This window comes from Dasypus novemcinctus, chromosome X, assembly GCF_030445035.2.
Source record: "Dasypus novemcinctus isolate mDasNov1 chromosome X, mDasNov1.1.hap2, whole genome shotgun sequence".
Classification (NCBI taxonomy): domain Eukaryota; kingdom Metazoa; phylum Chordata; class Mammalia; order Cingulata; family Dasypodidae; genus Dasypus; species Dasypus novemcinctus.
Window position 1 is genome coordinate 123193732 of NC_080704.1, and position 72089 is coordinate 123265820.

A 72089-nucleotide genomic window follows, 5' to 3' on the forward strand; every position below is an offset into this window, starting at 1 on the left:
GTGAGCCAGGCCAATGTGGTGAGCAGAGTGCTCACATGAGTGCCTGCATGGTGAGCTGAGTGCCTGTGCAGCAAGCCAAGTGCCCTCACAGTGAGCCACTGCCCACACAAGTGTGTCATGCAGCAAGATGATGATGCAACAAGAGACAAGGGGAGAGTCAAGGCGAAGTGCATCAGAGACCAGGGGCTGAGGTGACCCAGTTGACAGGGAACCTCTCTCCATATCAGAGGTCCCCAGGATCATATTCTGGTGAATCCTAGAGGAAAAAGATAACAAGGGAAGACAAAAAGAGAAATAGATACAGAAGATCACACAGTGACTGGATACAGTGAAACCAGGAGGGCAGGGGATGGGTAGTGGGAGGGGTAGGGGGAGGGGAGAAAAGATAATAAAAGAACTTAAAAAATCAAAACTTTATTCACTATAAACAACTGAAAGGAAATCTTCCTCGAAAATGCATGTAGACCTTAGATTTTTAAGTTATCATTACTTATAAGATAAGTACTTTTACATTGTTAAAAGGAATCAAAATACCAAAGTTTAGTGTGCAAACAGTAGATATAAACAACCAAGAAAAGAGTATATCATTCAGAGCATATTTATCATGAATATCCCAAAGTAAGTTCCAAAGTTTTCCACCTTTTACAAATTAAGAAAGGTGACCTTTCCACAGTTTGGGGATATGCATTGTATGACTCCCCCAGTAAATGTATGAGTAAGGTTTTAAGTTCTTCAGTACCTAAAATCAGAGGATAGCAATATTATAGTGGAAATGGTGCATCAATTCTTAAAATGTAGTTATGATTCAACACAAGTTGTGGTGGTTCTTTGATCTGAGAAAAAGCTTTTTAGAAGAAATATCTGCCCTATACTAACCACCAGAAGAATGAGGACTTCTCCTATTGACAAATAGGCCACGCTTGTATTGAGATCTTCTGCTTGGCTTCAGCCTTGAGCTTCCCTCTTATGGAAATGAGTCTGATTGTTGATAAGAGCCTCAGCGGAGTTGCAGCATCTATACTCCAGTTCATTGTACTTGCTCAGGTTGGCTAACAGAGAGATGGGTTTGGTCAACCACCACACCAGGGAACCAAGAGAGTCTACAACTACAAGAAGAATTCCATCCATCAGTCATGTGGGATCTAAGCCCCTTCTTGAGTTAGAGGTGGAGTGGGCATTGCGGTCCCAGTGTCCTCAGGATGGAGGAATAAAATATGGATTAGAGGGGACTTACTGGTATTCTACTATAGAATAATTGTGACTGTAATGTAATAAATGGTATCATTGATGTGGAGAGTGGCCATGGAAGTTGCTGAGGGCAGGGAGAGGGAAGAAGAGGTGTGTTATGGGGGCATTTTCAGGGGGCTGGGACAGATGCAGGACATTATATATCCTGCCAGAGCCCACTGAATGGACCGGGAGAGATTGTAAACTACAATGGAAACTATAATCCATGCTGTGTATCAGTGCTCCAAAATGTATTCATCGAATGCAGTGAATGTGCCACACTGATGAAAGTATTTGGTCATGTGGGAAGAGTGGGGGTGGGGTGGGGAGTCGAATTCTATGGGGTCCTCATATCTTTTGATGAAACATTTTGTATGATCTATGCATTTTTTAAAAATTAAAATTCTATTTAAAAAAAGAAAGTCTTCAGAACTTCCTGAATTGAAATACAGGCGGACTCCATCTGTACAAAAGCACTGACTCCATTCACACTAGGAAACAAAAGTGGGTCTTCTCCAACTTGAAAATCAAAATATACGGTTTTATGTTTGAAAGTAGAAAATTCAATGCTCAAGCAAATTTGTGTGTCCCATTTTTGGAGGCTGTGAAGGTGAAACTATCATACTGTTTTTTCACCTCTTTGCATAACACATTACCATCAGGATTTTCTAATTGGCAATCTACATCATAGTGACTGCCATCAATCATCTGAAACTCAAGGGTGCAGTTTTTGTCCCATCTGATGTCCTCATAGAAGCACTACTTGGCATTGTTGGGTGACACAAAGGTGATCCCAGAGGTGCAGCCAGGTCCCAGGATGAGAAGCAGATGTGCAAGCAGCCTGCAGCGACTACCCAGGCTCTGCAGACCCTGGTCATGGCATCTCAAGGTGGCTGTCTCAAAGGAATGGCAAGGAGGAGATGCTGGGTCAGGTCTGTGCAGCACTCACTACACATGGGAGGCCTCAGTGTAGTCCCCCTTTGAAGATGCACAGCATGACATCTCTGAGCCTTGGGGAAGTTTGGGATAAGGAGCAAGCTTCTGGGTTCAGATGATGGAACCTAAGGGGCCCAGGTCAAGAGCAAAAAAGTCCAGCAATGGACAGAATTATGGTCCTCTCAATATTTTTTATCTGGGAAAGTCCTTATTTTTACCTCCATTGTGAAAGATACTTTTGCTGTATATAAGATTATTTTTTTGTTAACTTTTCTTTTACTTCTTTGAAGAGGTCATTCCACTGCCTTCTGGTTCCCATTTTTGCTGGTGAGAAATCAGTTTTTAATGTTACTGTGGTTCCCTTATATGTGGATCTCTTTGTGTTTGTTATTTGCCGTTTGTTGAGATTTCTGAATATATAGATGACGTTTCCAATACATTTGGTAAGTTTTCAGCAATTATTTCTTCAAATATTTTGTCTCTCTGTCCTCTCCTTCTGGTTCTCCTAATTTTTGAATGTTGGTACTTTTAATGTTGCTCCCCCACCCCATTTCTCTGAGGCTATTGTTTAATTTGCTCCTTTGATTTTACTCTTTGTTCTTCAGATTGCAAAATTTCCATAAACCTACCATTTAATTTGCTGATACTTTATTTTGCCAGTTGAAATCTACTGTTGAGCATCTCTGGTGAATTTTTCATTTTGGCTATTGTGCTTTGCAGGAAATGTGAATTTTGGTTCTTTAAATAATGCTTACCTATTTATTGATCATCTCTCTTTGATGAGACATTGTTCTTATAAGTCCTCATATTTTCCCTTACTCTTACATGCATGGTTTCTTCTTTTGAACATATTTAGAATGGAGATTTTTTCTGCTAAATCTAACATTTTAATTTATATGTTATGACTTTTTAGATAGCTAAAAGAAGAAAGGAACACATGTAATATTGCTATAGATTGTTATATGAACCTTCTTAAAGGCAGTATCTTAAAGGCTTGGTCAAAATTTCCTGTTTCTTTACATATCTCATATTTTTTGGTTAAAATAGGACATTTTAGATAAAATATCATATTAACTCTGCATACTGATTTATCCCGAACTTGTTGTTCTTGCTTGTTTGTCTATGTTTTTAGTTATGTGACCAGATTATTGTAGTGATGTCCACACTCCCACCCTCAATTCCACAACATTTTCAGCCTCTAATGTTGCTATTCAGAGGTCATAGTCTTGACCATGCTCTAGCCTCACTCTGCCTCTACCTAGGGAGTCCCACAGTTTTTTCTTTACTCTTGTTTTCTAAGACCTCTCTCTTAAGTTTCTAGTTGGTCTGCCTCTATTGCTATCACATTCAGATGTTAGCTTCTAGTATTCTCTAGTTGGTGTCTGTAGAGTTTTCCATGGTGACATGTGGCAAAAATCATTCCACATGGTGATCCAAGTAAAATTTGTCCCTTTGCAGGTGTAGCCTTTTAGGTTTGTCTTTGAGACCTGCTTCTAACCCCAGGAGGGCTCTCCTTAGCTGACTACATTTTTTAAAAATGTCACTTATATTTATTTTAATATCTAAAGAACACACAAACAAATAAGCAACAAGCAAAATACAACAGAAAAAGTGAATAAAAGATAAATATCTATACATAGTTTATAAAACTATAAGATAATTCAGTCTCAATAATTACAATAATATACTTTAAAACAATAATGATATATATTTTACTTAGAAAATTGACAAATGTAAAAAGTTTTTGATTATATACCTTTTTCTGCTTGACCTTTCTAATATATTAATTACCTCAGATACATGCTTGCATTAGTTCAAAACAAGGCTGTCATTTACTATATTCTAACCATTCCTTCAAAGTCAGACTCTCCCTCAACCCCATCTCACTTCTTAGATGGAAACCAACAATTTCCATCTGCCCATTATAGCTCACAAAATGTAGGTCCACACTAACACCAATTTAGTATTGTAACAGTCATACATTAATATATGGAAATTTGTCATGAATAAAGAACTAGGTCATGGGGGCAAGATGGCACCTGAGTGAATGCACCTTATAATCTCTCCTGCAAAGAAGTGGCTGAATAGGGTTGGAGTCGTGCTGGACAAGGCTGTTTTGGATGTTTGCAGTGTAGGAGGTGTCTGTACATCAATTTGGTGGGATAGTGACAGAGGAGATTCTTATAAGAGGTTGAATTTTGGGTCTCTTTAATGGAGGTCGGGGTCATCAATCGGCCTTTTCCCTCTGGGGCTGGCAGCCCAGCGGCGGTGATTCCTAGAGGCTTTGCTGTGCTGGGGAGTTCCCAAGCTCTGAGCAGGCTGTTTCAGGGGACTGCAGGGCAGGAGGTGTCCGGGAGTTGATTTGGGGAGACAGTGATGGAGAAGATTCTTGCAAGAGGTGGAATTTTGTGTTTCTGACATGGAGGTCAGAGGTTCTGGCTGGAGACCCTTCCCCTGGGGCTGGCAGCTGGGCTGCAGTGATCCCTGGGATCTTTGTCCTGTGGGGGTCCCCCAATCACTGAGTGGGCTGTTTTGGGGGCTTGCAGGGCAGGAGGAGTCTGGATGTCAATTTGGTGAGACAGTGTCAGAAGAGATTCTTGCAAGAGATGGAACTTTCAATTTCTGACACAGAAGTCAGAAGTCTCAGGAGAAACCCCTCCCCCTAGGGCTGGCAGCCTGTCTGTGGTGGTCCCTGAACTGTTTTTAGTGCAGCAGCGCCCCCAACAGGTTGTTTCTCGGGCTTGCAGGGCAGGAGGTGTCTGGATGTCGAGTTGGTGAGACAGTGACAGAAGAGATTCTTGTGAGAGGTGGAATTTTGGGTTTCTGACACAGAAGCCAGAGTTTGTGGGCGGGACACCACCCCCTAAGGCTGGCTCCCAACTGCGGGGATCCCTGAAGGCTGTGTTGTGTTACTGTGCTCCCAGGCCCCCTGTTAACTGGATACATGGTTCCCAGGTCTGTGTCCCCTAAACCCTGGTGGTCAATGCTCTAGAGACACACACACCATGAGTCTGCAGTATCACAGACTTCCCATCCCTGAATCCACCATGACCTGAGGTCCATCTGAGGTCCATGATTATCCTACCCCTTGGCGTTTGTGGGGTTTTTTTTCCCCCTCTTTTTTTTGTCTTGGTTGCTAATATTACATTATCTCCTGTTCTTTTCTCCCATTTCATCCTGCAAGGTCCTTTTTCATTTATTTAGTTTTTTTTCTCCTTTTCTTTCTCTTGATTGTATGCCTCACTTTTCTTTGACCACCCCCTTTTCTTCTTCTCTCTTGTTCCTTTTCTCTTTTTTCCTTATTTTATTTTATTTTATTTTATTTTATTTTATTTATATAATAGGTGCTGCAGGGAGCACTTCATTTTTGCTGTGTTTCCTCATCCTCCATTTCCTCTTTTCTTTGTGAATTGATTTTGGCCACCTACACTATCCCATTTCCTCCACATCTTACTATCCTCCATCATACACTGTCTCTCTTACATTCCACCTCCCTTTCTTTGACCTCCAAATTGTCTGACATTTTATTTCTAATACCTTTGTTCTGTTTTCTGTCTTTTATCCACTCTTGATATTATTGTCTTTCTTTTCTCTTTCCCTCTCTCAAGAAAACATACTCAATTCCTCCCCATATTCAGTTGGCTGTCTCATTATAGGTACTCTACTTACTGATATAACTCTACACAAATTACGTAAGTCTAATATCCATTCTCCCAGATATCACATTGTTGCTCTGTTAACATTTATTACCAATAAAACTTTACACATTTTCTTTTCTTACTCATTTTGTTTTCCATGGCCCTAATATTTTCCTTCAAAGTCAACTTAGCCAGCAACAAGAAAATAGAGTAAGAAGAACAATGTGACAAAGAGAAGACATAACACTTATGCAAGAACAACAACTAATTAATCCCCAAGACTAGACAAAGAAGCTAAGGAGCTGATTAAACCTGTTATGATAAAATTATGACCAGAAAGCAACAAAAAACTACAAACCAAACCAATAATCAGGAAAACATGGCTGAATCCAATGAACAAACTAAAAACCAGGAAGGGGAGCAGAACATCGGACAAGTAATTAAAGATCTCAAAACATATATTAGAGACCAACTTATTGAAGTAAAGGAAGAGATTAACAATATGAAGAAAACACTTGGAAAGGAAATGGCAGACATACGCAAAAAGATAACAGATATGACAGGGATGAACACCACAGATCAAGAAATAAAAAATACATTCTCAGCAAATAGCAGCAGATTAGAAGAGGCAGAGAATAGAATTAGTGATGTGGAAGACAGTACATCTGAAATCAAACAGATAGTAGAGCTGATCAATAAAAAGATAGAAAAAATCCAGCTAGGATTTAGGGACCTGAATGACAATGCAAAATGCAGAAACATACGTATTATAGGCATCCCAGAAGGAGAAAAGAAGGGAAAAGGATAAGAAGGGGTGTTGGAGGAAATAATGGCTGAAAATTTCCCAAATCTACTGAGAGAGATGGAGGTACATTTCCAGAAAGCACATCGCACCCCAAACATCATAAATCCCAATAGGACCACCCCAAAACATATACTTGTCAAATTATTAAATGCTTGAGACAAAGAGAAAGTTCTAAAAACAGCAAGAGAAAAGAAAACCATCACATTCAAGGGAGGCTTCATAAGATTAAGTACCTATTTCTCATTTGAAACCATGGAGGCAAGAAGGCAGTGGTATGATATAGTCAAGGTAATAAAGAAAAACAATTTCCAACCAAGAATACCCTACCCAGCTAAACTAGCATTCAAAAATGATGGAGATTTCAAAATATTCACAGATAAACAGTAATAGAAAGTGTATGCCAATAAGAATGCTGCCCTTACAGAAATACTAAAGGAGGTTCTGCAGGAAGAAAGGAAAAAAAAAGTAGAGGCAGAATTGGAGGAGAGTGTAAGAGCAAAAACAAAAAAAAAAAAAGGAGAAGGAAAAGAAAAACACAAAATATGACAAACACAATTCCAATTAAACTATTGCTAACATAAATAATTCCTTGAAAGTAATAACACTGAATATCAATGGATTAAACTCATGAATCAAAAGATTCAGACTGGGACATTGGAGAAGAAAATATGACCCATCTATATGCTGTCTACAAGAAACACATCTTACACCCAGGGATACATGGAGGTTGAAAGTGAATGCTTGGAAAACAGTCTTACAAGCAAACAATAACCAAAAGAAGGCAGGAGTAGCTATATTAATATCAGACAAAATATATTTTAAATACAAAACAATTGTGAGAGATAAAGAAGGAAACTACATATTAGGGAAAGGGACAATCTCTCAAGAAGAAAGAATAATCATAAATATTTATGTGCCTAGCAAGGGTGCCTCCAAATATGTGAGGCAAATACTGAAAAAACTAAGTGAAAGAATAGATGCATCTACAATTATAGTGGGAGATTTTAATACACCACTATCAACTCTGGACAGAACATCTTAAAAGAGAATCACTAAAGAAACAAAAACTTTGAACAGTGTATTAGAGGAGCTGGATCTAATAGACATATACAGATCATTACACCTGAATACAGAAGGATATACATTTTTCTCAAGGGCACATGGATCATTCTCCAAGATAGACCCTACACTAGGCCACAAAGAAAGGCTCAATGATTTCAGAAAGACTGAAATCATACAAAATAAAATCTCTGACCACACTAGAGTGAAGCTGGAAATTTGCAAGGATCAGAGGGACTGATTTCATGCCAAGATATGGAAATTAAACAGAATACTCTTAGAAAAACAGTGGGTCAAAGAGGAAATCTCAAAAGAAATTAATAACTACCTTGAAACTAATGAAAATGATAACACAACATAGCAAAACTTATGGGATGCAGCAAAAGCAGGACTGAGGGGGAAATTTATAGCCATAAATTCATACATCAACAAAGAAGAAAGAGCAAAAATTGAAGAACTAACTGCACATTTGGAGGAATTATTAAAAAACAACAAAGTAACCCCACAGGAAGAAGAAAGCAAGAAATAACAAAGATAAGAGAAGAACTAAATGAAATAGAAAATAAGAAAGCACTTGAAAAGATAAACAAGACCAAGAACTAGTTCTTTGAGAAGATCAATAAAATTGACAAACCCTTAGTGAGACTAACAAAGAAAAAAAGAGAGAAGATGCAAATACACAAAAGAAGAAATGAGAAAGGAGATATCACCACTGACCCCACAGAAATAAAGACTATCATAAGGGTTTACTTTGAAAAACTATATTCCAACAAAAATGACTGACCTAGCCCGCAGGTCAAATGAAACGGCACCTGAAAGAGGGAGTGGGAATTGGGGGAAAAGAGGCGAGAGAAACGGAGACAAGACAGGATTCTGATCAAGTCTCTGTTTATTGAGGGTAGAGCATCAGAATATATAACTAAGAGGAGGGTATTAGCAGGGGGTGATAGGCTGATGAAGCGGCTCTTCCATATAAGGCAATAAAATGCTGTTACACCCTTTAATGCTGGTCATGGGTTCAACATCTTGTTGTGCAGGTGTGACACTTTTTGCCCGGGAAACTGGGGAAAGGGGAAGAAGAAGGCGGAAACACAGGGGTGGAGTAGGCATAGTTATGAAAACCGCCATGTTGCTGGAGATCGCAAATGCACAAAGCTCCGGGTGGCTCCCCACAGGTCCCCCTTCTTTATTATATTTTATGAAGCATCCTGAGTTTGGGGGGAACTGTGCCTGTCTTAGGCCGGGGCGTGCAAATGGTTAGGCGGATAGCCTTACCAGTCATGGAGAATGCAACAGCAGCGAAACGCTGTGTCTCTGTCTTAGGTGGCTCTGGCTTGGAACCGATCACGCCCAGTTGCCCGTCATTGGCTATCCAGTTCATCACCTCAGAACCTGACAGGGTTCATATGTATTTGAGAATCACTGCCAGCAGTCAGGGTGCTCCCATTTTGGTTATAATGTGTGGAGGCCAGAGGAAGGTGTGGTACGCACCGCATTCTCTTACTGCAGTTTCATAATGGAGGTTTGGGGAGGTGAAAGCAAGAGAGGGAGAGAGAAACATGAGGGGGCTGTAGCAAGGATGGGCTCTTCAGTTGCAAGCAGCTGGCGCTGGCAGATGTGGTGTGCGGCATTGGCCAATACACTCTTAGGTTGTACTAAAGACTCGGAGTGCCGGCGTCACAGGATTCCAGGGGGCCTGTACAGCCGCATGGGTTTTAGCGTTGGTTGCTCTCCTGCAAGAAAGCAGAGTTCATCTCAGGGAGAGTTCTCTACCCTGGATAGGTTGTTATTATCTATTTGTTTTACCAATCGTTCCGGCAGCCACCTGGCTGCATCTAGTTCTTTGGAATAGACACAAACTGATCCTCTGTCCCACATTAGGACGGGATCGGGTCCATGCCAGGTATTATCCATTGGGTCTTTCCATAGGACTGTGGCATGTTTTATGCTGGTATTAGGGTGCCAGGAGCGGTCAGGCGCAGAATGTCCTTTTTGAGCTAAGCTTTAAAAATTTAGAATAAAGAGAGAGTGGGATAATAGATTTTTGTGGGATCCTTTGACAGGGTACCACTCGTTTAGGGTTTTTAGTCTATCTAGTCTGAGGTTGGCCTTCTGAGTGGTTATTTTATTTCCTGCCATATGAAACCCCAGGTAGGTATAAGGGTCTTGTAATTGTACTTTATCAGGGGCAATTTGAAGCCCATGTGCCTTTAAGGCTGTTTTCATATCATGGTAACATGTTAGGACATCTTGTTCCTTTTTACCAGCCATTAAAATGTCATCCATGTAGTGAATAACATAAAGGTCTTTCCACATTGCCCTTACTTCTCTTATGGCGGTAGCCACAAATTTTTGACATAAGGTAGGGCTGTTTGTCATGCCTTGGGGTAAAACCTTCCAGTGATATCTCCTCATAGGTTCTTTGAAATTCACAGAGGGGAGGCTAAATGCAAAGCGTTTTTGATCCACTGGGTGTAATGGGATAGTAAAGAAACAATTTATAGATCTATGATAATTTTATAATATCCAAAGGGGATGGCTACAGGGGTTGGAAGACCAGGCTGCAAGGCTCCCATAGGTATCATTGTTTTGTTTACTGCTCTTAAGTCTTGCAATAATCGCCATTTTCCAGATTTCTTTTTAATGACAAAAATAGGAGTATTCCAGGGAGAGTCACTTTCTGTAATATGTCCTGCCGCTAGCTGTTCCTGCACTAACCGCTGGGTGGCCTGTATCTTGTCTGAGGATAAAGGCCATTGATCGACCCATACAGGTTCATCTGAAAGCCAGGTGATTTGGTCTGCATGGGGTACAGGAAGATCAACGACCTCTAGGCTAAATTTCCTAAGCCTCTCCTATTACATTTTCCCTTTATCGATAAAGGCTGGGGGATGCCTGATTCAAATTTTCCTAAGCCCTTACCTGGCTTGAAGCCTTGTGAGAGCATTTGAGCTGTAATCACGCTGTTGGGACTGCACATGATAAGTTGCATCTGGGAAAGTATGTCCCATCCCCATATGTTGATGGGGAGGTTAGCTATGATGTAAGGCTGCACTGAACCTTGGTTGCCCTCGCTGTCTCTCCAGGTAAGCAGTTTTGAACTTCTTTCGGGGTTAGTAGTCTGCCCTATGCCAGTCAAATGTGTAAGCATTGGGACAAGGGGCCAGGATTGGGGCCAGTCTTCCTTTTTTATAATAGTTACATCTGCCCCTGTGTCTATGAGTCCGGTAAAATTTTTTCCGTCTAAGAGTAGAGACAACATTGGTTTGCCGGGTGAAATGGCTTGAGCCCAAAATACATCAGAAGAACCAAATTCTTTATCTCTATGGTCACCGCCTTTTACTGTATTGTCAGTTTGTTCTAGAGGGAGGATTAATAACTGGGCGATCTGTTGCCCTGCAGGGAAGGAGATAATACTTTGTAGGGCTGAAGCCATTACCTTTATCTCACCCGTGAAATCATTATCAATGACCCCGGGAGAAATCTGGAGGCCACTGATAAAAGAACTGCCTCCTCTGATTATTAGGCCAAAGGTGTTTTTTGGCATGGGGCCAAACACGCCTGTAGGCAGGGCTTGAACTCCCATAGGCGGTGTTAGTACTGTGTGGGAGGAGGTACAGAGGTCGAATCCTGCACTCCCTGAGGTGGCTCTACAGAGGTCGGAAATAGATTGCCACTGGGGGGAACAAAGCTGATTGCCCCATAAATCTGATTGTTTGTCTGGGCCTGGGGCTGGCCCCTCCTCCCATTTCCCTGATAAGGAGGGAGTGGACGACCGGAAGAATTGGTTCTTTTTTTTTTTTTTAATTGACTTTGTAATAATATTACATTAAAAATATATATGTGAGGTCCCATTCAACCCCACCCCCCCACCCCACCTCTCCCCCCCCCCCCCCAGCAACACTCGTTCCCATCATCATGACACATCCATTGGATTTGGTAAGTACATCTTTGGGCACCTCTGCACCTCATAGTCAATGGTCCACATCATGGCCCATACTCTCCTCCATTCCATCCAGTGGGCCCTGTGAGGACTTACAATTGATTTGCATTCATTAGCCCAGTGTCTGCCCCTGTGGCAACGGGGGCAGGAGTTGGGAAGGGGGGGTGGTTTTTGGCTAGCAGGAGGGCGGGGACGACAATCTCTGGCTAGATGGCCAGGTTTACCACAAGAGAAACAGGCCCTAGGTGCACGGGACACTGGGGATGGAAGCACTTCTCTCAAGGCCATGGTGAAGGCTTGGGCCTGTTCAGAGGTGGCCTCCCTTATGGCAGCAGCTATAGCCAGGCCCTGCTGCTTTGTGGGGCCTATGTCTGAGCAAAGCTAAATGTAGCCAGAGAGATTTTCCCTATTTCTATAGGGTCAGATAGCTGCTTGGCAGGCTGCATTAGCATTTTCAAAAGCAAGTTGTTTTACATAGTCAGCATCAGTATTTGCATCACCAAACATTTTCTCAGTGGCGCAAAGTCTACCTATGAAGTCGGAGAATGGTTCCTTGGGGCCCTGACGGATAGAAGTTAAGGAGGTAAGGGATTGTCCCTTGGTAGGCAGTCTTTTCCAGGCCTTAAGGGCTGCGGCATGGACTTGTTCAAAAAGTCCAGCATCATAATGCAACTGATTTGAGTTCTGCTTAAAATCTCCTGTGCCGAGAAGCATGTCCTCAGTCCATCCATTCTCGGTTCTGAGATTCGCTGTGCGGTTTCCTTGCAAAACTCACAATATTCTGACTTCCAGAGGAGATAATCTCCTGCACTGAGAGTGGAGCGGGCAAGGGTGTGCCAGTCATGGGGGGTGAGCCACCCATCAGCAATGTGTTCTAACAGAGAGAGGGTGTATGGAGCAGTAGGGCCATAGGTGGTGACCGCGGACTTAAGCTCCTTCAAGGTTTTGAAAGGGAAAGGGTTATAGATGCGCTCAGGCTCAGGTTCAACAGCAACCTCGCTCCCCTCACCAGCCTCATTAGGGCTCCCAGGCCTCTCGATAACAGGGAATGAAAAAAGGGGTGATTTGCGGAAGTTGGCAGTTAGGGGATTTTTTAGAAGAGGGGTTAAGTTGAGCTGACACTGCAGAGTTGCGCATTGGAATTGTAGATCCTTTCTCTCTTTTAAAAGAGAGAGCCATAACTTTAGATCTGCATTGGGGTCTAGGCTAGCGGGGCAGAAGCGGGGGGTGCATATGGGTGTGGGCGGAAACCAACAGACCGTTCTTCAGCCTCAGGGTTGAAGTTATCGGAATCCATACACGGGGTGTTAGGGTTTCGATTACTAATCCTCTGATTAGGGCCAGCTCTTCCCTTAGAGATATTATTTTTGCAAGGGAAAGGGGCACTCTCATCATCGCTATCTATTTTAATAGACACCGAGTCTGAGTCGGGGGTTGGTATTTAGCAGGACTTTTTGCTGGGGGGGATTTAGACCTGTCCTGTGCTAGGAGTTCCTTGCTTTTAGCAACTACTTGTGCAGCCAATACGTTGGTGTGGCAGATGCGAAGAGGTCATTGATAACATTCCAGTAGAAGAAAGCAGTTACGGGAACTCTCTCAGGGCCAAAGGTTTTATAAAATCTTGTAGAGCGTCCCCAACTCTACTCCACCACCTTTCATTTATGGTCCCTTCCTGAGGAAGCCACGGACAGACTTCTCTCAAAAATCTAAAGAATTCTATTAGCTCCTTAAATTTAACCTTTATTCCTCTCACCTTTAACGCCATTCCAAGGCTCTTAATAAAAAGTCTGTGCTCACTCATTGCTTGTCCCATATTTGCTGATCACTTACCGAGGCTTTGCAACTGGGAGGCAGGTTCCCTCGGGGCGTCCTCTTATTACTCTCTAATTCTCCTTTTTGATTTCTGAACGTTACACTTGGTCCGGCCGGACTGTCTGTCGGCGTTCCTCACTGGATCCCTCGTTTTCAGGCCCCTGTGTTCGGGCGCCAGTTGACCTGGCCCACAGGTCAAACAAACCGGTACCTGAAAGAGGGAGTGGGAATTGGGGGACAAGAGGCGAGAGAAATGGAGACAAGATAGGATTCTGATCAAGTCTCCGTTTATTGAGGGTAGAGCATCAGAATATATACTAAGAGGAGGGTATTAGCAGGGGGTGACAGGCTGATGAAGCAGCTCTTCCATATAAGGCAATAAAATGCTGTACACCCTTTAATGCTGGTCATGGGTTCAACATCTTGTTGTGCAGGCGTGACACTTTTTGCCCGGGAAACTGGGGAAAGGGGAAGAAGAAGGTGGAAGCACAGGGGTGGAGTAGGCGTAGTTATGAAAACAGCCATGTTGCTGGAGACTGCAAATGCACGTAGCTCCGGGTGGCTCCCCACAAATGACAATTTAGAGGAAATGGACAAATTCCTAGAAACACATAAGCAGCCTATATTGACGAAAGAAGAAATTGATCTCAACAAACCAAACACAACTAAAGAGATAGAATCAGTCGTTAAACACCTCCCAACCAAGAAGAGCCCAGGGCCAGATGGCTTCACAGGTGAATTCTGCAAAACATTCTGGAAAGAACTAACACCAATCCTGCTGAAACTCTTCCAAAAAATGGAAACAGAAGGAACATTACCTAACTCATTCTACGATGCCAACATTACCTTAGTACCAAAGCCACACAAAGACACCACAAAAAAGGAAAACTACAGACCAATTCCTCTAATGAACCTTGACACAAAAATCCTCAACAAAATACTTTCTATCCTTATTCAACAAGACATTAAATGAATTATACACCATGACCAAGTGGAATTTATTCTGGGTATGCAAGGATGGTTCAACATAAGAAAATCAATTAATGTAATACACCATATAAACAGATTGAAGGAAAAAAATCTCATAATTATATCTATAGATGCAGAAAAAGCATTTGACAAAATACAGCACCATTTCTTGATAAAACACTCAAAAAGATTGGAAGACAAGGAAATTTTTTGCACATGATAAAGACTATGTATGAAAACCCCACTGCCAACATCGTTTACAATGGTGAAATCCTAAAATCCGTCCCTCTAAGATCAGGAACAAGACAAGGATGCCCACTCTCACCTCTTCTACTTAACATTGTCTTAGAAGTAACTGGTCGAGCACCAAGGCAAGAATGAGATATAAAAGGCATTCACATAGGAAAAGAAGAAGCCAAAATTTCATTATTTGCAGATGACACGATCCTATACACAGAAACCCTGAGAGGTTAACAACAAAGTTTCTAGAACTATACATGAGTTTAGTAAAGTCGCAGCTTATAATATCAATGCGCAAAATTCAGTAGCATTTCTGTACACCAATAATGAGCAGACTCAGGCAGAAATCAAGAAACAAATACCATTTACAATAGTAAATAAAAAAATCAAATACCTAGGAATAAATTTAACTGAAATGTAAAAAGCTTATACACAGAGAACTACACAAGACTGTTCAAGGAAATCAAAGAAGACATAAATAAATGGAAGAATATTCACTGTTCATGGATAGGAAGACTAAATATTATCAAGATGTCTATCCTACCAAAACTGATCTACACATTCAATGCAATCCCAATAAAAATCAACATAGCATTCTTTAAGGAACTAGAAAAACTAGGTATGAAATTTATTTGGAAAGGAAAGAGGGTCTGAATAGCCAAAGACATATTGAAAAAGAAAAACAAAATTGGATGAATCACACTACCTGCCTTCAAAATATACTACAAAGCTACAGTAGTGAAAACAGCATGGTATTGCCACAAGGAGAGACACAAAGACCAATGGAATTGAATTGAGAGTTCTGATATAGATTCTCATATATATAGTCATATAATATTCGATAAAGCCACCAGACCCTCTAAACTGGAAGAGAATGGCCTATTCAACAAATGGTGCCTGGGGAGCTGGATATCCATATGAAAAAGAATAAAAAAGGATTACCATCTCACACTTTATATAAAAACCAACTCAAAATGGATCAAAGACCTAAATATAAGACCCAAGACCATAAAGATTTTGGAAAGCAGAGGAGGGAAGAATATACAAGACCTTGTAATAGGAAATGACTTCATGAACTTCACACCAAAAACATGAGCAGCAAAAGAACAAATAGATGAATGGGACGTCCTCAAAATTAAAGCCTTCTGCACCTCAAAGGAGTTTGTCAAGGAAGTGAAAAGAGAGCCTACATAATGGGAGAAAATATTTGGTAACCATATATTGGATAGGAGACTTATAACCTGCATATATAAAGAAATCGTATATCTTGAAAATAAAAAGACAAACAACACATTTAAAAAATGGGAAAGAGATTTAAACAGACACTTCTCCAAAGAAGATATACAAGTGGTTAAAAAGCACATGAAAAACTCCTCCAAATCTCTAGCTATCAGGGAAATGCAATTCAAAACTACAATGAGATACCATCTTACTCCCATAAAATCGGCAGCTATGAAAAAAACAGAAGACTACAAATGCTGCAGAGGATGTAAAGGAATGGGAAAACTGATTCACTGCTGGTGGGAATGAAAAAGTATCTAACCATTCTGGAGATCAGTTTGGCAGTTTCTCAAAAAATTAGCCATAGACTTGTCATATGACCCAGGAATTCCACTGCTGGGTATATACCCAATAGAACTGAAAACAAGGACACAAACCGATATATGCACACCAATGTTCATAGCAGCATTGTTCACTATTGTCAAAATTTGAAATCAACCCAAATGCCCATCAACAGATGAATGGATAAATAAAATGTAGTATAAACATACAATGGAATGCTATGCAGCTTTAAGAACAAATACACTACAAACACACGTGATAACATGTATGAATCTTGAGAACCTTATGTTGAGTGAAGCAACCCAAGCATTGAAGGACAAATACTACATGACCTCAATGATATGAAAAAAGTAAACCAAGCTGCCTCAGAGAGCTAGAGACTGGTGTTAGACTTACAGCAAATTGGGTATAGAGGGAGGATGTAAGCTGACACCTACATGGGTGAAATCTATGATAAGCTGGAGGTATTTGTACAAGGAAGGGACAAAATGGGAGCATAGTGTTATCTTTGGGTGGGACTTTTTGGGCTTGAGGGGGGCTAGGGATGGGAAGATGGGCAATATTGTCCAAGAATTTGGGGGGAGGTTGGGGCAACTTACAGACATAGGAGATTGTCAGGTATTTGGTTGACAGAATAATGCTGAGAAAACCTTTTCAAAAATATAATAAGGAAAGTTACCCGTTTAAGATACTTAAAGGGGATAATCTGATGCAGGACAAACTCCTAGGGAATATGTGAATGCTCATTTTGCCATAGAGGGTTATACCATTGGATAGAAACCAATATAATGAGAATGAAGGTAGACCCACATCCTGGGGAGGACTGATGCCATCAAATATAGGGAACTGTATCTCTCAAGAGAAATGGAGGCTCCCAGTGCTTTAGGGCAGTTGAGCATATCAAGCCCTCAACACTGTTGCAAATCTCTCTGAACATGGCCCTTCAAGCAATGAAGATTGACTGTCACTGTGGGCCCTAAGGGGAGGGGTAAAGAGGTATTGTATAGATGGAACCAATGTAACTGTGTGGGCAATAGAAGTGTTCCACAAGAGTACGCAAGGATAGATATAAGACATGTAAAATTACACCAAAAATATATAGGGGCTAATAGGCTAAAATGGAAATCATAATGTAAAACATAAGACAACTAAAAATTTAGAAAATTGTATAGTCTAAAATATAAACCACAATGTAAACACAAATGTTACCTTGTTTGAAAACTATTGTCTCAATATCTGTACATCAGTTCCAGTAAATATAGTAATAATATGTTAAAAGATTATTGCTGTGAAGGGAAAAGGTTTTATGTTGGAAATGTGGGAGTACTGTATATTGTATATATGATTTACTGTGATCTCAAACTCTTCTGAAGATAAGCTTAATAATTAGAACAAAGTAAAGAAAAAGACAGGACGTAGACACTGAGGAAAAGACAGAAATAGTTGCCTTGTCAATTTGCATACAGGGCAACACTTATTCCAGTGTTGGAAGGCAAAACATCAAAAACAAAGCTTTTGCATTTTTAAATTTTTTGATACCCCAATTTATTTTTCCCATAATTTTGCAAATTAATATGTATTCTATATCTAACCTTTAAACTCTTCACTATATTCCATTTCACTATTAAGGGAACCTGGCAATATATTGGGCTTCACTTTTCAGGAAGTTTTGGATCACAGAGTTTCAGCAATGGCAGTGGAGGAATACTGGTGTGGGATGTTATTGACAGGGGACACATGGTTGACAGGGAGTTCTCCAGGACATATATCCAGGGTACATTAAATTGTCTGGATATTTTCATAGTGGAAACAATCAAAAACAACTGAGGGAGTGCTGAGTTCCTAGCCAGGGGAGCTCTATCACAGTCCCTAAAGGAACAGCAACAACCCCCCAAGTGCAATGGCAAAGACCAAAAAAGAAGGAAGGTCCAACAATGAGCCCTTGACACTAATGAAAATGCTTGTGAGCCTGTGCACCTGAAATAAGAACAAGACCTAGAGATGCAGGGTGCCTAAGAATTACCTCCTGAGAGCCTCCGTGTTGTTCAAATGTGGCCAGTCTCGAAGCCAAACTCAGCATGTAAATGTGTTGCCTCCCCCCCAGCATGGGACATAACTCCCAGAGATGAGCCTCACTGGTGCTGAGAGATTACTACCAAGTACCAGCTGATGATGTAACTAGAAAATTACCTTGAATAAAAGGATCAACTTGGACTAGCATAATATCTCAGTCTACATACAATACCAGGAGTTAAAAATGCTTTTTGACCTGAATCAAGGGGGAAATGGAAGGACAAATGAGTTAATAGGGCTATGCGTCTCCAAAAAGAGCTGGGAGGTTATCAGAGGGGTTGTCCTTATGGACACCTCAGCAGAGTCCCAGAGACAGATAAAGTAGATACAACCCGGGGTATTGGTTCTTCTGAGGGGTACAGAGATCCACAAGTTCTATGGTCATGGCAGATGGAGTTCAGTGCCATCTCAGTTTGCCCGTCTTTGGAGTTTGTGTTTCTGTGTGATGGAGCTGGATTCAGATGTAATCTTTGTCTACAAGTCTCTCCTGTTACTTTTACCAGAACTGTAGTTGGTGCTGGGGTTTAATATATACCCAGGGGACCTGAATCTCTGGACTGACCATATGATAGCCAGGCTTGAGCCTCAACAAACTTCTGCTCCTACACTCTGGTTTGTTGGACTTACCCCACTCAGCTAACATGGAGTTGAAGAAGGTCAACCACCACACCATGGAGCCTAGAGTGCCTACAACTGAAAGCAGGAGGATTGCATCCAGCATCCATGTGGAATCTAAGCCCTCTCTTGATATCATTGTGGAGTGGACACAACCATTCCAAGGCCCACAGGATAGAGGAGTAGAATATAGATGAGGGTGGACTTACTGATATTCTATTCATGAACTATTGTGATTAGTAATCGAAGAAAATATGGCATTGGTGTGGAGAAAGTGGCCATGGTCGCTGCTGGGTGTGGGGAATGGGAGGAAGAGATGAGATGTGGAGGCATTTTCGGGACTTGGAGTTGTCCTGGGTGATGCTGCAGGGACAGTTACCAGACATTTTATGTCCTCCCATGGCTCACTGGATGGAACGTGGGAGAGTGTGGGCTATGATATGGACCATTGACCATGAGGTGCAGTGGTGCTCAGAGATGTATTCACCAAATGCAATGAATGTCTCATGATGATGGAGGAGATTGTTGCTTTGGGGGAAGGAGAGGGGTGAAGGGGATGGGGTGTATATGGGGACCTAATATTTTTTGAATGAAATATTTAAAAAATAAAGACAAAAAAATAAAATAAGGAACTAGCATTTCATAAAGAACTAGAATTTTACCACTTCCCCTCTTTTTTGTTCAGCTCTATTCTTTGTCATTTATAATGTCCATTTTACCCTTCTGGTATCTTTTTCCTGAAAAGCAACAATTTTCTGCTTCTCTCTCTAAACTACAGCTCTTCACAGCAACAATCCTCCAAGTGCAAGGGCAAAGACCAGTGAGGAAGAATGGTCCAATAATCGACCCTTGATGCTGATGACTATGCTTATGAGTCTATGTTTGAAATTTCAACTAGGCCTAGAGCTGCAGGTTACCTAAGAGTCACCTCCTGAGTGCCTCCATGTTGCTCAAATATGCCCATTCTCTAAGCCATACTCAACATGTAAATGCATTACATTTTCCCCAGCATGGGACATGACTCCTGGGGATGAGCCTCCCTGAAGCCAAGGGATTACTACAATCACAAGCTGGGGATGCAACTAGAAAAAGACCAAATAAAAGGAGGAATGGTAAAGACAAATGAGTTCATATGTTTAAGAGACTTCAAAATGAGTCAGGAGGTCATCAGAGGAGTCACGCTTACACACATCTCAGCAAGATCCCAGAGACAGCCAAAGGAGATACAACCCCAGGTACTGGTGCTTCTGAGGGCTACAGAGACACAGGTTCTATGCTCATGTCAGATGGTTCTGGACATCCTTGCCCTGTCAGTGGGCCCTACTTTGGAATTTGTGCTCCTGAGTGTGATGGATTTGGACTCAGATGTGACCTCTCTACACATGCCTCTTCTCTCACTTTTACTGAACCTGTAATTGGAGCTGGGGTTTGTGTATGCTCAGGTGAATTGAATCTAGACCGAACATGTGTCAGCTGGGCCCTGAGCCACATGAGATTTGCAACACCTACTCTTTCGTTTGTTGGATTTACCCAGGTCAGCTGATGGGGAATTGAGTATGAACCTCCCCACCAGGGACCCGAGAGTATCTATAACTATAAGCAGGAGAATTGCATCCATCAGTCATGTGGGATCTAAGCCCCCTCTCAATTTAGAGGTGAAGTGGACATTGTCATCCTGGGGTACACAGGATGGAGGAATATAATATGGATTGGAGTAGACTTACTGGTATTCTACTATAGAATTGTTGTGACTCTAACAATGGAAGAAATTGTCTCATTGTTGTGGAGATGGTGGCCCCGGGAGTTGCTGAGGGCAGAAAGAGGGAGGAAGAGGTGTGATATGAGGCATTTTAGGTACTTGGAGTTGACCTGAATGATATTGCAGGGACAGAGGCAGGATATTCTATATCCTGCTATAACCTACTTGATGGACTGGGGGAGAGTGTGAACTACAATGTAAACTGTGGTGCATGAGATGTGGCAGTGTCGAGGGTGTATTTATCAAATGCAATAAATGGGCCTTACTGATGAAAGGGAACAATGATGTGGGAAGAGTGTGGTGGAGGTGTGGGGAGTAGGGTACTTGGGAATCTCTTGTGTTTTTTAATGTAACATTTTGTACAATGTAGTTATCTTTTTTAAAAAGACAATTTTTAAAAAATAAACTACAGTTCTTCAGTATCTGCACTGCTGGCATTTTGTACCATGTAGTTTGTCAGAGCAAAGAGGCAGGCTGTCCTGTTCATTGTAGGTTATTTAGCAGCAGCCCTGGTCTCTACCCAGTAAAGGTACCAGTGGTGCCAACCAACCTCCCAGTCAGGACAGTTGTGTCTCTTTGGATATATCTGTTTTCAGATGTGTGGAGAAAATCTGAGATAAACCAGAAGATTCTTCACTGACAAACATGTCCAGAAACCAGTTTACAAGGAATTGTAACCTTAAAAAATCATCTCCATCTTCCAGATAGGGCTTAAACCTTCGAATGAATCCTTTCTTCCTTTGTTTTCTCCGGGTGACAGTGATTGAGATCCATATAGCTTGTGCTCATATCATGTGGATTTCCTGGGCTACTCTTAATTTCAAATGGTGTATTTCCAATTCTGGACCATAAGGTCTTACTTTTGGTTCTGAACATAGTCGCAGTACACTGAGGCTAAATTCTTGTCTTCTGACCTTGGCCAATCCTTTAATAATTCTTTCTTGGGAGTTCTTCCAAATAGTGAGGATGTGGGGGAAGAGTTCCCAGATGCCTAACATTTGATGGAGGCCCCAGACTGAAAAGGTAGCAGTTAGGGATGGGGAGGAGGGGAGGTAAAGGGTTTTAATGGGGGAAGTGCCCTTCCATATTAGAACTTACTGCAGATGTCAGCCCTGCCTCTTCCACTGAAGTTCTTCAAGGTTCTTGGCTTGCTTCTTTTAACTGCAATCTTATCAACCATTGTCTTCCCTTTTGTTCCCAATGCTCCCATTTTCCTCTTAATCGCACATCAGCAAGATCCGCATTGTTGTGACAGCACCCTTAGGCTTGAACCTCTCCACTTTCCATTCTAAATTAAGTTAGTCTCCTTAGATAGAGATATGGAAAAAATGTGGAAGTTGAGGTCCAGACTTACTTGGGACATCTTCTCAGGCCAATAGAGGAACCCCACCTATGTGTGGAAAGGGTGAGTTTGCCCTGACATTTTTAGAGGGTGGATCTTCCAGCCCATTTTTCAGGGAGAGTTTGGTTGCCCCAGGACACAGAGAGGTGGAACACATTCCCTGAAGATTAGATAGTTAGGTCACTACTCCACTATTCTGAGAGAGTTGAGCCTGTATGTTAGAGATTAGGGAGACTGTTTCCACCACCCACTGTACTAAAGGGAAGGAGACTGTATCCCAGAAACTGAGGAAAGTATGCCGATTGCCTCAATGTTCTTAGAAGGTGTGGTCTAGAGCTGAACCACCACCCAGATGCTTGACAAGGGTGGAAATGAAAAGGTGGCCACCTGGCAAACCCTTGGAAGAGGTAGACCTCCATAAGGCCCTAAGGAGAAGAAACCATCATTCTAAGGATGAGTCTCATACTGTAAGGTCTACTGGAGTATGCCTTGCAGGATTTTGGAAAAGTTTGGGATCTCTGACACCTGTTTCCCTCCAAATTTCTCCTTCAGGCAATGCAAATGCATATCCTATGTATGTCCCTCCTTTGTATATTGGAAGGAGATAACTTGTTTTCTAGGTCTCACAAATTTACAGTCAGAGGGGAATTTTGCCCCAACATAAGCTGCATGCCCATAACTGATTTTTATGAGATTCGGTACACAGCATTGCTACTGAAGTGATTTAAGCCTTTTTGAAATATTGTGATGTAATGACTGCACTTTACATATAGAAAGTGTATGTCTTTTTGGGATTCAGGGGATGGAGTATGGCAGTTTTTCGTTTTTGAATCCCAAAAGTTGTTCTAAAACTAATTTATTCTTGTAGGTGTGGTACCCATTGATTGCAGTATATTCACTTTAGGTCACTTGATTAGATTGCTTTTTAAAAAAGATTTGTGTTTTTTTTTATTTATTTCTCTCTGCTTCCCCCTCCCTCCCAGTTGTCTGCTCTCTGTGTCCATTCACTGTGTGTTCTTCTGTGTCCGCTTCCATTCTTGTCAGTGGCACGGGGATCTGTGTCTCTTTTTCTTGCATCATCTTGCTGCATCAGCTCTCCATGTGCGGTGTCACTCCTGGGCAGGCTGCACGTTATTTCATGCTGGGCAGCTCTCCTTCCAGGGTACACTCCTTGCACATGGGGCTCCCCTACGCGGGGGACACCCCGGCATGGCATGACACTTCTTGCGCACATCAGCACTGCATGTGGGTCAGCGCCACACGGGTCAAGGAGGTCCTGGGTTTGAACCTCGGACCTCCCATGTCATAGGCGGACGCTCTATCCATTGAGCCAAGTCCGCTTCCCATGATTAGATTTCTTTTGATTGGAGTACTTCAGTGAATCATGACACAGGCTAGATTTTCACCCTTTTAATGGGTCTTATATAAACAGAAACACAGAAGAAGACACACAAGACAAAGGATCTCTGCCATTTTGACTCAGGTGTGTGAGATTGGAACCCAGGTTCGGCTACAGCTACAGAAAGGTAGAGATGCCCAGAGAGATTTAGAGAGGTCCCAGAGTCTGGAATCAACAGAGCACAGAGGCACAGAAAGAGGCCCTTAAAGGTCTGAGCCCAAGGAGCAGCTCAAGACTGAGGAGTTCAGCACTGATATGCCTGATCACCACATGGCAAGATGCCAGGATTTTTGTAAGAAAACATCTCTGATGGTGCCTTGATTTAGACATTTCACAGGAAGCTTTTATCTCAAATAAAATTCCCATTATAAAAGCCATACTATTTCAGGTATTTTTCATGGGCAGCCCTTTGGCAAACTAAGACAGGGCTCCTTCTTTAAAAATTATTAAGTTTATTACCAAGTGCCAACTAGTAATGCATATGGAAAAATATCTTAACCATAAGGGGGAAACATTAAATTCAAATGAGTTTTTATGCCTAAGAGATTTCAAAGTGAGTACAGAGGTCATTCCAGAGGTTACACTTAAGCACCTCTCAGCAGGATTTTATTGACTGCCACAATAAACAATACCACAAATAATAGGTCTCCTGAGGGAGACAGATACTCTAGACACTATAAGTAGGGCAGAGAGCTCAGGAACTTGGCACCCTGTCAGTGGGCCTTACTTTGGATTCATGCTCCCAGTGTAACAGAGTTAGACTCATTTATATTTCCCTACACATGGCTCTTTGGCCCCATCTATTTGAACTTAAAATTAGCACTATACTTGTTAATTATATGTCCCAGGGACTTAAGTCTTTGGTCTGTTCATGTGCCAGTTTAGACCTAAATCTCAGCAGAGTTGTAATACCTACTCCCCAGTTCATTGGACTCACCCAGGACAACTAACAAGGAGATAATGATGGACAGTGCCCATCCCAAGGAAGATAGTGTCTGGAACTGCAATCAAGATAGTTTTATCCATCTTCCCCACAAAATCTAAGCCTCTTCTCTTTAGAAAGAGTGGACATCACCAACCCAAAATCATCAAGATTGGGGAATGAACAATGAACTAAAGTAGACTTGTTATTCTATCATATACTTATTATTATTCTAGCAATGGAAGAACTATTATCATTGATATAAGACTGTGGCCACTAGAGGTTCTGAGGGGAGGGAAAGGGAAGAATAGGTATAACATGGGAGCACTTTTGGGACATTGGAATTGTCCTGCATGATATTGCAATAACATGTACAGACCTTTATATAGTTTGTTCATAACCTATAGAATTGTGTGGGGCAGAGTATAAACTATAATGTAAACTATGGTCCATGTTAGTAGCAATGCTTCAATATGTGGTTATCAATTGTAACAAATATACCATAATAATGAAAGATTTTGTGAATGTGGGAAAGTGTGGGAGAGGGAGGTGGTGGGGTATAAGGGAAACCCCTGTATTTTTTATGTAACATTTATGTAATCAAAAGCTTCTTTAAAAATATTTTTTTAATTATTAAGAATTAAATGATGGTAACAGCAGAACATTAAATCATGGGGCTCTGTGTGACTCCACAAGTCACATACCTATCAAGATATCCCTATTGCTTTTAGGTCTATGGTAGGTTCCAGGAGGATTTGTGCTATGTGGGAGGTACTAGGGGGAGGATTTCAAAGTATGAAGCAAGACAAAGTGAGAGACAAGGTCAGCCTTGCATGGCAGAAGACAAATTTGTCTGGCATGGCCCAGGGCATCATATGTATTCCAAGCACTTGGACAATAATCAAAACCATAAAGCAAAGAAAACAAACAAAGAAATAAAAAATTCCTTTGCATAAAATTTAGCATAACATTGAAAAGTCAATATACTTTCACCGCTAAACATCAAGAGTTCTAGGGGTCCTTTTGCAAATTTCAATTCTGTCCAGATTTGGTGCCACTTGGTTATTGGAATGGTTGTGCTTGGGGTTTCTAGATTTATGTCAGTGATTCCAGGAAAAATTTGATTAGTTGGGCCTGTTATGCCTGCTCTGAAACGGGGAATTGGAATACTAAGTCGTTAAGACCCACTTCAACCTCTCAGGATGAGTTTGTCTGCTGTTTCCTTACCAAGACTTGAACTCCCCCTCCACATCCTTTCTTTCTTTCCAGCAACATTCAACATGCTAAGAATTTAAGCAAGGCTTGGTTTGAGAACAACTGTCAATATTATTTTATCTTAATTCATATTGTCACAGGGGTTTTAAAGGTCTACTTAGGGAAATGGTGGTGCATAGTGTCATTAATTAAAAGTGATGGTAAAACCTGGTATTCTGGTTTACAGTTCAGTTTTAAATCTTATTTCCCTTTTAGAGATGATAGTCAAGGCTGTAGTTTCCATACACTTAGGTTTATCTCTCCACTACATTATTTTAGCCATTTTCATTGTTTTTAAAATTGAATGTCCAAATGTATCACCTGGGGATGTATTTAAAATGCAGATTGCTGATTGAGTAGGTTAAAGGACTAAAATTCTGCATTTCTAACAATCTCCCAGGTTTTGTCCACACTATTGGTCTGTGGACCAGAGAGTAGAGCTGCTCTGAATGTTAAATGGGAGTTTATCTAAAATAAAACTTGGCCATTGATTGTAATCTGCAGTTCATTATTCTCTAAATTTTAAAACAGCTGTGTATAAGTAGTTGGTCATATTCTCTCCTAGAATTCAAATGTCAATTAATCTGAAGATTGGATGTGCTCTTAAAAGGCTTCTTACTAATTTCAGAGACTGTTCCTTTTGGTTGCTGAACTAAAATAAATCACACTATCAGAAGGATGGCTGTAGGAAATAATGCCTACTAACTGGTGTAGGAAATTCCCAAGCTATTACTTGTGTATTTTATGACTTTTGAATTTCCAAATATGACCCTTCATCATTTCATTTTTTTCAGCCTCTTAAGTATGCATTCCTTCCAATTTTTTCTTTCCTGAAATGTGAAGTACTTACATAAATGTATTCAAAATGTCTTGTTTCCTGTTAATCCTTTCTACAGATTAATTGTGAAATAAAACAATCTTATTCATGGTGAACACTTTGACCCTACATGCAATTTTAACAAACTACAATCCCATCTTCCAAGATTTGGCAATATCTCTATGACTTAGTGTAAGTTACAAAATCACATTAAATAATCAATACATCTTTGAATAGAATCTGTCCCACCCCTAGACTTCCATTCATGCAGCAATCTCGCCATGGATTTAAGAGAAAAAATGTTAATAGAATCTAGAAAATTTACTACTAGCTGAGTGTTTAAGTACTCTAAAGCCTATTTTAAAATGCCAATCTTTAAAATAAAATATTTTGACATTTTGAGGAAAAAATGCAGTTTAATGTCTCATACATAACATCATTTGGCTATATGACTGGAAACCGGTAAATCAACAAAGTATCTCTTGGTGGGAGAAAACTTCTTTTTTTGAATCAAAAAGCTGAAATTTAAAAAGAACTCCATTATCAACAAATAGTCATTAATAACACAAACTATTTCCCTGAGATTTACTAACTCAGAAACAGGCAAAAAAGCCTCAGTTGGGAAATAAAGTGAAGTGTTTCAAAAATATTTCTATTTATTTTTAATAAAATATTTGGCATAAAGATATTTATTTTGAATTCACAGCTCCTCAAAGCCCACCGAGTCACAGTGATCTCTTCATCCTCTGGAACTGTAACATTGTCTGCACCACTCAAATAGCAATTATCTAAAAATCATCTAATGATTCTGTATCCTAACTCCCTGAGCTAGAGCGTGGGCTCCTAGAAAGCAGGCAACAGATTTTATAATTTTTATGTGATCTTGTATCTGTGACACACTAAAAGTATCTTCCAACTGATGTTCATTTAAGTCACACATTTCTTATACTATTCCCTAATCTAGAGGTAAATGATATTTCAGGTCCTAAAGCTTTATTTTTCTATTTAGATAAAATATGTCCACATAAAAAAGTAGCATTTTAGGATAATTTTTTAAAATTACTGTCTTTTTGGATGATATCATCATATGCCATACAATATCAAGCATATGTCTATATTAGTCAAACAAAATTATACAATGTTGGTCCATATATTCTAAATGCAAAACATTTTTGTCATCTACTCAGAATCAGATTAAATATTATGTTATATAGCTTACCATTTTAAGTAAAGCTTTTTGTTTATACATAAGCAGAAAAGTTGTTGACAAAATAAATAAGGAGATTAAACCAATTGGTACGATAAAATGTATCAAAGTTTTCTTCCACATGTCACCTAGGATTAAAAATCACAAAAGAAGCATAGGAGTTAGAGGTTTATATTTTTAGAAATGAATTGTTTTGTAAATTAACACCTAGTAAATGTCAGAGAGTCAAATTAAACATGACAACTTCTGCCATATATGCCAGTGCACATATACCAAAAATATGTCTGAGTATAGCATTCCTTCAATTTTGCACTTTTTGCATAAAAATGCTTTATTAAACTGTAACATTGCTTTATTTCAATTAGGGAAAAAATCCCCAAAGGGCAATTGTTAATTTTTAATGCTTTTTTAAATTAACCATGTGCATTTTTCATAACAAAATGATAAATACTAACCAAGTGACTAGACAAACATGCCCTGTAAATATATCAATAAGTCAAATATTTACATTATATCTATCTAATGATGCTGTAGTGAGCAAGATATGCAATTCAATAAAAGTGACTGTGTGAGTAAAAGAGCTGGTCTTTTAAGGCCCTTTTTGTTTAACAGTTATGAAAGACAATGTCAAAAAAGCTTTTTAAATTTTTTTTCATTATTTTTATTCTTCCAAATCTTTATAATTTTTAAATTTTTTGCATTTGATTTCCTATTTTTAAAACTATCATCCTATTAATTGTATTTGACTATTTTATTGGCTTCCTTTCTGAAGAAGTTTTGGATCACAGAAGGGTTACAACTATGACAGAGAAGGATCTTTTGTGCAGGGTGTCAGTGATGGGGGATATATGGGAGGAGGTTCACCTGGAAATATATATAAGGCACATAAATGTGTTTAATTATTCATGGAAGATTGTCATAGTGGGTAGAGATTCACACAATAACACAAAGAATATCAAATTGCAATCCTGGGGAGCTTTGCCACATTCTTTAATGGAACAGCAAGAATCCCTGAATATAGGGGCAATGACTAGAGAAGAAAGATGGTCCATTGATGGGCCCTTAATATTCGTGACTGTACTTATGAAATTTGACTCTTCAAAATGAAACAGCCTATGCAGGGACAATTACCGGATATTGTAGATCCTCCCATGGCCCACTGGATGGAACGTGGGAAAGTATGGGCTATGATGTGGACCATTGACCATGAGGTGCAGCGACGCCCAGAGATGTACTCACCAAATGCAATGGATGTGTCATGATGATGGGGGAGAGTGTTGCTGTGGGGGGAGTGGTGGGGTGGTGGGGGTGAATGGGGACCTCATATTTTTTGAATGTAATATTTTTTAAAAATGAATTAAAAAAAAAAAGCAAAATGAAACAGCCTAGTGTTGTACTGCGCCTATAAGTTACCTACTGAGAGCCTCATTGTAACTCAAATGAGGTCTCTCTCTATGCAAAACTCAGCACATAAATGCATTACCTTCCCCCCAGCCTAGGACATTACTTCCAGGGATGAGCCTTCCTGGCACCAAGGGATTGCTACCAAGCACCAACTACCAATGCAACTGGAAAAAGGCCTCAACCAAAAGGGAAAAGGGGTAAAGACAAATGAGTTTACATAGTTAAGAGACTTAAAAGTGAATCAGGAGATCATTCCAGAGGTTTTAAGACACTTTTTAAGTTTTCTCATATTTTAGACATGAAAAGGAAAGTTGAGGTTATAAAGGTTCTTATGTATAGCAAGAAACAAGTAAGCACTAGACAAATTTCAAAAGTAGCCAGAGCTTATCCTTCAAAATTTTATCTCTCATTTGCTTTGAAGTAATACATAACATCTTGGATTCTACGCTCAGCCCCTACACTCACTCTACACTCAATCTTTCCTTCTGCACCCCTTTTATCTTTGTTATTTTCCCTTACGATATTGTTTTCTCCTAGAAAATTGCCAATCAAATCCATATATTCAATTCAATTAAGATTTCCAAGGATGTAATCCATAGAAGTGACTGATAATATACATTTTCAGGAATGCTAAAATAACAGTGGGAAGGCAGAAGGCTCTTTTTTGATGTTCTGCAAATTATATAAAGGCAACCACTTGCTTTCCCCCATACCTAGTCAATCTAAAAAAGGATATTCTTTATTTGCCCCATTTTTCTATAACTTAAACGATATGATAAGAAATGTCTCAAAGTCCTAAGACCATATACAACTCAGGAGGTTTTTTGTTCCTAATCACCAAATCCTTAAGATTGTACTAACAGGTACCCATCGGGTACAAAGAAATCTCAGCTATTAATGTCATTGTTAAGATTGTATATAAAATACATAATAAGATCTATATTTTGAGACTATGGCTAAAACTTGTGAAAGATATTTTAACCATATCTACTTTCAGCCATGCATTTACTAATGACAAGATTCTATTCAGGACATGACTTCTCAATGGCAGTTCCATAGATGATTTCTTCTAGCAGAGACAAAAATGAAAAATGTGGAACCAGTAAACTTTCTTCCTGATTCCATTTATCTCTTGGTCAAGTGAGTTCTAACCTTCCCTGCCTAATTTTTCTCTATAGTCTTTAGTGACTACATTATATGTTTGGCTTGTTTATTGTTGTCTCTACCCAGGAATAAAATATAAGTCCCATTAAGACAGAGATTTCTTCTCTATTCAATTTCTAATGCCCATAGACTCCTAACATATAGCAAGTGCTTAATAAATATTTGATGAATGAAAGGTTAATGGTACCACTGTATTCACAAGGAGATAATAGTTAAACAGGGATTCTTTTACAGTGGAGCTACATGAAAGGAGATGCTTGGTAGAAATTCCAGTATCCTCCAACTATGAACAAGTATTAGATATTTTTACTATGAAGTCAGTAGTAATGTTGCAATCATTTTTCCTTACTCTCTAAGTTTTTAAGTTTATATTTCTATTTAATATATATTTGTCTTTTATCATAAATCATCTTAAATCAGTGCTGGATAATCATGGCATCTTAAATAGAAAAATATTCCTCTGGCATAGTACTAGACATGTGAAAACAATTGTATGCCAACCTACTCTTGATTTAACTAAAACTTGTGTTAGTTAGAAAATTGAAAGTATATGAAAACACTGATTAAAATTTATGATCCTGCTCAACAAAATAAATGAAAAACTATTGTATTTACTGATAGTAAGAAAACCAAGAATGCTGATAATAGAAGTATAACAAGACTCTTAGTTCTAAGTGAACAATAGATTTTCAATAAATCTGTGTTCACTTCAGGTGCTTTCTAATTTGTTTTCTGTTTATAGACTATAATAGACTTATATGCAAGAGTGTTTTGAGTTCCATAATTACAAAATACACTGAAAGAGAAATAATTTTGCTAGCAAGTACCTTCAGTTATGTGTTTATTTTTTTTATCCCATACCTGTCCAGCATTTTTCATCACTCCACTCACTCCAGATTCCATCATCTGAGCAATAAATATTTACTTTACTTCTTACTATAAAGCATACTTGTTGGCTTTCATTTGATTGTCTCATGATGGACATTTCATTTTCCACTGTGGTAGTCTGAAAGCCAAGGAAAAAATAAGCTGCCATTATTTGATACCATTGCAACTAAACAGATCCCATTTGATCTGTCATATTCAAAGCGGGTTTTGTTACAGAAAAAGCATTGAAAAGACTAGAATTATATATACGATGATGTTAAAGAGAAATTACCTCTCTGAATGGTGGGGTGATTTTTTTCATTTTTTCTTTTCTACTTTTCAATATTTAAATTTTTTCTATAGTGATATGGATTACTTATAGTACAGGGCCTATATGACTGCAAAATTCCTGGTAACCATGGTATTTATGAAGCCCAAGTATTTGGAATAGTGTCAGATTTCCCAGATTCCATAAACTAAGAAAATGGTACATATTCTAAATTAGCAAAAGACAGAGCTATCATGTGAAAGTTGTTTCTTTGGAGGCTCTAGAACCCATACACATAAACCTCCCTGCCATTTTTGCTTTGATTATTTGCAATCAGACCTGTGTAACAGTGCTCAGGCTTTGGCATAAACTGACACCTTCAAGTATGAGGATATCACAAACTGCATTATATCAGAGAAAAAAATCACTAAAGCAATTACTTCTATTTTACATTTCAAAAAGTTGGAGAGTGTTCTCTTTGAAATAACAGCTTTTCTTTTGTTGTAACTTATCTTGCCAACCAGCATAACATAAGGGAAAGGTTTAAGTGGACTGGGAATAAGATCTGGATTTCTAGTTGTAGCAGTATAACTTAATTATAAATCACTTCATCTACCTAGGACTCAGTTTTCTCCTCCGACTCGGAAATGAATTAAGTAGAACCAGGAGCTCCCCTATTGGACTCCAGCACTCTCTAAATTGGAAACCAATGAATAAAATTAACATGTAACAATATGGGGCCAAAGGCATCACTGCTTTGTAGATGCTAAGGGTGATTTATCCTGCAACCATTGCCTACTTTTCTCAGTTCTTCTTTCCCTATAGGAGAAATTCCCTTGTAGCTTTGCCAGACTTTGCTCTAATTTTGACATGAAAATTATTCCTCAAGAAGTGGTTCTTATGTTTGTTGGTTGGTTGATTTGCTTTTAGCTTTAGTTGTAGTTTCACCTAAGGCCTCTTTACAATCCATCTAAGGCCCTTGGCAAATTTAATTTAGTTACACAAAAATGGAAACTAATGACTGAATTAACTGTAAGGTCTTATTAGCTTTAAAATTGGTATAATTGATTAAACTTTCAGACTGCAAGCATATTTATTTTGTCCAGCACAGTATTTGGCTTTTCTAAAAATTAAACTAAGATACATGTCATGTTCTATACCACATGTGGATAGCAACTGATTATGGTTCTCCTGTTTGTTATATTATTTAAAAGATTATGCTTATGGTTTTCCCAAACAAATACAATGTTCATACCATCCAGGTAGTATCATCTTCTGTAAACTCAACCTCATAATTTAAACACTGCACTGGAATGGGTCCTCTAGGCATGCTCCATTTCAGGTTAATTTTACCTGAATTCTTCACAGTAATACTTAGGTAGTCTGGTGGCAAAGGTTTCACTGAAAAGCAAAAGGAAACAATTCAAATATCGAAACTATTGACTTTAGCACTAGCCCTTATTAAATCTGGGGACACTTAATAATAGAAGCCTCTAGAGAAAAATGAGGTGGCTTAATACTATTCCCTATGATATCAATTGAAATCAAAGTTTCTTGTCAACCAATATTAATTTACTGAGAAACTTGGCTATCTTGGAAACTCATTTTTTGTTGTCACATATTAATGAATATTAAAGTCCAAGACAAAAGATAAAATACTGAAATCACTACAATCATTTTTGTTTTGTAACATTAAAAACATCCACAACCATTACCACTATTTGATTAATAGCTAACCATTATTTAGTGCTTATGATGTGGCAGGCAGGCAGGCACTGTACCAATGATTTTATATCATTATCTCACTCATGTCTTACAACCAATTTATTAGGTTTTATCCTCATTTTACTGATAAATTGAAACAGAGATATTAAGTAATTTGCCCAAAGTCACATAGGTAAAAAGTATTAGATTCAAGATTTAAATCCAGGTTTGGCTAACTCTATAAACTTTAACTCTCATTAATGTTAGAACTGAAAACACAAACTCAGAAAACATCCAACCATTTGCCTTCTGAGTCATGGGGATAAGTATTTCCACAATTATTCTATCACTAACACTGGAAAAAAAGTGCTGTGTGGCAGACCAGTTCTTTGAAGCTGTGGAATTATTTGTGAGTTCTAAATGAAAAGGGCATTTTATCATTTTTTTCAATTTTTTCTCTTCCATATTTGTATACTTAGTCCCTGGTACACATGGTTGACTGTCATTTTTCTGGTTTTTCATTTCCTTAGGTCTCTTCTGCCTCCACCTTCCTTGTGGTTGTAAATAGCCTAAAATAGAAACAACATACTTGAGTTTTATTTATATCACCTAAATTTTGAAGTTGAAAAATGAAATAGCTGGATCTGATAGGCTTGGAATCTGATGATCCATTAACACAAATATAGAAGTCTTTATAGTCTGATGACTCCAAGTAAGGAAACCTGCATCCAATATTTTTTCCATTAGCCTTGATATATTCAGAGCATTGCAATGCATGATTCATGCCCTCATACCTGTAAAAAGAAGTATTGTAAGAATTGTGTATAGCAATATACTCTATATAAGTGTGCTCCATTTTCAATTATCTTAAGATATCAAATGAATAAAAATAATTTAGTAATATGCAATATTTATTGAAGACTTACCATGTGTCAGATCCTATGGTAAGTGTTAGGGATACATTAAAGGAAAATAAAAACATAATACATGGCTTCATGGAGCTTACATATAAGTGGGAATCTTAAGGAAATCTCAAAGATAAGTCAAGGATTCCTACTCACATACTTAGTTATGCTGACTCACAAACAGGATTTATAAATCAAATAAAGAAAACTAGGGGTTTACATGAATAATCTTGGGAGATATTGATTCTTTATATTGTACTAGGGAAATTATTTTAGAAAAATTTGATAAAAACAGATATAGAAAATATTGTTATGTTTAATAAAATTAAAATCCTCTGAGGATACAACAAACATCAATAGATAAACCTCAAAAAAGCTAATGAGGAGGCAAAAATTTAAAAGGCTGAATTTTTTAGCAAGTAAATGTGCAATTTCTCATTCCCCCAGACAAGAAATTTTGCCACAACCTTTAAAGTTAACCTCTTTCCAGTAAAAATCTTATGGGAATTAGGGGGATTTCCCTACTGATTTCCAAAACAGAAAATGTCTAGTTTATTTTTCTAAAGAATAGCTTGCAGTGCAAAATGTGACTATCTGTTAAGAGCAACCAAAATCCCCTTTGTGATGTTGCCAATATAGCAGCTGATTAGGTGCTGGTATAAATATTTGAACTTTACAGAATCCACTTTATGCAGAATTGTTTATGGTTAGTTCACACTTGATTTTGAGTTTGGAAGTCTTGAGTTCCAGGTTGTACACAGATTTATTTTATGCTAGTGAGAAGCATCATGGCACTCTTATTTTCCAGTCTCTAAGATGTGAATATATATCCCTTGCTTCACTACTAAGATAAGGATAAAATTATGTTCTGTTAAACATGAACTAAGATGTAAAAGAGGGTAGGGACTTTTTCTTGTCCACATTTTATACTTTTTTTCTAGCACAGCGTCACTAAATAGAACAGTGCCTGTCACTTAATAGATGCTAAATATTTGGTGGCTAATGAACAAATTAATTAGATACAAAGATCTTAGAAATTGCCTATTTAATTCCAGACGAGGAAATTGAGACTCCAAAAGGGGAAATTACTTTCCCGTGACCAGCCAATTAATTGATGCGAGTAGAATTAGAACGCAGTTCTCAGGAATGCCAATTGCTTATATTTTATTGCTTATACATTGTTATTCTAAAGAAATAATGTCATGATTTCTGAAGCCTAAAACTCACAAATAGTACCATATCATTATACCTTGCTTTTTCTGTTTTTAATAAAATACGTAAGTTCTGCTAAATATCAATTTACCAATGCTACTATTATATTTGTCATTTATTTAATGAGTACTTAGGGATAGCTAACTATGAAGACAGAATTGTGAGAGTAGTCAAGAGAAATATAAGGAACATTTTATGCTCAACAATTCCTTTAACATTTAAAAGAGGTGGCAATGCATACACATATGAGCAAAAGTTTAATACTATCTGGACAATAAATAATGAAGAATTATAAAGAGTAATAGTTCAGAGAAAACCTGAACACAGGCTAATGTGATCAGTAAAGGATTAATGAAATACAATACCAGATGGGACTTAAAGGACAGATAAGATTTAATGAAAGAGAGGGAGAACCAGAGGGCATTCCAGATGACAAAGCATACAAAGTCATAAAGGGTAATGATGTGGATGAGAAAAAAATGTAGAGATGGGTCTAAATGGGGTGGAATAATCATGTTGGTGATAGCAGAAGGTAATGATGGAAAGGCAGTGATATAGTGAGGGAGAGGCTTGAATATCAGCCTAGATTTTATCCTGGAGGCAATGAGAAACCATTGTAGTTTTCTGCATGAGGAACTGGCATATGAAAAATAGCAATGTGGGAAGATGAGTCTGTCTACAATGTTCAGGATGACTAGGAAGGGAAGAGACTGGAAACAGAGACATCATTTGGAGTTCAAGGCAATCACCAAAGAACAGAATGACATGAGCCTAAAGTAGATTTCTTTCAGTGGAGATGAGAAATAAAGAACAGAAGTAAGACCTTTCAAAAGAGTGTCAGAACTTGGCGACCAACATTACTTAGTAACAAAAAATGAAGAAGAGAGAAGAGTCTAGATAGCTCCAAGTTTGAAAGCCTCAGTGAAAGTATACAAAAGGTAGAGAAGTCAGAAAAAGGATCCAGTTTGATAGATAACTGCTTGTTTTAAAGGCAAGAATATAAAACATGCAACAATTTTTAAAGGATGCAAAATTTAATCCAGTACAGAAGCAGTGATTGCATTCCTTACATCTATAGCAACCTTTCCATTAGTTATAGCCTAAAGCCACTTACTCCTATTGAAAATTTCAAAAATTGTTTTAAGTAATCTTCATAAATATAACTCTAACAAATAAATATAATGAATATAAATTAGTGAAAATGCAGTTACTTATAGTGTGGATTATTTTTGATAGATTTTTTTCTAATATGGAATTCTAACTATAAAAGTACTTACCAGTAAAATAAGTTGTAATTGGTATCAAACTGGACACTGAGGCCAGGTTTCCAAGAGCAGAGTAAATATTGCCAGTTGTAATATATGCAATCCATATCCTGAATTTTTGTTTCTAAATTTCCTAAGGAACGAATGAATTGTGAATGCTTGAAAGGGACAACAATAAATAATTTGAGAAACAACTATGTAATTTTATTTCATTTCCTTTGGTCTCTCCATTGCATTTAGCAATCAACATAATCAGGAATATTTCAAGAAGAAATTGTTAGAATACACTTCACTATAAGGGGGTATGCATTATGAAAAAATTTTTGTGAGTTTATTAACTGGTATGAATGTAAGCATAAGCAAAAGTATTAGTTTAATAATTCTAGGATACACTGAGTATTTGAGCAAATACATACATATTTACTAATATGATACCAATTTTGGGAACAATATAGTAAGTTTTGCAGAATATGTCTGCTGGTTTAAAGAATTCAACCAGGACAGTCACTTGCTCCTAAGAAGGACTCTATTTTGTGCCACACTGTCACATTATCCTATTGTACATATAATCTGGTACAGTAGAGTAAAGAGACAAAATTATTCCTGATATGAATTGTTCTGGAAGTGTTAAATATGAAAATAGAGTTTTCTTTTAACCTTGTATAGGTATCCAATAAGTAGCTTCTGACCATGAACTTTGAACCTCTGATCCGTTTGTGCATTGTCCTGGCAGTAGTGCTTGTATCTTTGCTTCAATACCCTTGTTAAGATCAAACCCATCTTTGTAATGTAGATTCTTAGTAATGATAGTCTGTGTGATAAAAAGATGAGATAAAGGCAAGCTTAGAAACGGCCATGGTATAATAAGCCACATAAATAAAGCTAAGAAGCTATTAATACCCTGGAGAGTTCCCTATATCTATTAATATTACACTCTTGATGACTATCAGATACAATGCCCTAGACATCCTTATGGCAGAACTTACCTCTGTATCATATCATTTCATAAGATTGTTTAAATCTTAAACTCTCATTAAATAATAAAATAATTTGGAATGAAAGAAAAGGCTTTATGGACAGGAACTTGAGCTATAACCAACATGAAATCAAATAGGTGATTTTCACATCAATATAGATATTGCCAAGTGATTTATAACATTTAAAATATAATATGAAACTTTCAGGAATCGTATAATGTGAAAACCTGGAGGTAAATGAAATGACTTGATGCTAAAGAAAACCAGGCTAGTTGTGAGCTCCTGGAAGAGAAAATCATGCATAATTTATCCTTGTATCCCCAATGCCTAGCAGAAGCACCATGCCGTGTTCTTGGGGAGGGCACAGAGATAAATTAGGCTTGTCTCCTATACAGAGAAAAAAGCTTGCAGTTCAGTAAGTCTAAAGACCAATATATAAATATACAAATAACTATAAAATGTAAGAAAATATGTAAGTGTACTTCAAGTCCCTATTCATGGAACCAAGTATTTATTATTTTTCCCTGTCCCTCCAATGGTTCACTTAACACTGGTTGCGTTAATAGTCAATGTGACAGAATACACAGGAGATAGCAGCAGGATTGGCAGATTGTGATATTCTCATAATAGTTAATCAAATACGGGAATTGGAGTGGACAATGAAGTCAGGAAACACCAGAAAACTCCTAAGAATCACTCGGATATTGCAAGTGCATGCTTTACTTACCTTCCAGTTTTCACTATCAATATTTCTGTATTTTAATTCATACTCTACTTTGCATTCTTTAAAATTATCCATAGACAGTGGAGGTTGCCATTGCAAATAGAGATAACCTAAATATCCAGGATCTACTATCTCAAAATTCTGAGGAGGATTAACTGAAATAAAATAAATAAAATATTTTTATTTTTTTTCTGTTTTATGGCACAGATTGTTAAATTTTGATAACTTCCAAACGTCTAACAACTGATGAATGGAGAAATAAAATGTGCTATATCCATACAATAGAATATTTTTGGCCATAAGGAAGAATGAAGAGCTGTTACATGTTACAACATGGGTGAACCTTGAAAACATGTTAAGTGAAAGAAGCCAGTCACAAAATGTTGATCCATTTATTATGAAAAGTCCAGAATAGGAAAATCTACAGAGGCAAAAAGTAAATTAATGAATGCAACTGAATGAAGCATATACGTTCATGTCTTATATATTCAATAATTCTATAAACTAGTAATACTGTCCTTATGTTGACTTTTTGCTAATAATTTTTCTCCCATTGCTGCACTGCTGTTCATTTTAATACTTACTTCACTTCATAATGCTTATTGAGCTTAGGGGGAGAATCCACAGACACAAATTATGGCACAAATTATAATTTGATATAGGACCCCCAAGCCCCCATAAAGAAGATTCCTGTGGAGAATAAAATGACAATCCCATTATTTCAATCGTTAGGTTTAGAAATCTTTGTCAAATGCATTATTCTGATTACCTTCTGCAAAAATAAACATGCATTAGACATGACTTAATAATTCTACAATGATTTTTAAAATTTACTCTAAAGCTCTGTAAGTTAAAAAAAGTATCTAATTGTCTCAAAAATCAACGGTAGTAATCAAAGAAAACTTTTAGTTAGTTGGGTAGCAGGAAAATCGTTTTAAATTATTTAACCCAGTTTTAAGGGAAGGATTACACAAAAGTGTTTGCAAAATGTCTTTTATCCCACAAAATGTGTCATCATCACTAGTTACCTTATAAAGGTATATAGTAAGAACATACCTTTTGTGCACTGACTTACTGAAACGTTTCCAATAATAACCCATCTACCTGAAATGTACTTCTATAAGATAAGTTGAAAAGAGAGTTAATATCCTTAATTTAAAAATTACTCCATTAAAATCCATCCACGATGTGGGAGACATGGGGGGTGTGAGGAGTGGGGTATATGGGATTCTCTTATATTTTTTAATGTAACATTTTGTGTGATCTATGTATCTTAAAAATAATAATAATAAAATTTTTAAAAACCCATCCAGTGTGTTGATTTACCTTTTATCTCAGTGTTTGAAGACAAAGTACAGTCAAATACTGTGCAAATAAGAAGGGTATATAGGTATCTGATATCCAAATGAATGAAAGCCATTTCTCCAAGTCTTAATACATTGAAATTGCCACACTAGGAGAGAAAATATCACATTTTAACTTTATCTTAGTCCAAACAATCAAATGACTAAATGTGATTGAAAATACTTTTGGGAGGTCTCTGTGTACTTTCTACTAAGAATTAGGAAAAATTCCCCCTTTGGTCCATGGAAATAGAAATGATCGAGTTTGGGTCCAAAGGGAGGTTTCTAGGCTCATCCGTTATAAGAATGTAAAAACAAAGCAAAACAAAAAGCACAACACTTCAATACCACCTACCCACCTATACTTCCTATGCTATGACCAGGATAGGGTGGCTTCAAGTAGACTTCAGCCTCAAGGCTGAACCAGACCAACCAGAATGTTCCATTTGGTTCAAAAGGGGAGCAATGACATTAGTCTCCATAGCAGTCATCCTTCCTATTAAAAAATAAAACATACTGACACATTCAAATATTATTTTCTGAGGGGAAAACATACTTTAAAATTATCTGACTGCTGAGAAGAGCTAGAAGTTTTATCAAAACCTCATATAACTTAAATTTTTCCTCTATTTCTTCATAAATCAACATCTTCTACTCTTATACCTGTTCTACTGTTTCCTGTGTTTCCTGTATCAACAAATGGCATCACCATCCTCCCAGTTACCAAACCAGAAATTTGGGTATCTCTCTGTCCCATCCAATCTCTCCATTTATCACTAGGTCTTCCTAAGATGAGGGTCTTACCCCCCTCAGGCATGTGCTTGTCCAGTCTTTCTGACCTCCAATGCATACACTACACCATGTACAGCAAGCATCACCTTTCTATAGGGCAAACCTGAACTTATTACCCCTTTCCTAAAACCACACTAGCACTTCACTGACATCTTTTTATTCTTGAAGAATATTGGTTTTATGATTAAAATTTAAAGGATCTTCATCTCCATATTCCTACTCACTCAAAATACTTTCTTTCCAAAGAAAAATTAATTCTCCCAGTGCAGACACTTCTCTTTGAGTCTATATTCCTGTAACCATGAATTTCAGGAAGTGTGAAGATTAAAAGTCCCTTATGCCAACATTCAGCGACCTTTCTGTTTTCCTACATAGATTAAGTAATCAAGGCAGACCCTCTCTCCCCACCCTACCCTTTTCAACCTACCTGGTCCATCTGCAGTGTTCTAATGCTGTTAGGCTTCAATTATTACATAATAGAATCTTGAGATCAAACTGTTAGAGCCAGTAGGTTTATTGGAGAAATGCTAGTTCACTTCTCCTTTATATATTAGGAAATGAAAGTCAGTATTGCCCAATATTACACAGAAAGTAACAAGTCTGGAAAAAAGACAGAGATCTCACAATTCCTGGTCCAGTGTACTTCCACCCTACTATTCTGAGTCCCACACACTTGACTCAGTATAAAGGAAACTTTTCCCCTGGGAACTCAGCCAGTGAGTAAGTCTTCCTTCAATTAGCTAGCCAGGCTGAATCAACACCATACTATTTTTTAAAATTCTATGCTTCATAGAATCATAAAAGAATGCAATTTCTCCTACTGAGATGTAACAAACCTCTCTCCTCAATTCCTGCTTCCGCATCTGCCAGTCTACTGCTGCCCACTAAAGCTTCTGTAAGTAATAGGTATGTTTGGTCACAAGAAAGGTACAGATCTTCCACCAAGTTCCTCATATAGACTGAAAAGACCACACTGGTTACTTTGGGGCCCAAGGCAATTGGTCTGACAAAAAGATATCTTTCTATGTTACATACAAAGGCTACAACAATCATGTTGGCTTTAAAATGGTCTCAGAGAGATCCTAAAAAAAATTCTCTTTTCCCAATCAATATCATCCTTAGATATTTCCTAGCACTGTCTCATATATAGCATAAATGCTAAGTAAAGAGTTAAAAATCATTCCTTCTATTTCATTTATATGCAATATAAATGTCATATCCTAGAACATTTCTAGGATAAGCCCACCACATTTATGTAAGGGTAGGAAATGGGAAAGTTGGATTATTGATCACTTATCTATTAACCCACACAACAAGTTTCTGAATTACAGCTAGTGTCCAAACTAGACTTTATTACCCAAAAGACATGTAAGGTCTGAACAAGTTTCTGATAAGCTTCTCACCCCAGCACAAATTTAATAACCACTCATCTGGTCTCAACTCATTTTTTAATGAGGAAATGACACACAGAGAAGAAGGTGAGTTGTGCAAGCTCATACAGTTCTCTGGGGACAGAGCTATAATGGAAAATTAGGTCTCTTGAACCATTTCCACTAACTAGCAAATCATTTTTCTTACCATTTTCTCTCTCTTCTGCACCTGTCCTGCCAGAAGCACCCCTAATCCTGCAAGCTTATTCAACCAAAACCATTAACCACACCATACTATTTTCTCATCATGACATTTCTGGCACAGTAATAATTCAATAAATAATTACTGAGCACCTGTTTTTTCCAGAAACTTTGCCAAATAAATCTTGTGTATGATAATTGTGACTTGTGCCAGTGACACCAGGCATAATCTATAGTGATAATAAAACCTCCCACCATTTATTAAGCATTAAGAGCAGACCAGGCTCATCCCTGTGCCAAGCCCTTTACATGCATTATCTAATATAATCCTCAGACCAGCCTTGGTCTATTTTAATTCCCATTTTAGAATTCCCATATTAAAATCCCATTTTAAATACCAGAAGTTGAGACATACAGCAGGTAAATAACTTCCCTGAAGCCACACAGTCCATAAATGTTGAATCTTGGATTTGAGTGCAGACAATCTGGTACCAAAACCTTTGATGAACACCAACATTTTCCTGTTTCTACATACTCAGCTTCAAATAACACTATTGCTTAGAATGGGTTACCCAGAGAGAATCTCCTTGGGAATGACAAACCTGAAACTATTTCTCCTTTTTGACCCCACCTCCTCACTTATTCAAAGTCATGCTACATAATCCCTTCACTCTAAAAGTTGGCTAGGATAATCCTTGTGCTATTGGAGAAATTCCAGGTACTTTCCAATAATATGGTTTCTCAAGAAATGGGTTATCACAGGCAGTTATCACAGCCCTGTTTAGCTCTCCTCTCCACTTTAAAGACATTAACTATGTCTATAAGTTTCAAACCTTATATATCTATTAGAACCTTCTAATAGTTTCTTCCCTATTGGAAACTTGAGCATACTGGAAAAATTAGATAGGCATTCCTGATACAGCCAGAAGGCCAGGACAGAGATTCTACAAGATTCTACAAGTCACAAGAGAGGGTAGGTTATGGGTGGGTTTAAAAGCCATCGAAAGCAAATTTAGATTCACAGCATGGTGTTGCAGAAATTGACAGGACAACTTGATCTTTGGATAAACTGATACACAGATGAAAAGCTTATTATAATGAAAGGTATAAAGAAGCCTGGGTTACAGTCCTGGCAATGCTACTAATTTGTTTAGAGGTAAATCAGATCTCTTTGGATAAACTGATACACAGCTGAAAAGCTTATTATAATGAAAAGTATAAAGAAGCCTTGGATACAGACCTGGCACTACCACTAATTTGCTTAAAGGTAAATCAGATCTCTTTGGATAAAGTGATACATAGCTGAAAAGCTTATTATAATGAAAGGTATAAAGAAGCCTGGGTTACAGTCCTGGCACTACCACTAATTTGCTTAGAGGTAAATCAGATCTCAATTTCCATTGATAAAATTGTGGAAATATTACCAACCTGGAAGGGTTGTCTTGAAAATAAGTTGCATCATTTTACAATTTTTCCCTGCTAGTTCAGCAAAATAAGCATGTGTATAGGTGACAACTAGGCACTTATTATTAACCTCCAAATTTTATCACATTTATTGACCCATTGTGCTGCTTTACTGATCTTTGTCTTAACAATAATTTCTTTCGTTTGTTTAGGGTTTTACAGTTTACAAATTACTTACCTCGTTGGATTCTCATAACATATCTGTAGCTGTATAAGATTGGTATTTGCAAATAGTACAACTGAGGCTCCGAGGAGCAATGTAATGCAGGTTCCCACAGCTTGTAAAATCCTTATTGAAAGGAAAGGAAAATGAAGTGAGGAGAGAAGCTAGGTGCAAGGCTAATATGCAGTTTCTGCATAATATATATATTATATATATATATTTTTTTTTTTTTAAAGAAAAGTTTCTTGTGTATTTTGACAAAGAAAGGAAGAGATTCTCCCTAGCTGTCTGAAATAACCACAATTTTTATTGTGGTCATTTGTTTTATTTTCTATTTGTTTTTAAAAATGGCAAACAAATTTCAGAGATAAATATTTATTAGAAAATTATTACTAGAGTTTTGCAATGCTATTAAAAAGACGTCCCAAAAAATCACATAAAGGATTATAGACATGTTATTTCTGTTGCTTTTTGGTAAAAAATAAAGTTAGAGAATGTGATATTTCTATATACGGTACCTAAAGCATCTAAAAATATCAGGAAAAGCAATTAGAATAAGAATTGGGGGAAAATAAAATGGGAAAATAAAGAACAAGTTAAGCTTGAGGAAAGAAAAATGGAAAAGTATTGTGATTGCAAAGGTGTAAATGTGGTATGCAGGTAAAAATTAAAAATTGATTGGTCTTACATGTGAAGGCATGGACTGAGAGACATGGGCTCTAGGCACTGCTTTTCCAGGTGATTTTGGAACATAATAATAATAGGGACTATAGCTAATTAAATCCTTACTAGGTGTCAATTACTGTGCCAGATGCTTGATATGGATTACTCATTTAAGTCTCACAAAACTTGAGAGATAGTTACTGGTATTAGCCAATATTACAAATGAGGCATTTGTGGCTCAGAAAGTTTATGTACATTACTCAAGGTCATACAACTTAAGCAATGAGTGATCTATATCTGATTCTAAAGACTACACTCCTTTCAACATTTAATTCTGTCTTTCAACTAATCTCACCACAGTGAGCTCAAATTCCTCTCATAAACAACAGTTCCATTCATCAGCCCCATAAGATCTAAGCCCTCTCTCAATCAAAAACATAGAGGGCATCACCTTCCCAAAGTCCTCAGTATAAGGAATGAACAAACATAAGGGGAGAATGCAACTATAATTAGTAGACTAATTATTACTCCAGCAATGGAAGAACTTTTGTCATTGATATAAAGGGAGTGGTCACCAGAGTTTCTGAGGGGAGGGAAAGGGAAGTATAGGTGTAACATGGCACATTTGGGGGACTATGGAATTGTCCTGCATGGCATTGCAATGATGGATAAAGACCATTATACATTTCATTAAAACCTATAAAATTGTGTGGTGCAAAGTGTAAATTATAATGTAAACTAACACCATAGTTACTAGCAAAGCTTCAATATGTGTTCATCAATTGTAACAAATGCACCACACTAACAAAAGCTGTTATTGGGGGAAAGTGGGGATGGAGAGGGGGAGGGTATATGGGAATCTCCTATTTTAAAAAAATAGTTTTGCTATTTTTTTAAGATTTACTTTTTTTATTTACTTAATTTTTCTTTACTTACCCCCCGCCCCCCCTCACTTCTACCAGATGAGTCACTCATCTGTCTGCTTGCCTTCTCCAGGAGGCATCTGGAACCAAACCCAAGACCTCTCGTGTGAGAGGGAAGTGCCCAATGGACTGAGCCACATTGCTCCTCATAGGCTGCAGCATCTGCTGGCTTGTGGCCTCTGCTGGTTGCGGCAGGGGTGGAGTCTAGATTTGTTGAGTCGGCATCTAACTCTGTTGCAGTGGGAGAAGGCATCTGCTCATCTTCTTTTAGGAGGCACCAGGACCCGAACCGGGACCTCCCATATAGTAAGTGGGTGCCCAGGTGGTTGAGCCACATCCACTTCCCTCTTCTATATATATTTTATTGTCTCATTTTTTAAAGGTACATAGATCACACAACATGTTACATTAAAAAATATGAGGTTTCCATATAACCCACACCCCAACCCCCCTACTCATCCCATATCATCAACCTCTTTCATCATTGTGGCACATTCATTGCATTTGGTGAATACCCTTTGGAACACTGCTACACAGCATGGATTATAGTTCACATTGTATTTACACTCTCCGCCAGTTCATTCAGTGGGTTATGGCAGGATATATAATGTCCTGTATCTGTCCCTGCAATATCATTCAGGTCTGATGTAACATTTATGTATTCTGAAGCTTCTTTAAAAATAAAAAAAATAAAAAGATAGTACCAGGGCATTCTCAGTTTCATCATTTAATCTGTCATGCATCCTTCCATGGTTTCAGGATGTGACTTGAGAGCACTGGCTTCCTGGATAACTAATCCTATTTTATGGAGACCATCCAATATGTATTAATGTCTATTCATAGCTTCTTGTAGAGCACAGCCATGACTCAGCATCATGATTAGTACATCTAGAGCCTGCCAGATCTTGAGTCCTGACAAAATTCTGAGATGAATACATGGTTCAATAATGATACCATCAGCCTATTATCTTGTAGTGAGTCAAATCTAATTAAGATGAGAACCAGTAAATAATTTGGTTTGCAGTGAATTAGCTTATAAAGAATGCTAAAGATGACATTGTTTATTTTCAGAAAGATTATTCATGCTTGATATTGGTCAGTCAAGTGGTGTAAGTCATTTTCCATAATTATACACAAAGAAATTGGACAAATACTAAATGCCAAAAAACACTGACTACAAATGAAACACAGATAGAAACTTTTTTTAAACAAGTTTCACTTTAACTTCCAGCTATATATAGCATGATCATACTTGTACCCCTGCCAACATTGTATATAACATCGTTTATAGATATTTGTGAACTATATTCAAAATCTTGTAAAATATAAATAGCTATTCTTTTCCATACTTCTTTTTGGATATTCTGAGTTCTTCCAGGTAAGAAGTTTTCTGAAGCACTGTCAGAGCTAGAGAATGCAGTTTTGAACTACTATAGCAACAGCCAGGTTTACAGTGTTAATTCATAAAGCAAGGTTATACATTTCAGAATTTGTCTCTAACCTGAGCAGATTAGAGCCTTATTAGTTTATAATCTGACCCAACAAATTGACAAAAGGTCTTTACAACCCTTTTAAAAATCTACTAAGGTCAGTAAATATTTCTTAATATAGATCAAATTGTTGTTATTAAATATACTTGCATTCTATCCAAATAAAGTCACAACTGAAAAACAATGCAGTATCTATCTTGAAAGATGCCACTGCTCTAGAATTAGCAAAGCAATCCCTTTTGGACCACGCCATTCTCCCCATTGCCAGATGTTCCCAAATACTTGTTTGCTAACACTGTATACCCAAATTATTCACTTCATGTAAATTTTTCAAAAGTTTTTCTTTTTGGGGGCAATGAAAATGTCCTAAAATTGATTGTAGTGACGAATACATAACTCTGAGATTATACTGAGAATGATTGATTATACACTTTGGATGGATCATATGGTGTGTGAATAAAACCATTTTTTTAAATATGATAATAGGGTGTACCTAACACCTTCAAAACTCAGTAAAAATAGAATAGAAAACATACAAGAGCAAGTTTTGTATTTCTTCAAGATTATTCTACAAACATGTCCTTTGATGTCCATAAGGTATAGACTGTAAACACATGAAAAATGTATTGTATTTTACATAGTACCATCATTTGTAGAGGATGATGTTAACAAAAAGATTTCAATATTTCTATCACATATCCATCATTTCATTGAACAATTATTTGTGGAAGTCTACTACATGCCTGCATTATTATAGGCACTGAGGATGCAACAGTAGACAAGACAAAGTGCTTGCCCTTATGTAACTAACATTCTGATGTATGAGACTATAAACTTATCAGTTCAGTAAAGAAAAATAAAGCAGGATAACATGAAAGAGAGTTATGTGGTCCTTTTAGACCTAATGAAACAAAGTTGCATATTCTTTATGAAGCCTGGGGCTAGCTATCTCCAGACTGTTTATGTGAGAGCAAAATAAACCATTTTATTATTTAAGCAGAACCTGTAAACTAATAGAGGGGCATTTAGCAATGGGTATCAAAATCCCATAAAAGTTCATTCCCCCCCCCCAATTTATACATAACCAAAGAAGCATTCTCTTATACATTACAACCCCTCATTTTCTATATAACCTTTAAGACAGAAGCATCTACAACATTCCTGTGAAGGGCCACATTTAAGTTATATAGCATTTCCATTGGCTAAGAACATGGCAGATATCTGGGAAATAAACCATACTTAACCATTCCATTGCAAATGTTATGATAAAAAAATACTAAAGAAGTTTTCATAGTGATAAAATGCGAAGTTACAATAATTCAATTTCTACCGTAATAGCTTGGAGTTATGTAAAACCAGAAAAAAAATGTTCTTAATCTTAATCCATTCCTGTGGGTGTGAAACCATTAGTAATAGAAACTTTTGAAGACGTTACTTCAGTTTAGGTGTGAACTAGTGGAATCAGTTTCAGCATTAATTCAGATTACTGGAGTCTCTTATAAGCAAAATTAAAGTCAGATAGAGACGCCATGGGGAGCAGCCAGAAACTGGAAATCATCAGAAGCCAGTAGAAAAAAAAGACACTGCCATGTGCATTGCCATGTGACGAAAAGCCAAGGACCAAGGATCTCCAGTAATCAACACCACAATGTCACAATCTTCTGGAAGAAAACAATGCCATGCTGACATTTTGATTTTGGATTTCAAAACCTAGCCTCAAACAATGAGCCAATAAATTCTCTTTGTTTAAGCCAACTGATAGTATGGTATTGGTTTTAGCAGCTAGGAAAGTAAAATATCTCCCTTTGAGAATTTTGGAGTCCTTGTTGTTATGAATAGGAGGATATAAGCACTGGAAGAACTTCTTTGATGAACCTCTGTTGGATCTGCTAGTATGAGCTACTCACAGGTATCATGGCAGTTCTTCTGCTACCACACGCTCTTGTCACCATTTTTGGAATGATGTTCTGGTGGTGCAGTCACACTGTTTTAACCCTATGCTGCCCCCTGCCTCCACATTTTCAAAAGTTAGCAGCGCACACACATGCTTTGGTTATTATCAGAATGTTCTGGAATTCAGGTTCACTCTCATTGAATTGTAGCAAAAGAGGACCCTGGTCTCCCTGTAAAAGTGCTAGATAAATGAAATGGCCAATTCTAAAATTAGAGATTAATCATGGCTAGCTGAGCAAAGTAAAAGGGAAAAGAGAACTATTTGTAGTAGAATCACACCTTATATTGTCTTTCTCTTCATTTGGCTGAGTATCCATGAAAGTTAGAGTGACTAGTCCCTCTTATCCTCCAACCCTGCTTCATCACTCCTTAGAGGAAGGTAGAATGCTCTTCAAGAGTTCCTAGGCCCCCCTAATTTTCTTGACACTTACTATCAATATCAAAAAATATAAAGATATATACACAAATTTACATGCACAAGCACATACTTGTCCCACATACTAAATACACCTGGACTCCACCATTTATCGTCGTGGCTTACATACAGATGAGAAAATGGAGGTCAGAGAAGTTAAATGACTTTTCCACAATATACTTTCTTTTGAGATTGCATTACGTTCTGCCACTGTGATCATTTCTCAACCTCATCAGGATTTTCAGCTCACATATTTTTTTCTTTCCAAATCCACAAGTCAGACTTGGCCTTCTTCACTTATTTATTCAATCCAGATTAACTTCAAAAAGCCAAAGTAAACTTGACCCTCTGAATTTTCATTATAACTTCCTAATGAAATCCCAACCCTGAGTAAATCCAACTCTCAGCTTTTCTTTGTGTCTGTACCACAGCAGGTGGGTTCTGATGGAACAAGTCCTATCAAAATTGCCTCCATAAAGAATTCCTTAATTTCAATTTTAAATAAATCAACATTCCCGTTCGGAAACCCTATTACATTTCTCTATTCAATTTTATTCCACTCTCTTCAAACCTCTGATCCCCTCTTACCCCATCTTGGCACATGGGCTTAGCACTTACTTTGAAAAACAAAATTCAGAGAAACGGAATGGGCTCCCATCTAACATATCGGAGGTCCAGAGTTTGATGCCTGGGGTCTCCAGGTAAAGACAAGTTGACCCATATGGAGAGCTCGCCCATGCAGAGAGCTGCCCCACACAGGAGTGCCAGCTGACACAGAAAGCTGGCACAGCAAGATGATGCAACAAGAGGCATAGAGGAGAGACAATGAGAAGACATAACAGAACAGGGAACTGAGGTGGCACAGGAGAATGAGTGCCTCTCTCCCACTCTGGAAGGTCCTGGGATTGTTTACTCGAGCCACCTAATGAGAATAAAAACAGACACAGAAGAACAAACAGCAAAAGGAAACAGAGAGCAGACAATGGGGGTGGGGGAGAAATAAATAAATAAATCTTTGGGCAAAAGAAACAAAATTAAATTTATCAAATGGAAATTCCCCCATCATTCTAATTTGAAACAGGAACTTCCCCACTCCATCTCTTCCTTCCCTTCTGTTAAAAAAAAGGAGTTGTATTTCCTATTGTCTAAGGTAAAACTTCTCATCTGTATTTTGAAATCCAAACCTGACAGATTATTAGCAATCCTTTTTTTAATTTTTATTAAAGTTAATAGATCACATAGAATGTTACATTTAAAAAGAAATAAGAGGTTCCCATATAACCCACACCCGCCCCACCCCCAATATTTTGGTAAATTGTGTTTTTTGAAGATACATACATCACAAGAAAGGTTACATTATAAAAAACATAATAGATTCCTGTATACACCCTACCCCCCTCCCCACTCCTCCCACACTAACAATCCCCCCTCATTGTGGCAAACTCATTGCACTTGGCAAACACATTTTGGAGCACTGCACCACCATGTGGATAACAGTTTACTCTGTAATTTACATTCTGGTACGTTCTGTGAGTTATGGCAGGATATATAATGTCCAGAATCTGACACAGCAATATCAATTAGGACAACTCCAAATTATCAAAAAATGCCTCCTCGTCACATCTCTTCTTCCCTCCCCCTACCATCAGCAGCTACCGTGGCCACTTTCTCCACATCAATATTACAATTTCTTCCCTTACTAATTACCATAGTTCCCAAGCAGAACACCAGTAAGCCCACTCTAATCTATACTCTATTCCTCCATCTAAAGGCAGTTCTTATCTCACCTATTTGGGACTTATCTGTCAACTCTTATTTTCGTCACTTTTTACACTTTTTGTTACTCTTACTGATATAACTTTCATTTCTAAACTCTCTTCCAAGCCTCTCTCACCTGCCTTTTCTTTTCAGGTTACAGCACTCCCTTTAGTGTTTCCTACAAGGCCTGTCTCTTGATTACAAAGTCTCACAGTTTTTCTTTATCTGTGAATATTCTAAATTCATTCTCATTTTTAAAAAGCAATCTTGCTGGATATAAGATTCTTAGTTCAAAGTTTTTCTCTTTCATATCTTAAATATATCATATCACTGCCGTCTTGCCCCTATGATGAGAAATCAGCACCTAATCTTAATGCGCATGTGATGAATAGTTCTTCTATTACTGCTTTAAGAATCCTGTCTTTAGCTTCGGCATTTGACATACTGATTTGTATGTGTCTCAGAGTAGGTCTTTTCAGATTTATTCAGATTTGAGTATGTTATGCTTGTTGGACATGGATATCTATGACTTTCAATAGAGTTGGGAAATTTTCTACCATTATTTCATCAAATATTCTTTCTGTCTCCTTTCCCTTCTTTTTTAACTTCTGTGACACCCATAAAATATATGTTTGGACATCTCTTTCTGTCACTTACTTCTCTGAGATGCTGTCAAGTTTTCTCCAGTTTTTTCTTTTTTTTTTTATGTGTTCAATTTCAGAGGTCCTGTCTTTTACCTCACTTATCCTTTCTTCCACCTCTTAAAATCTTCTCTTATATACCACACATGTATTTTTAATTTCCTTTACTGTGCCTTTTATTCTCATATGATCTATTTTTCTAAATATGATTTCAAATTCTTCTTTTTGATCACAGTGTGTTTTTAATATACTTAATCTTTTCAGCCATTTCATTGAACTTATTAGAAAGATTTGTTTGAACATCTGTGATTACTTAACTCAACTCCTTTATGTCATCTACAGTTCTAGCTTGTTGCTTTGACTGGATCCATATCTTCCTGGTTCTTGGTATGGCTTGTAATTTTTTGTTGGAGTCTCAGTATCTGGTTTTCATGATATATTCATCCTGGGCTGTTTCTTTCTTTAGTGTAGGACACTTTCATTGGCTTTGTGCTACAGCCCCTCTCTGATACTTGGTTCAAATAATTTTGGAAATTTATAATGGCTCATGTTTAATCAGTCTTAGTTTTTCAACTATGTTTTATATGTTTCTTCCCCTTTCTCCCTTGCTCAGAGTGGGACAGGAGCTAAAGGTGTAGTTGGTATTGTAAATGAAAATGAAAAGTCAATTCAACAAAACTTATGAGTTGCTGCAAAAGCAGGTCTGAAGCTGTCTGCATTGTCCCAAGAACCAGTGAAGCTTCTCTTACATTTGTTCCCTACCAGGGGAGGGGATAGAGCTCCTGATTGAGTTGGGGATTGAGCCACAGGTTTGTGCCATAAACAAGGTTGTGTGTGCCAAAATTTATCTCAGTAGTCTAGAAAGACTGATGAAGCACCAACCCCTCCTACTTTAGGTAGCCATAGGTATGTGCAACAATCTAGTCCCTGTGGGAAAAAAGTGACTACAGCTGTACACAGAGGCTTGAAAAACATCTCCCACTTTTGTTCCCTGTCAAGGGTGGGCATGGAACAACAGGTGTGGGTAACAACCTAAGCAGTGTGGTCCAAGGCTACATCAATTGCTCAGAGAATATGGTGAAACACCACTCCTTCTCCTGCCCTCTAAGAGGTGGGGATGGAGCCGCAGGTGTGCCCAACAATCTGTTCTGTGTTTGATGAAAACAAGTGCCAATGTCCAGAGAGGCTGAGGAATCACTGTCCTCCTTTTTGTCCTATTGGAAGCATGGATAGAGCCACAGGTGAGCCCAACAATCTAGTCTGTGCAGGCCAAAGGGGACCGCAGGGACCCAGAGAGGCCAAAGAAGCATTATTCCTCTTCCTACCCTGCAAGGCATGGGGATAGAACACAAGAGTACCAACCAATGTAGTCTGTGTGGGCCAAAAGTGCCTGTAGTTGCCCCCTATGTTCTGCCCTGCAAGAGGTGGGGTTGGAGCCTAAGCTAGTCCTGCAATCTGACTTGGGTGGAAAGAAACCAATCCCTAACATCACTGTGATTTTCAATCAGCCCTGCTTTCCTCCATGCCAGGGGCAGAATTAAAATAGACTGCACTGATATCTTTCCAACTTGAACATGTTCAAACTTTATGTTAAATAATGATTGAACTTTAGCCAGCTGAATTTATTGATCAGTAGCTGAAGTCAGTACCTGACCTACACTTCCTCCCCAATTTTTGAGAAATGGAGCTCCCAACTCTAGCCAGGGACTCATTCCCCAAATGTGTTATCCCTCAAGCATGGGAGGGCAATGGCCTCTGTGGTATGGAGTGCTCTACTCATGAATCTTCACTGCAGATGGGCAATCTCCTCCTTCCGTTATTCCAAGGATGTTGCAGGATGCTCTTCTAGTCTCCTGGACACTCCCAGTTGATTTAGATAACTCTGGCTGATTACTAACTGCACTGGAAGATGAGATGACTCTTGGAGCACCTTCTCTTCCACTATCTTTCCCATATCCTCATGGCTTCCTTTTAATATTAGAGTAAAGCTCAAAATCCTTGGCTTTGTCCTTGTGGCACCTGACTACTTCTTCAGCCACTTTTTATCATTTACTCTCATGTGTTCTTTTCAAAATCAACAGAGAGTACAGGAAATACTTCTGTTTATGTACTAACATAATGCCTTTCATATAGTAGACAATTAAATATTTGGGGATTAAATGTATTTGAATGAAAGAATTGATATGATTAAGAGTTATTGCCAGAGATCCTCTGGGTTTCAAAAATAGATTCTTTTTTTGTTTGTTTGTTTTGTTTTGTTTTGTTTTTATTGACTTTGTAATAATATTACATTAAAAATATATATATGAGGTCCCATTCAACCCCACCTCCCCACCCCACCTCTCCCCCCCCCCCCCCAGCAACACTCGTTCCCATCATCATGACACATCCATTGCATTTGGTAAGTACATCTTTGGGCACCTCTGCACCTCATGGTCAATGGTCCACATCATGGCCCATACTCTCCCCCATTCCATCCAGTGGGCCCTGTGAGGATTTACAATGTCCGGTGATTGCCCCTGAAGCACCATCCAGGGCAGCTCCATGTCCCAAAGACGCCTCCACCTCTCATCTCTTCTTGATCCAAAACAAAATTCTATCATTGAACTTTGGTCCTTCCACAATATCAATCTCTGAAGGAATGTTGTTGGTATTATTTTTTCACTATATTAATAAAACAAACCTGCACTTATCAGAAAAGTAAACATGGAGCTGAACATATATCTTCCCTGGAAGAGTAGTAAATTCTACATATGGAGATTATTTTGAAATATCCAGATAATCCTTCAGTACATGATCTTAAAATACTAATGGATGATATAATGCTGTTTTCTCATTTTCAAATAGTATGAATATACATGGTAGTTATGAATACTTGAAACATTAACTCATTTTATCATATTTCTTTCCTCCATTTACTGTATAAAATGTTATCTTGACTGCCCAAGCAGTGTCCCACGTTAAAAACCTAGGAGACATGCTAGATTCTTTTTTGTCTTTGTCCTCAACCACCATTTGACACATACACACATACACATGTATGCACACACATACACACACAATCTTGATGACTCTGTTCTCTTAATTCTTTTAGTGTCCTTCCATACCACTCAAGTTTTCACTGCCACAACCCTAAAATCAAGGTCATCATCATCTCTTGACTGATCAACTGCATTTTTTAGTTTATGGTGAATCAGGTTCAACCCATTCTCTACACTGTAGTCATTATGCCATTTTAAAAACACAAACATGTCTAGTCAAACTCCTTCACTGGCTTCCCATTGCTCTACAGGATAATTCATAACAATTGCACATAATTCAGTGTGCTCATGGAATGCTAGTGGTTTTCTCAGCACGTTACTGTATTAGTTCATTTAATCTTCACATTACGAGAAATTTATGATTGTCCCAAGTAAATGATACAAGCTAAGGCCCAGAGAAGCCAAATGATTTCCTCAGATCTCATAGCAACAATTGATGGAGCCAGGATTAAAAGCCAGGCAAGTGTCATTCCAGGGTTTATTTCATTAACCTTAATGCTATATTGCCTCTCATAGTAAATTGCAAACTCATTATCCTAGCAAACAAGTATTTTTGTTACCTGGAACCTACCATTTTCAAACATATCTTCTACTTATAGGTCTTGTAAAGTATTGTTTTATATTTAAGCCTTTGTCCATGCACTTCCTCTGATCTCAAATAAACCTTACCTAGAGTAATCAAAATTATTCTTATTATTGATATTTAGCTCAGGTAGCACTTCCTTATATAAGCTCTCTGTACTTCCTACCTTAGATTGAATTGTGGGTCTCATCTGGACTCCCTAATGAAATATTAAAGAATTAAATTCTGCAGTATATAGAAGGGTACTCACAATTGAGAGGGGGAGAAAATTTTATTAACAATGATGTGACATCATACTTTGAAATATTCATTTCTGTTGTACTCTAAGTTTTTGCCTTTTTCCCTGTGATTAAAAAAAAAAGATAACCAGAACTTTTTATTCTTTCTACACATTAGGGTACTTCCTCCCCCACTACGAGGATCAAAGGCAGAAGTTGTCCAAAGATATTTAACTTCCTGGCTTTTGTTTTCCCAAATCCCAAACTGGTGGATAAATTGTATTTGAGAGTGCCAAAGAGGGTCTCAAAAGGAAGATTATATTCATTTTAAGGTATTAAAAGGCCATGGGAGGAGCTTTAGACAGGGAGAGTGAAAAAGAGATATGATATTGGGGCATATTTGGGAGTTGTCTTCAATGTTATTGCAGGGAAAGATGCAGGACATTATATATCCTGCCATAACATACTGAATGAACTGAGAGAAAGTATAAACTACAATGCAAACTGTAATCCATGCTGTGTAACAGTGCTCCAAAATGTACTCATCAAATGCAATGAAGGTACCACATTAATGAAACAAGTTATTGATGTGGGAGGAGGGAGGGGTATGGGTTTGGGTTATATGGGAAAGTCATATTTTTTAATGTAACAACTTATGTGATTTATGTATCTTTTAAAAAGATTTAAGAAAGGATCCACAGGAAAATTAAACTAATATAACTTATGGAAATTATTAACAGCAATATTGTAATATTTTTGCAGCAATGACAAAGAAGATATATAAATTTTAAGGGACAACAATCAGGGGCTTAAGGGGGCTGGGGAATTTTCCTTTTGGAGAAATGAAAATGTTCTTATATTGACTGCAGTGTTGACAGCATAAAACTTCTGTGATAAAAATGAGATCCAATGAGTATACAATTTGAATGGATTGTACAAGGTATGGGACTGTAAAACAGTGAATCTTGTGGTTAAAGATGAACTGTGGTTATCAATACAAATATAAGAATGTTCTCTCATGAACTATAACCAATACGTAATACAAATGCAAGGTGTTAATAATCAGCTTGTTTGGAGGAAACATACACCAATATAAGATATGTGCTGTAGTTAGAAGTAATATTTTGATCATGCTCTTTCATAGTTTGCATTAAGTGTTTCACAAAAATGCAAGGTCTTGCTGGTGGAATGATGTATGGGAGTCATGTATGATGATATGAATATTTGTTTTGTAAGTCCACAACTTTTCCTGTGCACTTTTATATATATTCATATATGATTTATACACTCTAATAAAAATTTTTCAATAAAAAAATTCAAAAAGAAAAAAGACTTAAAAATGAAAAACAATAGAGGTAAAAGGACATATATTTCAGACAAAAGAACTTCATGGTTCTATTAGGGGTTAGAGGTGGCGGAAAGAATAGGGGAGAACTAGAAATTTGATGGCAGTTTCTTAGGAAGTAAACAAAAGCTCAGAGGAGGCACTAGTAAGAAAATACTGAATCTTAGCAAAAATCCAGATCCCCAAGAATGGCACAGAACAAACAGCAGCATCAATCGCAAAGGACCATGCCAGGTTGAGACAAAATCATGTATCAGAGAGTTGACAGAAGATGGAGGGTCACTACACACTTGGGTATTGTGATGTAGCATAAGACCTCAAAATATTTGCATAGCAAATGAGGAGAGTCCATATAGACTGAAATTGCATATCTTATTCTCTGAACAGAATGATGGATTAAAAAGTAGCTTTAAAACATTCTAAAATGTGAATTTTCTTGCATACCCAAGTTGGTGGATTAAGATTCATAATAATTTCATATATTCATATATAAAATTTGTGGTAGAGCCCAAAAAAGAAAATGACAGAGAAGAGACAGCCAGAGATGATTGTGGGAACATAGTGAGGTAGGGAGCTCCAGGATTCAGTCCTTCCGCCAGAACAACTAAAAGCAAAGAAAAGAAAAAAGAAAAAGAAAAGAAAAGAAAAGAAAACAGAAAAAAAGAGAAAAAAGAAGGACCCTGCACACTGAACTTGCCTTGGGTAAAACTTCCTAATAGGAAGGATGAAGCTCAAAAAAATCTCTGTTGTACCACGAGCTGGTTACAAAACCAGAAAACAAACATCTCAGGGAGTAAATCCCAGAATTTACAATTACAATGTTGAAATGTATAGCATGGAAAAGATCTAAGATGGTGGAGTAGAGAACAGCAGGCTGCACTTTTCCTCCAAAATCTGCAGGAAGGTAGGCAGGTTTATCTGGCAGAAGGGAAGATGTGGGACCATGGGGGCAATCAGAAAGGACACCTAGAGAGTGGGGACCCAGTTTTCTAGAGGAGGATAAACTACAGCAGATAGGGCAAACATACCAGTGCCCAGCTGGCTCAGAGAAGGAAGATGAGGAATGGTTTGGTTGAAAGATTGCACTCAGCCATCATTGAGAGTGAGGAAAACCTCTGGGTGACTAGGAGTGTGTCCTAGTGCCCAGAAGGCTCTCAATGTGGGGAAACTTCAAGAAAAAGAGGTGCAGGAGCCAGCACTCAGTCAGTTCAGGGGGAGAGAGGTGTAAGGGAGGAGGAATGTAGGGAAGATTGGCTGATTCTCAGACATTTCTGAGAAAAAGGAAGATGCCAACTGGCACTGCAGCAGCTCCAGAGACTGGGGAAGGGGGAGCTGTTCAAGTCGAATTCCACACCCACCTGCCCAGGGGAGAAAGGAACTTAGGCTTTGAGAGGGTGGGTTGACAGGTATCCAACAGACCAAGTGAGAGGGAAGCTGGGAGAGGCAGCCAGTGAGTTTTCAGACACTCAATGGAACTGAGGGAAAGCAGGCAGGGAGAGGCAAGGGAGCAGCAGTCATGAGCTCAACTGACCCATAAAAGAAGGGAGCTAGAGAGCAATCCAGGGGATTTTCAGTCAGTCAGGTCCTTGGGGAAGGGGGAGCTGTGGGATGAACAGCTTTGAGACAGGGGCATAAACTGAGGTATTTTTTGTTTTTTATAATTTTTAAATTCTTTATTTTTATCTCTGCATCCAAATAACTTAAAAGCAGAAAGTAGACCACAGGGTGATTAATTGGTGAGCACTGGCAGCCTGAGACATTTCCTAGTGGCCTGATAGGGAGACATGTTTTTTCACTTTTTTTCACTTTCTCTTTACTCCTCATTTTTTTTGTTTCTTTCATTCATTCTTCCCTCTTTCTTTCCTTTTCTTTCACTCCACCTTTCTTGTTTGGTCTTCACATCTTTCCAGTGTTTTTTTTCCTGTGTTTTTTAATTCTATTTTTTATTCTTTTTTTTTAATTTTTCACTCATTACTTATTTTTTCCTAGCTATTTTGTGGTTTCATTTCCATACTTTATTATTTTTCCCTTCTTTCTTTCATTTTTTATTATCATGATATGTTTTGGAGAAATATGAAAAACTACAAGGATATAGAATAAATGGAATGAAGTATGAAAGAAAAATCTTAATGCAAAATAAAATGAAATAAAACCCTAGACTAGAAAGGGAAGTTAACCAGCTGAATAAGAACATCAAGACAAACAAATGCCTAGATACCAGCAAAAATATTACAAGCCATACTAAGAAAAAGAAAGACTTGGCACAGTCTAATGAGCAAGCTAAAATTCAGGAGGAGATGCAGAACATGGAATAACTCATCAAGGATATCCAAACAAATATCATGACTCAACATAACAAAGTGAAGTTTAAGATCATGTATATTAAGAAGACACTGGGGGAATGTACAGAAGAAATTGCAAATAAACATAAAATATAACAGATCTGATGGTAATGAAAGGCATAATTTAAGAAATTAAATATACACTGGAAGCATATAAGAGCAGATTTGTACAGGCAGAGGAATGAATTAATAACATCAACAAAGAAATCTTAAATCATGTAAATAGTAGAACATATAGGTCTAAAAAATAGAAAAATTTCAATCAGGGACTCAGGGAATAGAATTAAAACACAAATTATACAAACACACAGTATCAGCAACCCAAAGGGAGAAGAGAAAGGAAAGGGGTAGAAGGAGTTTTGGAGAAAATAATGGCCAAAAATTTCCCAAATCTTCTCAAGGACATGGACATACATGTCCAGAAAGCATATCACATTCCAAACAGTATAAATTCAAACAGGGCTACCCCAGGATACATACTTATCAGATTTTCAAGCACTAAAAATGAAGACAGAATCCTGAAAGCCACAAGAAAAAAGAGATTCATCATATAAGGGAAGCTTGAGAAGATTAAGCACTGATTTCTCATTTGAAACTATGGACACAAGAAGGCAGTGGTATGACATAGTTAAAGTGCTAAAAGAACAAAATGCCAGGCAAGAATTTTGTATCCAGCAAAGCTGTCATTCAAAAATGAGAGAGAGTTCAAAATATTCAGATAAACAGAAATTGAGAGAGTTTAACAAGTTCCCTACAATTCAAGAAATACTAAAGGGAGATCTCCAGGTTGAAAAGAAAATAAAAAAAAACAGGAGAAAGATGGTGAGGAAAGTATAGAAAGGAAGATTACTAGTCAGAGTAAGAAAATAAAAAGCAAAAATATGACATGTATAAACCTAAAGAAAAATAAATGTAAGTATTGCCTTGTCAGTAATAACATTGAATGTTAAGGGATGAAACTCTCCAATCAAAAGATTCACAGAATGGATGAGGAAATAAGACACATATTTATACTGTCTACAAGAAACTCACCTTATATGCAGAAATTCAAGGAGGTTAAAATTGAAATGTTGAAAAACAATTTTTCATGTAAACAACTGAAAAAGGATGGGAGTAGCTATACTAATAGCAGACAAAATAGACTTTAAATGCAAAAATCTGGTAAGAGAGAAGGAAAGACAATTATATAAATAAAAGGGACAGTCTATCAAGAAGCAAACAGTCATAAATATTAATACACCTAACCAGGGTGCACCAAAATACATGAGACAAACAATAGCCAAGCAAAAGGAGAAATAGATGTCTCTACCATCATAGCAGGGGAACTTTATACAACATTATCAATTATCACCATTGAACAGAATATTTCAACAGAAGTTAAATGAAGAAACAGACCTTGAACGATATTGAACTAGGCCAAGTAGACACATACTGAACATTACTTGCAAGTAGATTAGGATACATATTCTTCTAAAGTACACATGAGTTATTCTCCAGGAAAGGTCATGTGCTAGGTTACAGAAAAGTCTCAACAAATTTAAAATGGTTTAAATTATACAAAGTTATTTCTCTGAATACAATGGAATGAAGCTGGAAATTAATAAGCAGCAGAGAACCAAAATGTGTACAAAGATATGGAAGTTAAACGAAACCCTCTTTTTTTCCTTCTTTATTTTCTTTAAAATGTTACATTCAATAAATATGAGGTCCCCATATACACCCCACCCCCCCTACCCCACTCCTCCCACATCAACAACCTCTTCCATCATCGTGGCACATTCACTACACCCGGTAAATATATTTTGTGTGTGTGTGTGTGCTTTAATTTTTTTATTCATCTTTTAAAAATATTACATTAAAAAACTATGAGGTCCCATTCAACCCTACCGCCTCCACCCCACCACTCCGCCCCAGCAACACTCTCTCCCATCATCATAACACATGCATTGCATTTGGTAAGTATATCTCTGGGCATTGCTGCACCTCATGATCAATGGTCCACATCATAGCCCATACTCTCCCACATTCCATCCAGTGGGCCCTGGGAGGATCTACAATTTCCGGTAATCGTCCCTGAAGCACCACCCAGGACAACTCCAACTCCTGAAAACCCCTCCACATCTCATCTCTTCCTCCCATTTCCCGCACCCAGCAGCCACCATGGCCACTTTTCCCACACCAATGCCACATTTTCTCTGTGAACCTTGGATTGGTTGCGTCCATTGAACATCTATGTCAAGAGGAGGCTGAGATTCCACATGGATACTGGATGCAATCCTCCTGCTTTCAGTTGTAGGCACTCTAGGCTCCATGGTGTGGTGGTTGACATTCTTCAACTCCATGTTAGCTGAGTGGAGTAAGCCCAATAAATCAGAGTGTAGGAGTTGAAGTCTGTTGAGGCTCAGGGCCTGCTATCATATTGTCAGTCCAGAGATTCAAATCCCCTAGATATAACTTAAACCCCAACACCAACTACAATTCCAGTAAAGTAGCATGAAAGGCTTGTGAAAAGAGATCCCATCTGTGTCCAGCTCCATCACACAGAAACACCAGGTCCAAAGAAGGGCCAACTGACATGGCAGTGAACCCCATCTGCCATGACCATAGAGCCTGTGGGTCTCTTTAGCCCTCAAAAGAACCAATACCTTGGGTTGTATCTACTTTATCTGTCTCTGAGACTCTGCTCAGGTGCGCCTAAGGGCAATCCTCCTGACAACCTCCAGATTCTTTTTTAGAGACTCATAGCCATGTAAACTCTTTTCTCCTTTCCATTTCCCCCTTACGTTAGGTCAAACAGCATGGTAAATACATTTTCGAGCACTGCTGCACCACATGGACAGTGGTCTACATTGTAGTCTACACTCTCCCCCATTCCACCCAGTGGGCCATGGCAGAACACACAATGTCCAAATTGGAAAAGAAGAAGAAAAACTTTCAACATTTACAGATCACATAATCTTATACATAGTAGGGACCCCAAAATCTACAATAAAGTTTCTAGTGCTGATAAAGAAGTTCAGTAAAGTGGCAGGATTTAAGATCAAAAAGCCCAAATTAGTAGCATTTCTGGTCACAAATAATGTGCAATATGAGGAGGAAATTTTTAAAAGTTCCAATTACAAGAGCAACTAAAATAATCAAATATATAGGAATAAACTTAACTAAGGGTGTAAAAGAACTGTACAAAAAACTACACAATTTTGAATGAAATAAAAGGAGACCTAAATAAATGGAATATATTCCATACTCATTGATTGGGAAAATAAGTATTATTAAGATGTTTATGCTACTAAAATTAATTTACATATTTTAAGCAATCCCCATAATAATTAAAAGAGCATTTTTACTGAACTGGAAAAAAATTGTGAAATTTATTTGAAAGTGAGAGTAGTCCTACTTAGACATAACACATTAAAAATGAAAAATGAAACTGGAGGAATCACATTACCTGACTGTAAAATATACTACAAAGCTACAGTGGTCAAACATTCATGGCATTGTCACATGGATAGGCATACTGACCAAAGGAACAGAATTGAGAGTTCTGGTATAAATCCTAACATATATAGTAAATTGATATTCTACAAGGCCACTAAGAAGACTCAACAGGGAGAGAATGGCTTCTTCAAGAAATGGTGCTTAGAGATGTGGATATCCGTATTGAAAAGAATGAAAGAGGAACACCATCTCACACCTTATACAAAAATTAACTCAAGATGGAACAAAGATCTAAATATGAGTATGAGCATAAAGAAGTTGGAAGACAATGTAGGGAAATATCTATAAGACCTTGACTTGGAAATGGTTTCATGAACTTTGCAGCCAAAGCACAAGCAGTGAAAGAAAAAAACAGATAAATGGGACCTCAAAATTTAAAACTTTTGTGTTTCAAATTGAAAAGGAAGACTAGTCAATCGGAGAAAATATTTAGGGACCACTAATGTAATAAAGGCCTAATATTCAGCATATGTAAAGAAATCCTACATCTTGAAAAAAGACAAAAAACCCAATTTAAAAATGAGCAATTGATTGTAAAAGACACTTCTGCAAGGAAGAAATAAAAATACCTAAAAGGTACAAGAAAAGATGCTCGACATTACTATCTATTAGGAAAATGCAAATCAAAACTACAATGAGATATTATCTTACACCTATTAGACTGGCAGCTATTTAAAAACAGAGGACTACAAGTGTTGGAGAGGATGTGGAGGAAAGGGAACCCTCATCCACTGCTGGTGGGAATATAGGATGGTCCAGACACTGTGAAGGACAGTTTGTCAGTTCCTCAAAAAACTAAATATATATCTGCCATATGACCCAGCCATTCCACTGCTGGGTATATACCCAGAAGAATTGAAAGCAAGGACATGAACAGATATAGACCAATGTTCATTCAGGCATTATTCACTATTGCCAAAAGTTAGAATGAACTTGAATGCCCATCAACAGATGAATGGATAAACAAAATGTGGTACATACATACAATGGAATATTACTCAGCTGTAAGAAAGAATACAGTGCTAACACGTGGGATAGCATGGATGAATCTTGAGGACATTATTGAGTTGAGTGAAGCTATCCCGACACTGAAGGACAAATACTATAAGACCTCACTGATAGGAATTAAGAAAACTGAGCAGACTTACAGAGCTATTGTCTGGAAGATATGTTCACAGGAAATAGAAAGAAAGAAGAAGGTTTTGAGCCAATGCCAGGACAGGTAAAATCTATGATAAGGGGGAAGAGTGAAGGGATATGATAAGTTGGGCAGTGAAGGGATATGGCAGGAATGTAGGGATACTATTGGGTTGGATGGTGCAGGTTTGACAGGGGGTAGAGGGGGGAGGGTGTGTTGGAGAGTACATGGAACTGGGGGGAGGATTGGGGGAGGGGTCAGTTGAACACTGCACATTGGTGGTTAATGTGGTTGAAAATACAAAGTTGGGAATGCTTTTATGGCAATATGACCAGGAAGTGTTACTGGTTTGGGCTGTTGGATGGGGGGCATTCAGGACAAAGGGCACCTGGGGCAGTCTTCAAAGGGGTGTATGAGTGATCATTTTGTCATTATGTGTTGTATCAGTGTGAGGAGACCCACATAATGAGTGGGAAGGAGTTGCATTCCCATCCTAGGGAGGACTATCCTGGGGAGGACTGATATGTTCTCAAAGAAAGAGGCAGGAGTCTCTTGAGAACATCGGCAGTTCTTAATGGTAATAGACAAACCAGTGTGTGAAGGCTTCAATGTTGTTGCAAGTAACTATGAATACTGTCGTCCAAGGAGTGAAGTCAGGTGATCACCAAGGGCCCTGAAGATTTGTGGTGGGAGTAATAGAATAGATGGAACAGGGAGTATTTATTGGGCAATGGAAGTGTTCTTACATGGTCCTGCAATGATGGACACAGGTCATGTTAAATATCAAAAATTTATAAAAAGTGTATAGTCTAAAAAATGTAAACCATAAAGTAAACCATTGACCCAGTTAGTAGCTATATTTCACTATTTCTACATCAGTTATAACAAATGTACCTTCCACAGATAAAAAGGTGTTAAAATGGGAAGGTGGAAAGGAGGGGGGGGGGTGTTTAGTATATGGGAGTCCCCTGTATTCTTTATGTGAAATTTAGGTGACCTAAAATTCTTTGAAAACAAAATGAGAAAAAGCAAGACATGGGAATAAATAGAAGAAAATATAACTGTACATACAGGACAACAGTATTATAGTGATGAAAGGCAAAATGTCAAAAAATTTTAAAGATTTTTCATGATTTTTAATATCACAATTTTTAAATTATACTTTATTTTTAGTTTTTTAAAAATGTTTATGTATTTTATTTCTTATATTTAAACCTATTATTATTTAATTTTCCGATTAATTGTATCTGGGTATTTTATTGGCTTCATTTCTGAAGAAGATTTGGATCACAGAAGATTTACAACTGGGACAGGGGAGGATAATTGGTGTGGGATGTCAGTTATGGTGGATACATGGAAGGAAGTTCAGCTGGACATAAATATAAGGTATATAAATGTGTTCAAATGTTCATGGGGCATTGTTACAGTGGGTGGAGAGTCACAAAATAACTGAAAGATATTGAATTCCCATGCTGGACAGTTCTGTCACATTCTGTAACAGAACAATAACAATCCCTCAAGTACAGGAACAAAGACTACTTAAGGACGATGGTCTGTTGATGGGCCCTTGATATTTATGACTATGCTTATGAGTCTTTGCTCTTGAAATTGAAACTTAGCCTAGTGTTATAAGGTGCCTAACAGTTGCCTCCTAAGAGCCTCCTTGTTGCTCAAATGTTGCCTCTCTCCAAGCCAAACTTAGCACATAAATGCATTACCTTCCCCCCAGCATGGGTCATGACTCCCAGAAATGAGCCTCCCTGGCACTGAGAGATTAATACCAAACACCAACTAGCAATTCAACTGGAAAAATACCTTGAATAAAAGGGATAATAGGTAAAGAAAAATGAGTTTATATTGGTAAGAGAGTTCAAAATGAGTTAGGAGGTCATCAAAGAAGTAATGCTTATGCACATCTCAGCATCATCTCATAGATTGCCAAAGTAGATACTCCCCCAAAGAGTGGAGCTCTTGAAGGCTCTGAAGACACCCAGGTATTATGGTCAGGCATATAGTTCCAGAGTTTTGTGCCTTGCAAGTGCGTCCTACTTTGGAGTTTGTGTTCCTGAGTGACAGATTTGGACTCAGTCATCGGTCCCTTCTATTTGAACCTATAGTTCATACTGGACTTGGAAGATGTACATCCAATGCACTTAAATCTTTGGGCTTTCTATGTGCTAACTGAACCCTGAGCCTCAGTGAAGTTGCAACACCTACTTACCAGTTCATTGAACCCACCCAGGGCAATCATAAATGTGAGGATGCACTACCACCATACCAAGGAAATGAGAGAGCCTAAAGCTGCAAGCAAGAGAGTCCCATCAATCAGCTCTATGGAATTGAAGCCCTCTCTCAATTAAAAGTGAAGTGGATATCACCATCCCAAAATCCTCAGGACTGGGGAATGAACTATGGACTACACTGGACTTACTGGTATTGTACTATAGACTTATTTTGATTCTAGCAATGGAAGAAATTACAGCATTGATGTTGAGGTATTGACCATTTTAGGCTCTGAGGGCAACAAAGGGGGGGTCACTGGAATAGGGTGTCAGTGGTGGGGGATGTGTGGGAAAGGGTGTACCTGGGGCATAATTCTATGGAATATGAATGTGCTCATCTTGCCACAGGGTGTTAGTTCATTCTCAGTAGATGTCCAAGAATCTCTCAAGTACAAGAGCAATGCTTAAGTTAAAAAAAACAGACGAATATGTCAAGCCCTCAATATTAATGCATTTAACTATGGACCTTATTCTTGTGAATTTGAATTTTAGCTTAAGAATAACTTTTACCTAAGAGTTACCTCCTGAAAACTTCCTTGTTATTCAAAGGTGGCATCTCTCTAAGCCAAACACAGCAAAGAAATGTACTGCCTTCCCTCTCGCATGGGACATGAATCCTGGGAATGAGTCTCCCTGGCACTGAGGAATTAATTCCAAGAACCAACCAGTGATGCATTTAAAAAATACCTTGACCAAAAGGGAGAATCATCAAGCACAAAAGAGTTTTTATAGCAAAGAAATTTCAAAAGGAGTTGGGAAGTCATTCCAGAGGTTACACTTATGCATGTATCAGGCAGATCTCTCTAAACACTACTGTGAGCAAAGTTTCAAATAGGGGTTTTCCTTAAGGCCTTAAAGCTATCCAGACACTTTAGGCAAGTCACACAACCTCTTGAAATCAGCATGCTGTCTGTGGGCCTTACCTTGAAAGATATGGCAGCTTATTTCCCCAATGTAACAGAGTTCAACTCATTTATATTTTCCTTACACATAATTCTTCTACTACTTTTGAGCCAATAATTATCAATATACCCATTAAATATATGTCTCAGAGACATAATCATTGGTTTGTTCATGTGCCATTTGAGCCCTGAATCTCAGCAGAGTTGTGGCCAACACCTACTCTCCTGATCTTCAGATTCACACAGGACAAATAACAAAATGCTGATGATGGACAACACCTATACCAAAATCTTAGGGTATCTAGAACTGTAATCAAAACAGTCCCTTCCATCTGTCCCTTAATATCTAAGGTTTCTCTTCTTAATCTGAGGCAGGGCAGGCATCACCATCCCAAAATCCTCAAGTTTGAGAAAAGAACAAACACAAGCAGGTAACTTATGGAAAAAGTAAACATTAATATTGGGATAATGGAAGAACATGTAACATTGTTATAAAGTTAGTGGATACCAGAGGTTCTAAGGGTAGGGTGATGAAATAATAGCTGGAATATAAGGCATTGGAATTAAGTGTCACCTACGATATAAATTACAGGTATTGATTAGAAGTGATGTTTCAATATTTACTCATCAATTGTAACAAGTGTGTCACAATTGTAAGATGTAATTAATAGGGGAAGAAGTGGAAGAGGAAATGGAATATATGGAAATCCCTTATAATTTCAATGTGACTTTTCTGTAATTTAAAACTTCTTTAAAAAATAAAATTTACTGCATTAAAATACTCCAAAACTGTACAACGAACATGTATAAGTCAAAGAAAGAAATAGGAAATGATGACCTATCTGAAGGAAGATGATAAAAATACAGAAAACACCAATGAAGATAATGACATTGTGGAAATTCTGAACAAAGCCTTTAAAAACTATCCTAAAATTGTTTAAGGATATGAAGGAAAATATAAAGAACTAATGGATATCATGAAAACAGCATATGAGCAATATAAGAATCTTAGGAATGAGATAGAAATTTAAAAAGGAACCAAACAGGGAAGCTGATGTAGCTCAAGTTATTGGGCTCACGTCTACCATATAGGAGGTCCCAGTTTCAGTTCCCAGCATCTCCTGGAGAGGGTGAGCTAGTGTGGTGGGCAGACACAGCAAACTGACACAACAAGATGATGCAACAAAGAGACACAGAGGAAAGACAATGAGAGACACAACAAACCAGGGAGCTGAGGTGGCTTAAGTGATTGCATGCCTCTTTGCCACATCAGAGTTCCAAGAATTGGTTCCCAATGCCTCCTAAAGAGATGAGCAGACAACAAGCAAAAAACAGTGAGGAGGAGAGGAATAAATAAATAAAAATTTAAAAATGAACCAAACAGAATTATTAGAGTTGAAGGTCATGATAACTGAAATGAAATATTCCCCAGAATGTTTCAAGAGCAGATTTTATCTGGCAGGAAAAAAAATCAGCAAATTCAAAGAGAAGACAATTGCAATAAATCAGGCTGAGGAGTGGAATGAAATAAGGAATTATGAAGAATAAAAATATGCAAAGGTGCCAATTGGACACCATCAATGATACCACTATACCCATTTTAGGGCTCCCAGAAGGAGAAGAAAAAGAGAAAGTGACAGAAGGTATATTCAAATAAATATAATGGCAGAGAATGTCCAAATTTAGCAAAAGACATAAATATGCACATCCAGGAAGCCCAGAAAACACCAAACAGAATAAACATGAAGAAAACTACATCCTGCCTTATATTGATCAAACTAAGAATTTAAAGAATAAAGAAAGATTTCTGAAAGCTGCAAGAAAAAAGTTGCATTTTAGATAAAAATTAAACCCAAATAGATTGAATAATGATTTCTCATCAGAACCTATGGAGACAAGCAAGTAGTGGGGTGAAATACTTCAAGTGCTGCAAGAAACAAGTCCCATCTAAGAAATTTTTGTCCAGTGTAATCTTATTTGAAAAATAAGAAAAATGACAAATTCTCAAATAAGCAAAAGCTGACAGATTTCATCACCACCTAAGCTGCCCTACAAACAATGCCAAAGGCCATTTTTCAGACTGAAGTGACAGACCACTGGATAATTGTTCAAAATAGTGTAAAGAAATAAATATATGCTATAAATGTTACCATATGGGTAATTATAAATTAGAGTAGTAATCTATTGTATTATTTGGAATGTAATGCCATTTCTTAATTCCTACAGATGCTAAAAGTATATGCATAAGAGGTAATGATAAATCTATGGTTTAGGACACACAATGTACAAAGAGATAAGTTGCCGTAAGCACAAAAAAATGTGGGGGAATGGAGGTGTATAATAAAAGTATCTAAGTGCTATTGAAGTCAAGTTGGAATCAAACCAAATATGATTATTATATATTTAGGATGTTAAGTTTATTCCCAAAGTAACTACAAGAAAAATGTATGAAAAATATATACCGATAGAAAAGAGAAGGAACTAAATATGGTACATCACAAGAGATCCAATAAATATGAAAGTAGGCATTAACAAAATAATTGAGAGTCCAAAACTATATGTCCTACAAAGCTAAATAGCAAAATGGTAGAACAAAGTCCTGCAATATCAGTAACAACTTTTAATGTTAATATATTTACCTCTCCAAGCTAACGACAGAGATTGCCAGAATGGATAAAAATGCATGGCCCAACTATAGGCTATCTTCAAGAGACTCACCTTAAACCCAGAGATACAAGTAGGTTGAAAGTGAAAGGATGGAAAAAAATACACATAATATATTTTGTTATAATTTACAAAATTCTGCAGGAGATGGTGCAAACTACAATGTAAACTATAATCCATGCTCAGTGGCAATGCTCCAAAACGTGTTCATCATTGGTAACAAATGCACCACATTAATATAGGATGTTGTTAATATGGGAAAATGTGGGAGGGGTAGGGAGTGGGGCACATGGTAATACATATATATTTTTATGTAACTTTTATGTAATCTAAATATCATTTTAAAAATCAAAAATTGTATATATATATATGTGTGTGTGTGTATATATATATATATACATATATACATATATATATATCATACAAGTAGTAACCAAAATAGAGTAGTTATGGAGCTATATTAATATACAATGACATAGACTTTAAGGCCAAAGCAGGTATGAGGGAAAAAGATTGTCGTTATATATTGATAAATGGATCAATTCAACAGGATGTAACAATTATGAATATATATGTACCTAACAGCAGAGCCCCAAAATATATAAAGCAAATACTAATAGATTTAAAGGGATAAATTGGTATTACTGTAGGAAACTTTAATATACTGCTTTCAATAATGGATAGAATATCTAGTCAGCAGAACTCTAAGGTAACTCAAGACTTGATTAATACTCTAAAGGAACTAGACCTAGCAGCCATATATAGAACACTTCATCCAACAACAAAATAAGTGATATTCTTCTTGAGTGTACATGGATTATTCTTCAGTATAGACCACATATTAGGTCACAAATCAAATCTCAATAAATTGAAAAATATTAAAATTATACGGTGTATCTTCTCTAAACACAATGGAATGAAGTTAGAAATCGATAACAGGAGAAGACAAAGAAAATTCACAAAAGTGTGGAAATTAAATAACATACTCTTAAACAACCAATAGGGTAAAGAGGAAATCAAAAGCAAAATTAGTAAATATCTAGAAGAAAATAAAAATGAAAAGACAGCATGTTGAAACTTACAGGGTGCTACAAAGGCAGTGCTGAGAGACATATTTATAGTTTTAAATACTTACATTAAAAAAAGAAGAAAGACTTCAAATCAGAGACAAGCAAAAGAGAACTAAAGTCAAAATGAGCAGAAGGAAGGAAATAGCAAAGCTGAGAGTGGAGTTAAATGAAAGAGACAACAACAACAAAAACAATAAAGTATCAACAAAAAATAGCTGGTTCTTCGAAAACATCAATAAAATTGACAAACCTTTAGCTATACTGACAAAAAAAAAGAGAGAATAGAAATAAATAGAAAATCAGAAATAAAAATGGGGACATTACTGCCTAACCTTATTAAATAAAGAGGACTTTAAGAGAACATTAGGGTAATATTATTACAAAGTCAATAAAAAATAAAAAAATTAATAAAAAATAAAAATAAAAAAATAAAAAAATAAAAAAAAAATAAATGCATATATTCTTTGCAAATCTCTCAAAAAAAAAAAAAGAGAACATTAGGAACAACTGTATGCCAAGTTTAGATAACCTTAATGAAATGGATAAATCGATATAAACACACAAACTGCATATACTGAAAAAAAGAAGAGAAAAGATATTTCAACAAACCAACTACTATTAAAGAGATCAAACCAGTAATCAAAACCATCCAAGAAAAAAAATCCCAGGACCAGGTGACATCACAGGGGAATGTTACTAAGCATGCAATTAAGAATTAACACCAATTCTGCTCAAACTATTCAAAAAATTGTAGAGAGAACATTATCTGTGGTGGTTTGAAGCTGTATGTACCTCAGGAAAATATGTTTTTAAATTAATCAATTCCTATGTGTGTAAAGGCATTATAAGTAGGAGCTTTTGATGACATTACTTCAATTAAGTTGCGTCTCACCTCTATCAGGAAGGGTGTTAATCCTTTTACCAGAGTCATTTATAAAAGAATGATATATAGACATTGGCTGAAAAAAGTCACAGGAAGCACAAAGAAGAAACATAAACCAAAAAGGAAGATATCAGGAGATGCCACTATAAGGTTTGATGTGTGGCAGAGGAGCCAAGGGTCACCAGGAGTAGGTTTCAGATTTCTCCTGTCTTTGCAGAGAAAGTATCACCTTGATGATTACTTGATTTGAACTTTTGTTTAACCCCAAAACCATAAGCTAATAAATTCCCATTGTTTAATGCGGTCACCCCTCGGGCTGAAGTGTGGTTTGCTGGCCTGGCGAGGGGAGCGGCCGCGGTAGGCCTAATTCCGCTGCCCCCATAAAAGGGTGGTTGGTCGGGTGCACCGCCCTGAAGGAAGCTCGGCATGGGCGCAGAGTGCCCTCGGGTCTCCCCTTCTCGGCAGCCATGCTTCCGCGGCCGCCCCTCCTCCCAGATGGCGCCACCCGATGCCTTGTGGGGCGGCACCCTTCTTCTTCCTTCTCCCTGCGCAGGCACAGGGCGGAAAATTCCAGTCTGCCCTTTTCCCCTCCCCCGACAGCAGCAACAGCCAGGCGTGGGCGGAAAAATCCAGTCTGCCCTTTTCCCTTCCCCCGACAGCAGCAACAGCCAGGCGTGGGCGGGAAACTCAAGTCTGCCCTCCACCCCAGCAACAGCAGCCACCAATCACTAAACCCTGCCCCTTCCCCCAGCAACAGCGACAGCCAATCCCTAACCACCACCCCTCCCCCATCCAGTACCGCCCACTGACCTTTCGCCAGCAACCAATCAGAACAGGGCATGGCTTCGACCAATCAGCCTTCCCCAGCCCCTATAAA

At 37.8% G+C, this 72089-nt stretch overlaps 1 protein-coding gene and 1 pseudogene across 1 annotated transcript; both read right to left on the minus strand.

Moving 5' to 3' along the window:
• Nucleotides 1–798: 798 nt before the first annotated feature.
• Nucleotides 799–10645, minus strand: LOC131277133 (transmembrane emp24 domain-containing protein 7-like; annotated as a pseudogene).
• A 16124-nt stretch (nt 10646–26769) lies between these two features.
• IL13RA2 (interleukin 13 receptor subunit alpha 2) lies at nt 26770–39901 on the minus strand. The gene is made up of 10 exons (XM_004456088.2): nt 39773–39901; nt 39397–39523; nt 38074–38225; nt 37027–37180; nt 36382–36502; nt 33597–33781; nt 32539–32684; nt 31010–31154; nt 27593–27708; nt 26770–26891 (listed from the first exon to the last, which is right to left on the minus strand). The coding sequence occupies exons 2-10, from the start codon at nt 39488–39490 to the stop codon at nt 26841–26843; spliced, it is 1164 nt and encodes a 387-aa protein (XP_004456145.1). The 5' UTR covers nt 39491–39523; nt 39773–39901; the 3' UTR covers nt 26770–26840.
• Between the last annotated feature and the right edge of the window lie 32188 nt (nt 39902–72089).

What these genes read in the sequence shown, in the direction of transcription:
- IL13RA2 (XM_004456088.2), bottom strand. Translation starts at nt 39,490, where the DNA reads ATGGCTTTCATTCATTTGGATATCAGATACCTATATACCCTTCTTATT. An exon ending in TTGATAGTGAAAACTGGAAG is followed by an intron (nt 37,181 to 38,073) that starts GTAAGTAAAGCA and finishes TTTATCACACAG; the next exon opens with ACTATCATTACTAAGAATCT. An exon ending in AAGATGATACTACCTGGATG is followed by an intron (nt 31,155 to 32,538) that starts GTATGAACATTG and finishes CTTGGCTTTCAG; the next exon opens with ACTACCACAGTGGAAAATGA.